Source organism: Camellia sinensis, chromosome 2 (genome assembly GCF_055761805.1).
Source record: "Camellia sinensis isolate YWXY chromosome 2, ASM5576180v1, whole genome shotgun sequence".
Lineage (NCBI taxonomy): Eukaryota > Viridiplantae > Streptophyta > Magnoliopsida > Ericales > Theaceae > Camellia > Camellia sinensis.
In genome coordinates this window covers 43,466,240-43,538,328 of record NC_138962.1, presented here as the reverse complement: position 1 = coordinate 43,538,328, position 72,089 = coordinate 43,466,240, and the positions used below count along the sequence as shown (strand labels likewise).

The 72,089-nt window shown below is 40.2% G+C and overlaps 1 protein-coding gene and 1 long non-coding RNA gene across 2 annotated transcripts; one reads left to right on the top strand and one right to left on the bottom strand.

The window, feature by feature from the left end:
• Nucleotides 1–22,584: 22,584 nt before the first annotated feature.
• Nucleotides 22,585–45,878, top strand: LOC114317165 (uncharacterized). The gene is made up of 3 exons (XR_014360289.1): nucleotides 22,585–22,769; nucleotides 42,539–42,672; nucleotides 45,695–45,878. It is a non-coding gene; the product is annotated as an uncharacterized LOC114317165 (long non-coding RNA).
• Nucleotides 45,879–52,589: 6,711 nt separating this feature from the next.
• LOC114266377 (uncharacterized) lies at nucleotides 52,590–55,427 on the bottom strand. The gene is made up of 3 exons (XM_082908658.1): nucleotides 55,138–55,427; nucleotides 54,422–55,038; nucleotides 52,590–53,233 (listed from the first exon to the last, which is right to left on the bottom strand). The coding sequence occupies exons 1-3, from the start codon at nucleotides 55,425–55,427 to the stop codon at nucleotides 52,590–52,592; spliced, it is 1,551 nt and encodes a 516-aa protein (XP_082764784.1).
• Between the last annotated feature and the right edge of the window lie 16,662 nt (nucleotides 55,428–72,089).

Genomic DNA, 72,089 nt, shown 5'->3' with positions numbered 1-72,089 from the left:
ATTTAACGAAATGCGAGCCTCGGAACATCGTAGGAACTTTGTTTCAAAAATATTTTTAAAGAGAGAGTTTTAAGGTCTCAAAATCATTTTGGTCAAAATAGTTTTAGTCTAAAAATGGGGTGTAAGGTTGGGATTTGACTCTCTCCTTGCCGAAGAAATCGAACCTTTGTACTGCACAACTTTCATCACCAAGTAAACAATCAGTAGCGCCTAAGTCTTAAGGGCAGTAAAAAATAGGGTGTCTTCAGAGGCCCACTACACCGCCTTGAAGAAATTTTTCTAACTGATCAGAGAATATCGATTGCGACTGAATCCTCAAAAATGCACTTTTGGTGTCACAACAGGAAAAATGTAGAGTTCTTGATTACACAAAGGGGCATCGAAGTCGATCCTTCCAAAATCAAGGCTATACTAGAAATGCCACCACCAAGGACTAAAAAGGAGGTGCGAGGCTTTCTGGGTAAAGTGCAATTCATATGATGGTTTATTGCAAAATTAACCTTGACTTGTGAACCACTATTTGGTCTCCTGAAGAAAGGAAAGAAATTTCAATGGGATGACCGATGCCAGGTTGCTTTTGAGCAGATCAAACAGCATCTACAGAACCCACCTGTGTTGTCACCGCCAGAGCCAGGGAAGCCGTTGATTTTGTATCTGTTAGTAACCGACACGACAATGGGTTGCATGCTTACACAGGAATCTGAGGATAGAGTGGAGAAGGCCATCTATTACCTGAGCAAGAAGATACTGGAATATGAGACTCATTATACTCCGCTGGAGAAGGCTTGTTTAGCCTTGGTATGGGCTACCAGGAAGTTGAGGCACTACTTGTTAGCTCACTCTGTAATTCTGGTTTCGAGATTGGATCCTATCAAATATCTCTTTGAGAAACCAGCACTTACAGGTAGGCTAGCCCGTTGGTTACTTCTTCTCTTCGAATTTGATTTGAAGTATATGACTCGCAAGTCTGTGAAAGGGAGAGTGGTAACGGAGTTCCTGGCCGATCACCCAGTGGAGGGAGACGAAGCAGTAGAGTATCTATTCCAGATGAGGCTATTTTGTAGGTTGAAGAAGAGATTTGGACTATGTACTTTAACGGAGCGTCTAACCAGTACGGGTATGGGATAGGGGTGTTGCTGATAGTGCCCGACAATTCCCACATACCTTTAGCTTTTGAACTCCGATTTAAAGTATCAAACAACGAAGCAGAATACGAGGTATGTATCGCTGGCTTGGAAGCTGCCCTGGAACTTGGGGCAAAACAGTTGGATGCCATTGGGGACTCGAACCTGGTTGTGTCTCAAGCGAAAGAAGACTGGAAGGTTAAAGAAAAAAGGATGAAAATCTATCACCAAACACGGGACGTTCTGATTCCTAGGTTTGAGAAGCTAACCTTCACGCATCTGTTAAGAGAGAACAACAGGTTTGCTGACGCTTTATCAACTCTATCTTCCATGATAAACATCCCTTTGGGAGTCCAAATGCATCCGATCATTATTGAACAGATGTATGTGTCGGCTTATGAGTTAATCGCCGCAATAGATGAAGTACAAGATCAGAACCCCTGGTATCATGACATATGGAACTTCTTGGAAAATGAGGCTTATCCACCAGGGGCAAATGCCAAAGATAAAAGGGCAATACGGTGAATGGCTGCTCAGTTTAACATCTACGAGGGTAAATTGTACAAAAGAGGTCATCTGGGAATGCATAAGCTGTGTGTTGATGCTAAAGAGTCGAAGTGCTTAATGGAGGCCATCTATGGAGGAGAGTGCGGATCGCACATGAGCGGAGTGATGCTAGCTCAGAAAATTCTCAGGCAGGGTTATTACTGGTCAACCGTGGAGGAGGATTGTATTGGTTTTGTTCGGTAATGTCACAAATGTCAAATTCATGCAAATGGCATGAATATTCCGCCGTCAAAGCTGTACAACATGACTTCCCCATGGCCATTTTTAGTCTGGGGAATTAATGTTATTGGGGTAGTTACTCTGAAGGGGTCAAATGGGCATGAGTACATTCTAGTGGCAATAGACTACTTTACAAAGTGGGTCGAGGCTCAATCTTACGCAGTACTGAAAGCGTCACACGTGACCAAGTTCATCAGGAATAATATCATTTGTCGTTATGGGGTCTTGAATGAGATCATCTCGGATAATGGTTCCCACTTCAAGAAAGAAGTGATCGACTTGTTGGAGAAATACAATGTGGCTTTTCATAAGTCATCCACATATCGGCCGTAAACCAACGGAGCTGTTGAGGCTGCCAACAAGAACATCAAACACATTCTGCAAAAGATGGTGGAAACCTACAGGGACTGGCTAGATAAGCTGTCATTTGCTCTTTGGGGCTATAGAACATCAATTCGAATATCTACTGAGGCAACTCCGTATTCTCTAGTTTATAGGATGAAAGTTGTTTTGCCGATCGAAGTTGAAGTTTCGTCACTGCGAGTTATTGCTGAGTGCCATCTAGCAAAAGCGGATTGGCAGCAAAGCAGGTTTGAGGAACTAATGTTGTTTGGCGAGAGAAGGTTGAAAGCACTGTACCATGTCCAAGGTTATCAATGCAAGATTACTAGGGCTTTCAACAAGAAAGTTAAGTCCAGGAATATGAAAGAAGGGGATTTGGTGCTCAAAGACTACTGAGCTCCCATCCATGACCCTAGGGGCAAGTTTAGACCTAATTAGACTAGTCCTTACATTATCAAATCAATTTGGTCGGGTGGAGCTGTCATTCTTATGGACTTAGATGGCATTGAATTCTCCTAACCAATCAACATGGACAAATTAAAAAAATACTACCCTTGAGTGGCTTGCTAGGCCGAAAACCCGAAAGGGCGACCTAGGCAAAAGTTAGAGCACGGAAAATTAGAAATAAGAAAAACTGAGCTCGCAAGGTTGAACACCCAGAAAGGGTAGCCTTGGAAAAAGTTAGAGAGCAAAAGGGGAGTGTTAATATCCGAGTGAACCTCAACCAAACTACATAAGGCTTGATTCCCATCTTCAAGATACGTAGGCAACTTCATTCTGAAATCCAGCCATAAACACTTCCAAATCAACTGTGTCCATGAGATTGTTCTGGTCATCTTTGTCTTTTCTACATCCAAGAGTTCGGTTGTGATCTTCACTATGAGAGCTGGTTATAGTTTAGTGCAGTGCAGTGCTATTCAGACAAGGGGCAACTTTCCAGCTATTGGATTTAGGGTTGTACATCTCAAGGGTAGATTCCGAGCGTGTCCAGTTGTGATCCTTATCGAAAATGGTTTGGAAAAGTTTTAATAAAAGTTGATTTTGTTCAAAATTAATCTTTTTACAACTTAGACCATTTTTGGACCAAAAAGAAAATTTTCAGTGCCCACAACCTTCAATTTCATTGATTTCAACACAGAGTTCTCCGACTTTTGATACAAATCAAAGTTGCTTTTTATTACATTCAAAAGGAAAACTTAAAAGTACAGATTAAAGCAATAAACTTGGGGCATCGATGAGTCAGGTGTTCCTGCGTCCCCTCCCAAAGCTTGTGGAAGCTTCAGATGTGAAAGTAGGCCCAGTTTGCACCTCATCTTCAAGCGAAGCCACGCATTCACCAGAAAGGGCGCAACTGAAATTGGGAGCGAGAACCAGAAGTTCTCTTGTCCCCCAATGCAGTGGGGTATCGAGCTAGTTGTGAACCTCAGATTGGAAATGGAGCCAGGTACTCTACCCCCTCTTCTGGGCAAGTCTAGTCGTGTCCAAATTGACGCCTAAATCGGAATGGAAAGTAGAAGACACAGTGTGTCAAACCAACCAATTGAATGCCAGGCTAGCGAGACATGTTGTAGCTCATCTCAGGCAGATCAAACTAGTGGCAACGCCAAGAAATGTCAACCGCGCATCTGTTGCACATCCAGTGGCACCACCATCTCTCGTTCAGGAAATCAACTAGCCGTCGGCGATAGAAATAGCCACGCGCTAAATATGCAGGACAAGAGTCCACTACTTTCAACCTGTCCATGAGCTATACCTGAGAAGGGATGAAAAATAAGAGAGATTAAAGAATTGAGAGGTGTATATGGAAAGAAAAGTGAGAAAGGGTTTTGAGAGAAAACAGAGCCTGAGGGCCGAGTTATGTGAGAAACACATGTGAGAAGGGTGGGAAACATTACCTATAAGAATAGTGGACTTCCTGCAAACTTGGTTGTCTCCCGGCGATGGAAAGTATCCAAGCCCATCAAAGTCTCGGCTAGTGTCAAGCCAATACAACTCTTGCCCTCTTTCAAGCCTTGGGAAACTTTGATCAAGCGAATGCCAGACCCTCCGAAGCCAGGGGAAGCAGAAAATGAGCCAACATACACAAGCATAGGGCATGTTGCTGAAAACTTTTCCAGAGATGATCGCCATGGTCGCCAGCATCAGAAAACTGATGAATCAAGTTAGGAATTTCCAACTCCCCATTGTGAACCAAAGATCGGGCATCGTGTAAAGTGAGCCCACACATTCTTTCAAAAGCCTGGATGTGGCTAAAATGCGACTGGGGCAAGATGTCCTCGTCACGTTGGGATCCCATCAAAACTTGGAATTCTTTAATTGTGGGGTATATCTCTTGTCCTCTAAAGCTAAAAACATATGTAATTGGGTTCCAACATCTAGCCACGACATGGAGGAACGGAAAACACAGTGGGGTATGACTTAGCGGGAATAGTGCATTTATCTCGAAACCTCAGAAATTCAACTTTTTCGAGCCATCTAAAGTTGCAATCCAAGTCGAGAGTTTTTCGGCAAAGAATGGCTTCATTTGTGGCAAAAATAGAGCTGAATTGAAGAAACCACGAACTTGGAGCTTTTGTAGAAGATAAGGTGCTGAGTGGAAGACAGGTGGTAGCAATCTGGAGGTTCCCTACATTAGTGGCCGACCGACCACTTTTGTAGCCGACCGGCTACTGCTAATGGCCGATAGTCATTTTTGGTGGCCAGCAGCATCAGTTTATGGCCGGTGGCCTCCCATTTTTCCCTCTGGTCCATCCATGTGTTGAAAGTGCTAAGAACATGTGTTTTGTTCCATTCTTGGTGCATTTTCCCGTCTCTCTTTAAGAATGTTGTCGTATTGCTTATCGAGTTGTCAAATTGCTTATCAACTTGTTGTTTTGCTTATTGAGTTGTCGAATTGCTTATCAAGTTGCTGTTTTGCTTATCGAGTTGTCAAATTGCTTATCAAGTTGTTGTTTTGCTTATCGAGTTGTCGAATTGCTTATCGAGTTGTATTTGTATTGATTGTCGAGTTGTTGTTTTGTTCATTGAGTTGTTTTACTTTGTTTGTTATGTATTGGTTGGTTCATTACCTGATTAAGCAGTTGCCAATACAGTGTACAACATCCAATTTCCATCAAATCCTATTTTCATGTAAAATGGTGTAATGCGATGCTAAGAATATTAAAAAATAACACTTTCTTTTTCTTTTTTTTTCTTTTTTTTTATCTAAAAGCTGATTTTTCATTCCAATCATGGTTTCTTTTTACAAAAGGAGTACAAGTTTTTAAGAAAATAAAAGCTTCCTGGAACTATACAATGCGCTAACACTACTAGCAAAAAGAAAACTAAGCAAAAATATCCGAATCGGCGCCAACCACCTCAGGATCAAGAGGCCCTCTTTGTCCTCTTCCCCGGCAGAGCGAACTAAGAGCTATCGCCATCAGCGCCACTGTCTGAATCTAAGCCGAAGCCTGAACCAAAGCTGCCTCTGCTCCCCTCCTCGGAGCCCTCCTCAGTATCGCCATCGCCCTCAAAACCCGAGCCAATGCCATCACCTCCACCTTTAAATGACTCTGACTGGGGGCTCGCTGGCTCCTCGTCCTCATCTGTCTCATCATCATCTGGGACAAGCTCTGATGGGCTGCTCTCGTCACGAGTACGTCTAGCTCCACCTCGGCGGTGCGTCGGAGCTCCTCATCTCTCTCTCCCTGCTGTCGAAGAAGGCACCGATGGTCCGGTGCGACTAGGATCTGAAAAGGGCAGTTTGTCAAATACATCAGTTGTGGTATATATCAGTTACAAAGATGGAATGCAGTATGCAGTGTTTGGGTGCAGTGTGTCAGAGCAATGCAAGATGGAACAGATTATATTTGAAATATTGATGTATCGGCAGGGAGCTTGATGGCATGAAATGTAAGCTGAAGAAACTCACCGGAATGCCGTAGATGATGAGCAGGTTCATGCTCATCTGAACCATCCCCATCAGAGAAGCCGCTAGCTCGAGAGCTTGCCCGGTGTACTCTATGGATGCCTGTAAATGTGTTGAGATGATCAGCAGTCTATAAAGCATTACTGAAACGAATTGAATATGCAAAATGTAAAGTATAGTACATACCGGGGTCGGCCTCGAACTCCGACAAGCTTGTGGTCAGCTGGTGCAGGCTCGATGGGAATCTTGTAAGCCTCATTTGTGGGTCGCCAGGAAGTCAGTGTAGTGGGTAGCTCTGGCCATCCTACGCGCTACCTCGTCTGAGAACCTCTCCTGTCATGAGCCCTGGTCGCCCTAGACCGTCCGCCTCTCCCTCCCGCAGCTAGAGTTCTAGCTCTCTCACCTCCACGGGCGCCAGCCAGAGGTGGCATGAGGTATGTCTGGATGAAGGCAGTGTAATCGCCCTTAAATCTGAAGAAGTCGGCGTTCCAACCTCTGGTGAAATCGATCATCTCCTACATGGTGTATCTCTCTGTGATCCTCATATATGTAGGAGGCGGTATCAAAACTACTGGCTTGGGCAAGCTGAGGCTCTGGCGTAGGAATCTCTTCCCTAAGAACCCCGCTCGACAAACTAGACCCTCGAGCAAGATCCGGAATCGGGAAGCCTCCCGAGCGCCGATAAACTGATCTCTGACCCCATCAGGCATCACCGCCCAGGGCTGCCAAGTGATCTGCAAATAGTGAATATACAGATTGTTAGCTACGATTAGATATGCAATATGAAGTAGAGCTGAAATAATTATAAGGTTTGAGTTACCTCTGCTGCGGTCACAGTGTCGAAGAATCGACGGAAAAATGAGAAGGACTCTCGGGGTCTTCGCTGGCATCTCCCGTTGTACTTGTGGGAGTACGGCACTACAGGTGGCATCTCCACCTCTAGCTCTGGGGCGAGCCTCGAAAAATAGGTGTACACCCATAGCTGCAGAAGGCGGAAGGACAACAGTGAGAATACCACAGATGAATACAAATGATGTAGAAAGCAGATTATGTATACAGTATACAGAGAATGCAATGCAGAAGGCAGACAGTGTGTGTAGTGTGTCGATAATGTAAAGCAGAAAGCAAATTGTGCGTAGTATAGTATACGATGTGCAGTGTACAAAAAATGCGAAGCAGAAGACATAACGAGAAATGAAAAACAGAAGGGTAGGACATACCTCCCAGGCCTTCCAGTAGCCTCCTAGCAAATGCCCGCTCTGGCGGGAGGTGGAGCTCATATATCCGTACAGTGTGGCCAAGCCTACGCCACCCCAGTCGTAGAGTCGGACACGAGACAGGTCCACCAAGGTGCTTATCAGGTAAAGCCCAACGGTGTTTGCCCGGTCGGCAAACAGAGTAGTGCCAAACAGGAACATCAAGAAACCTCAGGCATAGTGCTTGGTCTCCTCGTGGGTCGTCTGCCCCGTCCCTCTAAAGTGATCAGCGAACCATGTATATCGAACCATTCTTGATCGGGAGATGGGTGGGCGAATCCCTAGCAGGTAGATCTGAGCGGCCTCCCATTCACTCATGTCTGTGTCGTAAGGAATCGTATGACCCCATACCGCTATGCCGGTGAGCATAGAGAAGTCAAAGGGAGTCATCGTCATCTTCCCTGCGGTAGAGAAGTGAAAGGAATCAGTGGTATCCCACTACCTCTCTACCAAAGCGCCTAGTAGAGGCCGGCTCGCTATGAGACATGAGAGCCCCATGCAAAATGCGTCGAAGTCAGCCTCATCAATGATGTGACGGACTGCGTCGGGAAGCTCCATATACCACTCCCTCGCGGAGGTGGTCCCGTATCCTCGAATGGGATGTGAATCCCCTTGTAAGCAGGACAAACAGATGCAGGGCAGTATAAGAAATATAGTGCAAGGGTATGTTCAGGACAAGCAGATGCAAGGCAGTGTAAGAAATACAGTGCAAGAATGTGTGTGGGATGAACAGATGAAATGCAGTGTGAGCTATACAAGAAATGCAACCTACATTGCAGAAAATAAAGAAAAAACATATACCTCGGAGGCGCCATGGGATAAATGTGACTCCGGCTCGAGCAGTAAAAGGTCCTCGGGAACGCCTCGTGCAAACCCCCTGAACTGACGGATGCTATCGGGAGGTAGCACGTGTGTGTCAGGATGATACGTCGCCGGGTCAAACGGTCGAATGCTGAGTGGCAATGGCTCAAACTCTGGATCCACCTCCATCTCCGGAGGAGCTCCATCATGTGGGATGTCATCCACCATCTCGAGGAAAGATGAGAAAATGGTCGAAAATGTGGAAAATGGGCGGGGAATGCCAAAAGTCAACAAAAGTCAACTCTGAGAGAGGAAAAATGAAAGAAAAGGTCAAAGCTCGGAAAAGGTCACCGAACTCAAAGGTAACTTGAGGGAAACAAACCTCAAGTGATGGAAATGAAGAAAGGAACACCAAAAACAACTTTTGATCAATTCAAAGCGGTGTTAACTATGAGGGTTTAGTGAAGAAAATGTTTTTGGGGTGTTGGAAAACGCATTCGAGGCTCGGATCCAAGGAAGATGAAGGTCTGGAGAAGGAAAAAGAGTGAATTTCGGACATGGAGAAGTGAGGGAATGAGGGTTGAAGCCCTACATTTAAAGACCCATGGTGAAATGCCAAAACTGCCCGAATCTGCCATCGGTGGCCTACGACCACCATTTGTGGCCGATGACATTATTTTGTGGCCAATGGGTGGCTGATGGCTTCCCAGAGTGGCCGACAGGCTTCCGGTGCTCTTCTTGGTTGTTTTTATGTTATTTTATGCCCTAATCCCTTAAGAAAGTGCAAGGAAAGTACACTTTTAAGCTCAAATGGTCTTTGCAAAAGCTCCGGACCATGTTTTCAGTGTATGATACTCAACACGTGTGAGGTGTATCCTTTTAGCCTGTTACAACTCCTCCGAGAGGTAGGTTGGAGGTTGCAATCGAGTTGTTTCTACTATGCACTGCTTTTGTCTTTGCATAGAATATGCACCTCTTTGTCATTACATGGAACGTGTCTTTCACATGAGGTCATGCATAGTCTCACTTGCATAGAACATGCATTTGTTATTTGGGCATGAGTTACGCATTTTGTACGTTTGCATAGAATATGCACGTTTGCATGGGATTTGCATTTCTCACAATTGCATGAATATACACTTCTCACCTACATAAAACATGCATTTGTTAATCGAGCATGGAGCATGCATTTCCTATGTTTGCATAGAGTATGCACTTCTCACACTTGCATAGAGTATGCACTTCTCACGTTTGCATAGAATATGCGCTTCTTGCATTCGCATAGAACATGCATTTGGTATTAAGCATAGAACATGCTGTTAATCTTGCATAGAACAAGCATTCCTATCTTGCTGTATCTGTTAAGTTTCTTTCTTATGCAGGCACGATATTGTATGTACAGTTCATTCAAAGCTGGTGCAACCAGACGATATTGTATGTAGAGTTCATTCAGAGGAACTCCAGGTAAGATCATTCCTGCTCCTTGAACACCCTGTTTTGGTTAGAAACACTTGGGTACGCCTGGTGTTTACACCACTCTCTTGTTGGTTAGAAACATTGGGATATGTGCCCGATGTTTATACCACCCTTCCGGTTAGAAGCGTTTGGAACGTGTTCCGATGCTTATGCCACCTCGTTGGTTAGAAACATTGGGATGTGTGCCCGATGTTTATACCACCCTTCCGGTTAGAAGCGTTTGGAACGTGTTCCAACGCTTATACCACTTTGTTTTGGGTTAGAAACACTGGGACGTGTGCACGATCTTTATACCACCCTTCCAGTTAGAAGCATTTGGAACGTGTTCTGATGCTTATACGACCTTGTTTTGGGTTAGAAACATTAGGACGTGCTCCGATGTTTATACCACCCTCCGGTGTTTGCACCACTTTCTTTTCCCTCTCGCGCATGATGCATTAAGACGTTTTGGTTAAAAGCATCCGGATGGATTCCAATGCTTATACCGCTCTTTGTTTTGGTTGCATAATAGTTCGATATGTTTCATTTGTTATCACTATTCTCTGTGGTTTGGAACCTTAGGGTGTGTCCCTGGGTTCACACCATTCCTTTCCTCGTGTGTGCCATGCGTTGGAATCATGTTTTCCGCCTTGGGTGCATCTGATGGTTGTGTTGTTCTTTGCCTTTTTTGCATAATGCGTAGTTAAGATAGCATAGTTTTCTTACATCCTTTCCGCATGAAATGTGGTTTGGTTAGTATTTCCCCTGCGTAGCATGTTTGTTTACTTTCTTATGCATGAGTTTGATGTAGCATTTCTTTGCATAACATTTGCATCTAGATGTTTCGTTACAGTCTCATTGCATGATCATAAGTTATGCTCTTACATCGTGCATGTCATTTGCATCTTGTCCCAGAATTGTGCTGGTTTGATTCCTTAAAAAGGGATACGTAGGTAGCTTGTGGGCGCAACCGTTCTTTGTTTTTCCTTGCTTGTTCGTCCAAGTCTTCGGCCTTGTCAAAAATGGGTCGTCTCTGGGCTTTGACATTCACTCCCGTCATTTCATGACTTCCGAGTTCTGTCAAAGAGGGGCAACTGTAGACACCCCATTTTTTATTGTCCTCAAGACTTGGATGTCATCGTTTGAACACCCGATGATTGTGCTTACTCGTGTTTGTTTTGAGTCCCTGAAGGTCTCAGCTGAGCGCCTTGCCTTGGAGCCTCTAATCTTGTCTGTTTTATGCTTGGTTATGGACCAAGAGCTTGTTGCTTCACTTCTGGAGGAGAGGGTGGCCTGCCGGCCATCCCCCTAGCCTACCGGCCATCCCCCTAGCCTACCGGCCATGGCTTGTGCCTGTCGGCCACTAGTGGTGGCCGGTCGGCTATGTTTATGGCCGGTCGGCTATATTGATGGCCGATCGGACATTGATGATGGTCGACAGGCATTTTTCTCCTTTTTCAAATATTTATTTGCCAGCTGTGCCAGCTGTTGTTCAATGATGCTCATCTCCATACACGTGTATAGAGGGATGAATACAAGCCTTTAGCTTGATTTTCTATATATATGGGGCTCTCTCCCCCATTTTGGGAGGTTACACAATTTTGAGCAAATTTCTTCATCTCTCTCTAGAATTCTCTCTCTCTCTCTCTCTCTCTCTCTCCTCTCTTGTATGCTTGATGGTTGATCTTCTCTGCACTTTTGCAGAAAGACCCTTAACCAAACATCCTCATCTTGGAGCTGAGGTTCTTTGAGGCTTAGTTTGAGCTCCTAAGGGTGGTTTTAGCTCAGAATTGTGGCTGTTTTGTGCTGTGCTTCAAGAGATATATTGCTTACCTTGTGAGCTTAGTTTTAATCACTTGCTTGACTATCCTTTTATACTATTTTGGGCCTAGTTTTCAACTACAAAAAACTCTGATTTTTGAAGCTTAATATGGTGGTTTGAAGCCATTTTGTGCTAAGGGGTTATTTACCCTTCTTGTTGCTTAATTATGAAGCTTTTTCCACCATCTTTTAGTATATTAAAATCAAACTTTTTAGGCCTTTAAACCACTAAAGTTCAGGGTTATTTCAGTGGTGGAAAGCATGTTTTGAAGTCCAAAAATGGAGGGGTTAGCCTCCTCTCCTTGTGTCTCATTTTTATGCCTAGTTAGCATCCTATGGTAGCATGTTTTTGTGATTTAACTTGGCTTAATTCAAATATGTTTTAGCTACTGTTTTGACTGGTTTTAGCTCTGTTTTGGGTTGTCTTGGTCATATGAGCCTTGTTTTGTATAGTTGTAGTGCAAATAGCTTCACTAGCTTGGCATTCTGGCCCTTTAAACTTGATTTGCATGAGATGGTTGCATGTTGGAGTGTCTTTTACATGTAATTTCAGTGTTTATAGCTCTGTCATATGCTCATTTGCTTCACTCTTTCATTACTTTTTAGAGTTGCTCTTGAGTCTTGTTTGCAAGCTAATATGTGAGCATGTTTTTCTAGCCTTTTGTGCCTTAATCTCAGCAAGTTTTAGCCATTGTTCTGGCATATTTTAACTCTGTTCTCAGCTGGTTTGGTCAGTTGAGGCTTGTATTGCATGGCTAGAGTGTAATGGTCTTCACTAGCTTAATGAGTTAGGCTCTTAAACATGACTTGCATGTGTTGCTTACATGATTTAGTGTCATTTTGCACGCCATGTCAGCACTGAAATATCTGCATCCTCCCTCTATTCTTCACTCTTTACTTTGTTTTGAAAGTGGCTTTGAGCCTCTTGTTGGCTTGAGTGTGGAATTGAGACCCTCATGCCTAATGGTTTAATTCTATCGGGAGTTCATTGCCAGCAGCATGAGGCCTCTTTCATGCTCAAGGTACTTGTGGCTTAAGCCCTCTTTCCATTAGAGGACTCTCATCTTTTGGACTTAACCGGTTAAAGAATAGATCAGTAATTAAAATGAGTAATTAAAACATGACAAGTAAAACTTGAGCAAGTTAAGTATGCTGTGTTGCATTGGATGTGTTTGGATCGGACGTTAATCCAAACACAAGGAAAATGGGACGTTTCATACTCAAAGTGATGAAACATGCCATTTTTCTTGGTCACTGCCACCCTTGATCATGCATGATAGGGTGGTGGTTGTTTTGGTCTTGTTTGTGCATTCATTGACCTTGTACAAGCTTGGTTCTCTAGCCATCATACATTGAAAATGCTTGGTTAATGACTTGAGAGCCAAGAGCTACACTCCTTTGAGCTTGAGAGATGATAAGGAGGGTAGAAGTACACACATATATTCCTTGGAATACACTGCTTTGCCTCTGTTTTCTCTCTGTTGCGGCAAAAGGGAAATCCAGGAAAGCAGTGGCCAACCGACCAGTTGAAGCGACCGACCGGCCACCAATGGTAGCCGATAGCCACCATTGGTAGCTGACCGGCCAGAAATGAATTTTGCACAAGTGTGTTCTTGAGTTGGAGTAGAAGCATTCTGGAAGTTGGCACAATTTTTAGAAGTCAAACGAGTGTAAACAGAGGCATCCGATGGCAAGGCGGTGGATTTTCGGGAGAGAGTCAACTGAGCATGAATGCTTCCCTCGCCCTCGTGGCCATTTAATTTCTTTAATTAGTTAGTGCAACTAGTTAATCAATTCCAGTTTATAATATTTAATTAGCTTAGAATAAGTTAGTTAATGTGTTTCAATTGTTGTAAATAATTAGCTTAGAATAAGTTAGTTAATTAGTTTTGATTTGTAATAATTAGCTTAATTAGCGTAGCTAGTTAGCTAATTCATTCAGACCCTCCTTCGCGAGGGCACAATGTTGTAATAAGTGTGCGTGCGTGTGTGCATGTCTTCCAACCCCACGTCTTTCTCCCTTTTATTTAACCGCTTTCGATGGTTAGTTTAGGGTCTTTTTTTTTTTCCGATTAGCATACCTTATGCTCACATGTTTGCATCATTCATTTGTCTTGTATGCACCGAGGCTCGGCGCATCATTCAAACTGCATCGTATTTCAATACTTATTTGAATACGTGTTTCAAAGCATGTTATCAAATTGTTGCATTCATATGCCATCTTAGAAGCCGAGCCTATTAATTTCATGTTGCACGTGTTGCATTAGGCATCTTGTATAGTTAGGATCATGCATTATTTCTAACTGCCTTTTGTTTTGGGTTGGAGTACTCGGCAAGCTTTTACGCTTTAGCATACTGCATGAGATGTGTATATTGCCATGATAGCATGCCTACCATGAGGCTATTTGCTTAAATGATTAACTGCATCAATGTCTGTGGATGAAGGCTTGATTGTTTGAATTGGAACAATTCAACGAGTGTGAGTTTTAATCCCACTTTGCGAAGTGGCAAATCATGTTTTAAACCCATCATGTTTGATGGAAAATCCACGTTTTAGCCCACTTGAGGGTGGCAAATTCAAACCATTTTCAAAAGCAAACATGAGTTGAATTTGTTCTAATTCTTGCGATCTTAGTCTATACTTGCTTGTGTGCGCCACATAGTAAAGTTAGCTAATAACCGGAATAAGAACACATGAGGTTTATAAAACATCATAGCATGATTAGTAGAGGCCAATTTTTGATCGGGCGAGCGAAAGTGCTCATTTCAGGACCTTCCCCTCCCGTACCCAAGTTCCTGAGCTGGGGCAACTTTGGTGATGCAGACACGTGGCCTTTGGCACGAGTCAGGGTTTCCTAAATTTTCCCCAAAACAAAATATTTAGGTGGCAACTCTATAATCTGGCAAAGCAGTCCAGTTTTGGCATTATTTGATTCAAAATCGATTTTTCAAATGATTTGCCAGATTGGACTCTTTGGTGTTTATCAGTCTCACATTGCACTTTGTGAGATTAGATTCAAAACTGTGATAGGAGTCCAAATTGTAGGACCAATTCGAGCTCTCCGAAAAGGGGGGGCGAAGAAAGTCGAGCCCACAATTTCTCACGTTGTATTTTTCCAACAAGTCGATCACCTCTTTCTTAAAGTGGGAACCATTATCCAAGATGATCTCATTCGGGACCCCATAACAACAGATGATATTATTTCTGATGAACTTGGCTACATGTGATGCTTTCAGCACTGCGTAGGATTGGGCCTCGACCCACTTTGTAAATGACCCACTTTGTAAAGTAGTCTATGGCCACCAGGATATACTCATGCCCATTTGATCCCTTCAGAGTAACTGCCCCGATAACATCAATTCCCCAGACTGAAAATGGCCATGGTGAAGTCATGCTGTACAACTTCGACGGTGGGATGTTCATGCAATTTGCATGAATTTTACATTTGCGGCATCGCTGAACAAAATCGATACAATCCTCCTCCATGGTTGACCATTAGTAACCCTGCTTGAGAATCTTCCGAGCTAGCATCACTCCGCTCATGTGCGAACCACATTCTCCTTCGTGGATGGCCTCTATTAGGTGCTTCGACTCTTCTACATCGATACACGATTTATGCATTCCCAGTTGGCCTCATTTGTATAATTTACCTCCGCAGACAATAAACTGAGCGGCCATTCACCGTATTGCCCTTTTATCTTTGGCATTTGCCCTAGTGCATAAGCCTCATTTTCTAAGAAGTTCCAGATGTCATGATACCAGGGGATCTGATCTTGTACTTCTTCTAGTGCAGCGATCAACTTGTAGGCCGGCACATATCTCTGTTCAATAATGATCAGACGCATTCGGACTCCAAAAGGGATGTCTATCTTAGAAGATAGAGTTGATAAAGCATCAATGAACCTATTGTTCTCTCTTAACAGATGCGTGAAGGTTAGCTTCTCAAACCTAGGAATCAGAACATCTAGGGTTTGGTGATAGATTTTCATCCTTTCTTCCTTAACCTTCCAATCTCCTTTCACTTGAGACACAACCAGGCTCGAGTCCCCAATGACGTCCAACCGTTTTGCCCCTAGTTCCAGGGCGGCTTCCAAGCCAGCAATACACACCTCGTATTCTGCCTCGTTGTTTAATACCCTGAACCGGAGTTTGAAAGCTAAAGGTATATGGGAATTGTCGGGCACTATCAGCAACACCCTTATCCCATAACCATACTAATTTGACGCACCGTCGAAGTACATAGTCCAAATTTCTTCTTCAACTTGCAAAATGGCCTTATCTGGGAACAAATACTCTATTGCTTCGTCTCCCTCCACTGGGTGGTCGGCTAGGAACTCCGCTACCACTCTCCCCTTGATAGACTTGCGAGTCATATACTTCAAATCAAATTCGGAGAGAAAAAGCAACCAACGAGCTAGCCTACCTGTAAGTACTGGTTTCTCGAAGAGATATTTGATGGGATCCAATCTCGAAACCAGAATTACGTAGTGAGGTAATAGGTAGTGCCTCAACTTCCTGGTAGCCCATACCAAGGCCAAGCAAGCCTTTTCTAGCAGCGTGTAACGGGTCTCATATTCCAGCATCTTCTTGCTCAGGTAATAGATGGCCTTCTCCACTCTATCTTCAGATTCCTGCGCAAGCATGCAACCCAGTGTCGTGTCGGTAACTGACAGATACAAAATCAAAGGCTTCCCGAGCTCTGGCGGTGACAACAAGGGTGAGTTCTGTAGATACTGCTTGATCTGCTCAAAAGCAACCTGGCATCTGTCATCCCATTAGAATTTCTTTCCTTTCTTCAGGAGACCAAACAGTGGTTCACAAGTCAGGTTAATTTTGCAATAAACCGTCTTATGAATTGCACTTTTCCCAGAAAGCCTCACACCTCCTTTTCAGTCCTCATGGTGGCATTTCTAGTATGGCCTTGATTTTGGAAGGATCAATTTCGATGCCCCTTTGTGTAATCAACAACCCCAGCATCTTTCCTGCTATGAACCAAAAGTGCATTTCTATGGATTCAACCTCAACCGATATTCTCTGATCCGATGGAAAAATTTCTTCAAGTCGGTGTAGTGGCCCTCTCTTTCCTTGGACTTAACAATCATGTCGTCCACGTACACGTTCCCAACGGCGTAGTGAAAGCAGTCTTCTCTCTATCTTCGGGTGCCATCAAGATTTGGTTGTACCTGGAAAACCCATCCATAAAGGAAAGCAACACATGGCCTGCGGTGAAGTCCACCAATTCATTGTTTATGGTAGAGGAAAGTCGCTCTTCGGACTAGCTCTATTTAGATCTCTGAAATCCACACGGACCCGAATTCGACCATCTTTCTTTAGCACTGGAACAATGTTGGCCAACAAAGTAGGATACTCAGATACTAACAGGAACCCTGTATTTATCTGCTTGGTGACCTCTTCCTTGATTTTCAGAGCCCAATCCGGGCGTATTCTCCGAAGCTTCTGCTTGATGGGTCCGGCCTCAAGGTCAAAAGGGATCCGGTGCTGTACAATCTCAAGATCGATTCCAGGCATGTCTTCATAGGACCATGCAAAAATATCTTTGAAATCATTTAACAAAGCGACTAAGCGCTCGCGTTCCTCCGAAGACAACGTGGACCCGATCTGGACCAGACACGGATCTTTCTTAGTACCCACATTAATTGAAGTGATTTCATCAACCAGGGGTTTTACAAACCTCTCATCCTCTTGATCAATCAAATGCTTTAAAACTGGAGGAATTCCTTCATTGTCATTTTCATCAAAATTTTGAAAGTCATGATCTATGCAATATACAAGTGGCACAGAAAAGTACTCAAAAACAGTAGTGGTACCATTCTCATTCACAACTTCCAGCTCGTCCAATCCTCGGTTACAACCGACTCAAAAGAAAAGGAAAAAGACAACCTGGACAAAACAACGGTATTCGGGTTATCAACCCAAGAATACCGGACTCTAACTCAGAAGAACTAGAATTTGATTCCAACTCTACAGACTCTGTGGAATCAGATTAAGGTTCACTACCTGATTCAGAATTGCTGGACAAAAAGCCCTCCTTGAACTACCAGATGAGGGAGGGTGCGATAGATGCATCTAGAATGCCGATAGAAGGGTCCACAGCCGATTGATCCCCAATCATGGAAACAGAGAAGTCATCCCCCAAGCTCTCTGTTGCGATTTGAGGATCCAAGAGGAGACAAGCCAGCGCTGCTCCTATCTCAAGTTCCATGCCATTGGACTCATCCTCTGTACACTGTTCAGCCTCAGCTGGTAGGTCAGTCTGCTATTCTGAAACTTCATCCCCTTACAACTGCAGGTCGAAGAAAATCTCAAAATCGGGCAAACGCCGTTTCTCAAAATTTAGCCATGACTCAAGAAAGGCGTAGAATGGGAAATCTTTCCCCTCCCAGACAAAGCGGTCGTTTAGGGTTCCTTGAATCGGTCTATGTACAAGCTCATAGGGCTTCCCACTTTGCTTAGCCTTGGCTCTTCCTGCCATTTCCTTTCCCTTTCTTATCCAATCCTCTTTGGTAGGTGTGTAACCTAGACCAAAGGTATGAGGATTATGTGGCACTTCGACCAACATAGCAATGCCCTTCCGGCCGCTCCTTGCCAATCCCATTCCGGGTACATGTTGTAGCTTATTCATAAGGTAGACGGATTGAGCACTGACATACAACCCCTCATCAATAACAAGAATATCTTGCACTACCTAGGCCTCGGCCAAGGTAAACTCAGACAAAAAGATATCCTCATCCCCGTGTACTATTTCCAGTACTGGTGTAGTGACTTCCGGCAGAGGATGTATCAAAGAATTTCCAAAAACAATAGCTACCCCCTTCTCATGGGGGTACTTCAGTATCTGATGCAGAGTGGAAGAGACAACTCTCATTTGGTACAGCCACGGCCGTCCAAGGAGTAAATTAAGAGTGGCTAGAACGTCCAGGACGTGGAACTCAATGTCCTGTTGCGTTGGGCCAACCTACATTCTAATCAGAACCGTCCCCATCACTTCCCGACTTGTATTGTCATAAGCCCGAATCATTTGGGTTGTTGGTGCAAAGTCTGCTAGCTTCAAACCGATAGCATAGGTCGTGCGTGACGGACACACATTAATTGCAGACCCAGTATCTACCAAGACGACTGGTATCCACTTCTCTTTACATTCCACAGAGATGTATAGTGGCTTGTTGTGCTCAGAGCCCTCAAGCAGCAATTCCTTATCTGTGAAAGTCAAAGTTGGTGAGGCCCCTCCCGGGAAAACCAGTCCCACTAACTGCTCAGGGGTTGTGTCAATAGAGAGCTTAGCCTTATCCATTGCTGATAGGACGACTTGTCTATGCACCCGTGAAGCCATGAGCAATCCCCAAATGGATATATCCACCTAAATCTTCTTCAGCTGCTTCAGTACATCTTCTTCTCCTAGCAGTTTATCTTTCTATTTCTCTGCCTCCTTGTCCTTCCCTGATGCTTTTGGTTGGTCCAGGTGTGGGGGCTTAAAATAATGCCCGCTCCAAGTCATGTGATCAACTTCCTCGAAATACCAAGTTTCATCTGGCAGATTCTGTCCCCAATCTTCATCTGTGTGGGCAAGATGCAAATCATCATCTTCCCACCACATTCCTCCGACAACCGACAAGCACATGTCCAGTTCCGCTGTAATTATTCCCGTGTCCACATCATAGTCAGTCCCTGCAAGGCCTTTGGCTTTTCTAACCTTTTAATCATTCTCAGTTCTTTTATGCTCGAACCGTTTCAGCGCAACCTCCTGTTCTGTATCGGCTGTATAAGTACTACCCAATTCTTGAGCAAAATTCTTAGTACCGGTGCTCTCCAGTAACTTCCCCTTGTTGTCAACCGTTCCGGCCGTTGCAGTAATTCCCATTTCCAGCTGTTCTTGTTTGGGTTGAGACCCCTCATCAATATCTGGTTCATCACTGAGCCACCCTGTATTATCTGTTGATCCATTCATATCAAACCAGCCAATCTGTACATTTCCTAGATCCTGTTCATCAAAGAATTACAGATTACTGATGTCCTCCTCAAGCTCAGCTAAGTCATCCAGTCCCTGGCTTGGTCCGTCCTCCCAGACTACATTAACCTACATCCACGTCGGTAATTCCACCCCTGGTCTGGCTTGACTAGTTGGCACAATGTAACAGGACGGGTTGTACTCTTCTTCAGTTAAGCTCATAGAGCCCTCAGGCATACCTTCTTACACCACAGCCACCACCCCAGGTTCGGGTTGGGATATGGACGCGCTCATCATGCACAGGTCTGTGTTTTCTATGATGAACAACACCGGCTTGGGTAGATGAGAGGGGTGATGTATATACTGGGGTTATACGGGATGGCTAGTGTTTGGATAAGGTTTATTTGCCTAGGGTGGAGGGGCTTGGCTATGTGGTGGGAGAGGATTTGTAGTGACATTAGGCTTTTGAGGAGGTGCTATTACTTTGTTGTCAATGAGATCCTAAATCTCATGACGGAGTCTAAAGCATAGGTTGGTATCATGACCATGCTGCTGGTGAAAAGCGCAGTACTTGGCCGGGTTGTGTGTAGGAGTGAGGAGATTAGGCAATGGGCGCAGCTCTAGTGGCTTCAGATGTCCCTTTCTAATTAGGACCCTCAAGGCCACAGATAGAGACATGTAGAGTGGGGTGAAAACCTTTTGGCCTCGGGGTTGGTGTTTTGCAGGTTGTGAGGTGGTTTCGGATGTACCAGCAAAAGGGGTGGTTGTTTTCGGTGTGGTGGTGACCATACCAACATCAAAAGTTCTTGCAGCTGTATTACTACTCGTAGCCGCATTTGAACTGCGTGTAAAAGCCCTCTTGGGCTGCACGTTCTCATGGTCAATCAGACCCTGTTTCATCGCATCCTCTATCTACACCCCTATTTCACAGAGGTCGGCAAATGTAGGCAGGGGTAAGACTATCATCTTTTGTAGCAGCCTCGGTTGCAGATTACGGATGACTATTCTTATTTGGTCCTTTTTCGCTGGTCGGGTGGTTATCATGGAGGCCTTGGCCCTCCACCGAGTGACGAAATCGGAGAAGCCCTCCTTCGACTCTTGACAAGTTGCTTCGAGGTCACGAGTTGTGCCTCGATTTGAGTGTTATAAGAATATTGGGCAACAAAGGCCTCAGCCATCTCTTCCCAACTCCTCTTCACGGAATCTTCCAGTTTAGCATACAAAATGGCTGCGATACCCGATAGGGTCCGGCCGAAGAGGTATAACTTCTACAGTCTAGTCAGGCCCCTCAGCCGTAGAATATCTGAAAATAGCCGCAAGTGGACTATGGGATCACCCGAGCCGTTGAAGCGATCTATATGTGGTATTTTAAATCTATCTGGCAATGTCACTGCCGAATCTGTATAACCGTCCTCTATATCTGGGATCGAATTGACACCCTGAGCTTGTTTGAAAAGCTTCTCGAGCTTGCTCACTTTAACACTGTAGGGTCGACCTCAAACTCAAACGGTTCCTCCATTGGGTAGACCGGTGCTTTGGAAGTCTAGGGTGGAATCAGATCCACTAGGATGTCCGCATTTTCCTGGACATTGGCTGTAGGAGCAGGAGCTCTGGGTACTGGAATATCTGTACGAGGTGGATAGGATACAAAAGTTGCTGCGGTTGTTGTTGCTGTAGCCTAGCAATCAATTCAGCCTGCTGGGCTACAATCTCCGTTTGGTGAGTGGTAACTTCTACTTGGCAAACAGCGTCCAGCTGCATGGCCTCGATGGTTTGTTGAACACTACAACAAAAGTAACCTATGGTGACGAAAAGTAGTGAAGAAAATAAATTTCGTCACTAAATAAGAATAATTCATGACGAATTATAAAATTTTGTCGCATATAATAAAAAAATAAAAATAATTGGTGACGAATTTTATTTTCGTCGATAAATACTTCTTTTTAGGTGAGGAAAAATTAAGTTTCGTCATCAAAAGTTTTCCCGCTAATTTTTTTGGGTGGCGCCAAAATTTTGAGACTTTTGATGAGAAAAAAATTTGTCATTAATTATAAAATTATTAGTGAGGAATATATTTTTGTCACCAATAATTTTACATTTTTTTTTTGAAAAACTTGATTTAAAAAATTTAAGATTATTTGGTGAGAAATATATTTTCGTCATTAATCAACTTGTTTGGTTCTGGTTTTGAGAAAATTCTAATTTTTTTTTATTTTCCATATTTTAATATTTTCAATGAATTTTTTTAAATATTTTCAGCTATTTTTTTAAATTTTTTTTTACACACACCTAACATAAATATACTTAAAAAATATAATACAATACTAGAAAAGGGAGCTTTAGCCACGGAACTTTTTGCGACGGTTTAAAAATTGTCACAAAAATAGGCTTTTGCGACGGTAATAAAATATGCCGCGAAATCATTTTTTTTTTTTGCGATGGCAAGTGATTGTAGCCAAAAAGGCACCCGGTAAATATTTTTATTAGAGACGGACAACCCACAACCGTCGCAAAAGGGTTTTTTTTTTCATTTTGTTAATTTGCAACGACCTTTCAAATGGTCGCAAAAACTTAATCTTCTAATTTTCCACTTTCGCACGACATATCTCTCTCTCTCACACACGCACACACACACACACCTATCCCTAATATTTCAGTCTTCTCTCTCATGTCCAACCCTAATTTCACTCTATCTCTTTCACACCACTACAACAAAAGTAACATATAGTAACAAAAATTAGTGAAGAAAATAAAATTTCTCATTAAATAAGAGTGAGAAATTATAAATTTCGTCACATATAATAAAAAAATAAAAATAATAGGTGAGAAAATTTATTTTCATCAATAAATATTTCATTTTAGATGAGGAAAAATTAAGTTTCGTCACTCAAGGTTTTTCCAGTTTTTTTTTTGGGGCGCCAAATTTTTGAGACTTTTGGTGAAAAAAATAATTTTATCATCAATGATAAAATTATTAATAAAAAATATATTTTCGTCACTAATAATTTTTAATATTTTGAGATTATTTGATGAGAAATATATTTTAATTACCAATAATTTTTAATATTTTTGGACTTTTTGGTGAAAAAATAATTTTGTCACCAATCTTGAAAGGATACTGGAGATATCGAGCGGGAAAAAATACACCTTCTTTTGTGTAGAAAGCTAGGGTTTACAAAATCGTTTTAGGCATATTACTTACACTAGAAAGCTCTCTCTCTCGCTTTGTCTCCATCACCGTCGGGAACAGGAGCACCACAGCTATCGCACACAAACACCACTGTCGATCCACCATTGGAGCATTACCCAGGTATGTCCTTTCTATTTCGCCCTCTCTGTCTCCCTATCTTTGTCTCTCTCTGTCTTCTTCCATTCGCATGGCTTCACACAAACCCAACCCCAAATCGACCCACCCACTGCAATTGAGTTTAATACAGATTCCTTCTCCACCGGGAACAACCACCATCGGCTCTCTTTTTCCTTTTACTCATTCTTTCCCCCACTCTCTCTCTCTCTATATATACACACTATTGTAGATACCCCATTTTTGACCGTCCTCAAGACTTGGACGTCACCATTGGAACACTTGGTGATTACCCTTGTTTGTGTTCGTCTTGAGTTCCCGGAGGTCTCGGTTGCGCGCCTTGCCTCAGGATCCCTCGACTCGACCGTGTTGTGTCTGGTTTTGCACCAAACACTTGTGTTTTGCCTCGAAGGGGCAGGGAATGCCTTGTGAGGCATCCCCACACATCACCGGCCATGGCTTGAGGCCACCGGCCAGTGCTTTTGTGCCATCGGCAATGTATATTGCCGGTCGGCACTCTTTGTTTCCGGTCGGCCATTTATTTTGCCAAAATGGCAATTTTGAATGGCCGATCAATGTTCATCTACTTTTGGTAGATATTTTGTGCCAGCTATGATAGCTGGCACCCACCTTTTCTCCCCTCCAGTGTATGGAGGGATTTCTCACATGACAAGCTTATTTGACAAGCTTTACAAGAGAGAGCTCTATAAGAGAGAGTCTCCTCTCTTGGATTTAGTGTTAGAAAAACATAGTTAGAGAGCTCTGGTTTTAGGTTGGGATTTGTATATCTATCCTATATCTCTCTCTCTCTCTTTTGAGCTTAGTGTGTGTGTTTTGTCTTACTTTTGCTCACAAGCACCCACCATCACACCATCCCTTGGAGCTGAGGCCTCTTGAGGGTTGTTTTGGAGGTTTTGAAGCTGGTTTCAACCTAAAGAAGCTGTTGGAGCTCCATTGTTGAAGAAGGTCTTCAAGGGTAAGAAGCTTGCTCCTTTTTACCCCTTTCTTGCATTGTATTTTTGCCTACCTTACAACTGTTTTTGTGTTTAGTATATAACATAAAAAATTTCTATTTTTAGGCCCTCTAAATAGTTTGTTTAGAGTTTTTTGTGATTTGAGGTTGTTTGACCCCTCTTAAGCCTTGTAAGGCTCCATTTTGTGCCATTTTGAGTGAGCTCCGAGACCTTGGTGTTTGGGCCTCCTCACTACTGAAATCTTGAGGGATTTCAGAGGTGAGGATGGTGCCTTGAGGTCCCAAGAATGAGAGGGCCACCCCCTCTCCTTGTTGTCCTTGAAAAGGACCATTTTTGCCTCTTGAGGGAGCACCTAGCTTAGGCTCTTGTTGACCATGCCTTAGCTGTTATTTGTGCTTATTTTGCCATGAAATAGCATTGTTTTAAGTTGGTTTAGACACACCATTCTTTCTTTGTATACTTGTCTTGTAATGCCATGAAATTGCCTTAACATGTATCTAGCATTTAGACCACTATGCTTACTTGTTTTGGCTTAGCTTTGTGAAGCTTTTATGCATGTTTCAGTGTCCTTGAGGTCAGTTTTGGGTCATTCGGGTCATCCATGCTTTGCTTTGTATAGCTACCATGTAACCCCCCCCTTTGGCTTGCCTTGAGTTTTAGACCATTGTTGCATGCTTAGCTTTAAATGTTTATTTGGTTTTGCACCATCCTTAACATGATTTTCAGAGCTTGGTATGTATGCCATATGTCCATGTTTATCTTCTTTTAAGTGTGCTTAAAAGTTGTCTCTTCAATGCTTAAGTGTTGGCCCATTTGCATGCATGTTTGTATGTGTATTTGCCCCTCATTCCATAGCATTTTGGCCACTGTTTTAGGTTAGTTTGAGGGCTGCCTAAATTAGTCTAAGTCCACTCTTGCATGTTGTAGCATGCTTACCTTGTATGTTGTAATACATTTGGCCCCTTTGGTATGTTGTTACATTCTTAGGTGGTAGTACATTTAGCATGCATTCCTTGCCAAGTTGTCTAACTTGTTGTATGCCTTGCATGTGTGCACATTGGCACTACACATTGCATGCATCTTGGTAGCATCCATGCATTTCCATGTCGCATCCTTAGCTCACATGCTTAGGATTGCATTCCATTTGCATGCATGCTTGGCCTCTTGAAATGCTTGTGATAGAGGTTGAGTCCCATTGGTTTGTTTATGTTCATTGCATTCCATATAAAAAATGCACACTTGATTCTTTGGGCCATCACGCATGGAAATGCGCGATTGATGGTCCAAGAACCAAGGATCATGGCCCTTCGAGTCATAAACATGATAAGGGGTGTGATTGGTGCATACATTGCTTGAATTACATTGCCATGCAAAGCTCTGTCTTCTGCTGCTGTCAAACAGATTCTGCAGGAGCTTTTTGCCGATCGACTGCATGGAGTGCCGACCGGCAATCCATCGGTGGCCGATAGATTCATTTTTGGCCGATCGCCACCAAATCACAGCCGATGAGGATTCCATCCAACCGGTGGCATTCCCCAACATCCAGTGAGCATATCCTGAGACTTTGGCAGTCTCCAGAGAAGCAGAGCAGGGAAAACAGAGGCAGCTTGCGCATGGCAGTGGACTTCCGAGCAAGACCCGAGCACGCGTGCATTGAGCTCTCTTCCCGAGGCCCTTTTTCTTGCTTTCTTAAATTAATTAATTGGTTTAATTAATTTAGTTGGTCTGTAATAATTAATTAGCTAGGTTAGTTAATTCGTTATTTGAGTTGTATTATTCTTTTGGTCCCTCCGAGCGAGGGCGAATTTGTAATAAGTGTGGGTGAGTGTGTGCATGTCTTCCAACCCCCACTTCTTTCTCCCTTTTACTTACCTGCTTTGATAGTTAGTAATAGGACATGTTTAATTTAGCATACCTTATGCTATGCATGCGTGCATCATTCATTAGTATTGCATGAACCGGACTCGGCGCATCATGTTAACTGCATTAGTACTTCAAATCTAATTCGAATATATGCTACTTGTGCATTTTCACATGTCATTCATAGACTAGTCGAGCCTACTCTAGTGACATCCTGCATGCGCTGCATTAGACATTTAAACATGAACTAGGATCTTGCATATGATTACTAACTAGTTTTTTTTTTGTTTTGGCACGGAGTACGATGTAAGCATTTATGCTTTAGCATTCTTGCATGCGTGTGAGTGTTGCCATGATAGCATGATTACCATGAGGCTAGCTGCTTATGTGATATAACTACTTGAATGCCTGTGGGTGAAGGTTGGATTGCCTGAGTTGGAATAGCTCATTGAAATCCGTGTTTTAGCCTACTTGCGAGTAGCAAATTCCAAAACATTTTTTCAAAGCAAACGGATATGCAATGCTTATTCCCAAATTAGGCAATCTAGTCTATACTTTTGTGCTTTGCGCATAACTAAGTAATTCTAGGCTAATAACCGGTTTAAGAACACAAAACGTTTTCAAAATCGGATATGATGGTTAGTAGAGGCCGATCTTCGGATCGGGCGAGAGGGGGTGCTCATAGCTGACCTTCCCCAATCGTACCCAAGTTCTCGAGTCGAGGCAACTTTGGTGATGACGGACACGTGGCCTTTGGCACCGAGTCAGGGTTTCCTAAATTCCCCAAAATAAAATATTTAGGTGGCGACTCTGTATCTGGCAAAGCAGTCCATGTTTGGCAGTTCTTTTCAAAAATCTGTTTCTCAAAACGATTTGTCGGATTTGGACTCTTTGGTTCAGATTAAGAACCGTGACACAAATCGAGTCCGAACTGTAGCGAGGGTCCCTCGCGGGCGCGTGCTACTGTTTCTGGCGACTCTGCTGGGGATTTAGAGAGCTTGACTCGAACTCGTGATATCCTATTTTGATTTCATTTATGTGTCTCTTTGCATTGCATGTGCATTGGTGCGCCTAGGACACCGTGTTTGCCATCTGCCATTCCTGAACGGTTTGCCGGAGGCTTGACTTTGTCAAAGCATTCCATAAGGCTGGCCGGTTGTGGGCTCTGACAGTATGGGAACACAAACCCCGGTTTTTACCGGGGCACCCTTTTCGACCATTCGACCTAGTGCATATTTGGATCCATAGTGACCATTCCAAGTTAGGACAGGTTGCTTACCCGATTATAGGTTGTTTGAAACCGCTGCGTGCGTAGTGAAACCCTAGCTCCTGACAAAATGGGACAGGGAAACCCTACCCCTCTATAGGGGTGTCTTGGCTCTCACTTATCTGCTATGTGCTTTAGAGTGTATCTCTACAGGAACGTACATATCAGTTTGCAAGATTGAGTATTAGGCCCGAGGGCACCAGTATCAGTGTTATGAGAATTAGTTATATCTGTGGGTATTCGATTCCGTATTTTGGGAACAGTGATTCTGGGGAACAGTGATCAGTAATAGAGTGCAGTTGTTCGGCTACGCCCGTGTTGGATCTGTTTGGGCTGAAATGCTGTTTGTTTTCCTTTCCGTTCAGAGGTTCAGAGAGTTGATACAGAGTAGCTAGTGTTCCCCCTTGCTGAGGCAAGACAGATATCTGATCCGTCAGTCACCGTTTAATACAGCGGACTTATGATAACACAGAATTCAGAAGAGATTGTGGTTATGACAGCTACGTTAGATCAAGGGATCACCCTACGGGATGAAACCAATGTTGATGTATCGCATCCGCCTAGGTTGCCTGTCGCGCACCCGGTCTGGGCCCCCCAATTGTATCAGGCTCGCGAGCCCACTACATTCGAGCTGATGGGAATGATTGGTGACCTCCAGAGATCCGTGGCCGATCTGGCCTATGGAATGTCGGCTTCGCCGCCAGCAACACCGTATGCCGGGAATTTCATACCACAGGAGCCCCCGCTACTGGGGCGGATTGTGATAGAGCTCAGCCAACCAGAGGTTACCTCCAGCTACAGCAACGATGTGTCAGCAACAACCGGGCTTCACTCCGATGTAGTAACTCAAACCCCCGATCAAGCTGAGGCCAGAGATAAGAACAAAATGAAGGCAGATGCCGATCCCATTGAACAACTACTGCGGGCAGTCGAGGCTTTGAAAGCCGGGGGGATGAACAAGCAACAGATATCTGCAGTTGTGGCAAAAACTGTGGAGGATGCTTTCCCCACTCCACCTGAGGGTAGTTCAAGTCAGTCAGAAAATCGGGATAGGCCCCGTCATGCCAGAACAGTTCCTCCTATTCCCAACCCTGCACCTGGGAAAGATCAGAAAACCAAGGCAGTGCCTGCCGACCCTTTTGCTAGTGCGTCTAGTAAGAATACTCAGACTTCAAAGTACCTGGCCCGAGGGCGCAGGATCTTTCATGCTCTCTACATGCCTCTGTCTAAGGCACTTCAGATTCTTGCCGAAAGGGAGCACCTCAAACCCCTTGAACCTCGGCCTCTCCCGAAGAATCTCCCTCTCACACATGATGCTGCTTTGTGCTGCGCGTACCACCAACAGACCGGTCACGCCACCGATTACTGTTTCCGCCTTCGCCATGAAGTGCGAGATCTGATCGATAATGAGGTCATTCTTCCACCTACCTCAGCGAAGTCTGTTACCACCAAGCTGTTGGACTTTGAGGATGCTGCGAGAATATGATCAGGGGTTGGACCACCTGCGGGCGGTGCTCGGTGTATTTTAGATGTGGCGTCTGGCACGCACTTTTTGAGCATTTGTAAATGTAGTTTTGCAGCTTCTGGCTTGGGTTTTGAGTCAGTTCTCTGTTTTGTTTTTTAGTCTGCCTCTTTACTTCGAGTCAGTCTTTTTGTTTTTGGGTCTGTCTTGTGGTACCGAGTCAGTCCCGTTGTATAGGATGTCGAGTGATTCCGGGGTGGTTGCCTCGAACACCATTTTTTTATTTAACCTTTTTGCTTTCTTTTTGAGTCTGTCTCTGCTGTGGAGCCAGTTACATCTGAGAAACCTGAATGAAACAGCTACGGCTATCATGTTTCCGTGCTTATTGTTTGTTTTGGGCTAGTTGTGCCAGAGGGTTTGAATGGAACGGCCCTGCATTCTACATGCTCTTCTGTGCCTTGAGAATTATTGCATTGACCTAAGTTCTTCAAAACTTTTTTCGAAACATTGTGATAAAAACGAAGAGGAAGGAATTCCTCCGGTTTTGTAAAAATTTGATCAATTGAGAGAAAGAGAGGCATGCTAAGCCCTTAATGAATGAAACCATGCTTGTTAGCGTGAGTACTGAGAAGGACCCTGGCTTGATCCAGATTGGTTCCACACTATCTTCGGCGCGATCGATTTGTCGCTTTCTTAAAAACTTTCAAAAACAAATGTTTTACGCGGCCCTGTGAAGACCTGTGTGGAATCGCTCTTGAGATTGTGCAGCCTAGGATCGCTCTTAGCCTCAAGATTTGACCTGTTTGTTTTGAACCTCGAACTCATTCGAAACATTCAACGGTCAACTGTCGGAGGAGGCCCGTGTGGCCAGTTTTGAAGTAGCCCTCGAACAAGAGGCACCAAAGCCGAATAAAAAAGATTAGATCTCACCAGAAGAAGCTCGTGGAGCAACCATGATGGATTCTTTTGCAAATCATTGCAACAGCCGTTCTCCTAGATACAGAGAGGCTTCAACTTCAAAAACCATTTGGCATGGACTTGTTACACTTTTACCCCTTGAGAGGCTCGCTGGGCCGAAAACCTGGAAGGGCGACCCAGGCAAAAGTTAGAGCAAGAGAAAAATACAAAAAAAGAGAAGAAATAAAATCAATAAAAAAGAAAAAAAAAAAGAGAATGAAAAGATACAAAAAATCAAGAAAAAAATCGAGAAAAAAAAAGAGAAAATGAAAAGAAGCTCGCAAGGTCGAAAACCCGCATTGGGCACCTTGGCAAGAGTTAGAGCCTGAAAAGTGAAGGTTAAAATACCCGAGTGTACCTTAACCGGAACTACGTAAGGCTTGATTCCCATGTTTGGGATACGTAGGCAACTTCATCCTGAAGTCCAGGCCCCAACGCTCTCATAGCGACTAAGTCCATGTAATGGTTTTTAATCATCCTTGATTCCCATGTTTGGAGTATCTAGGCAACTTCGTCCTGAAGTCCAACCCTCAACACCTTCAAAGTGACTATGTCCATATATTGATTTTGACCATCTCCGTCTTCTCAGCATCCGAGAGTTCGTTTGCAATCATCACTGACGAAGACTGTTTACCAAATGCTACGGCGTCATCCAGACAAGGGGCAACTTTCCGTTGCCATGATGTCGCCATTCAAACCAGGGGCAACTTTCCATTGCCATCCACCCCTTCCAAGCCAGGGGCAATTTTCCATTGCCTCCGATCCGAGGTTGCGCATCTCGAGGGTAAGTTCCACGCTTGTTTAGCACCGGTCGTTTGCAAAAATAGTTTTTGAGAATTTTTACTGAGGTTGACTAAGTTTTCTCGAAAATTGTTTTATTTTTCAAAACTTGGACCATTTTCTAGGACCCAAGAAAGGAAAATTTTCAGTGCTCATAGTCTGACCTGCATGGTTTTCAAATCAAAAATCGAACAAGTATGTTAATCCGACTCTCATCTTGATCAAAACTGTTTTAGTAGAAAAACCAAAACAAAAAATGGTCAAAATGATGAACTAGGGGCACAGTTGAGTCAGGCGTCCTGTCTTTCCCCCGTCGCCAACATACTTGCCAGGAGGGCACTCTACCCACCAGAAGAAATGGCTGTGAGCTAATGGCATCGGCATGAACCCGCAACTTCCTATTCATTCATTAATCACCTTGGGGAGGGACAAAAAATGAGAGAATAAAGAATAGAGATGTGTAAGTTGAGAGAAAAAGCGAGCCAAAGGGTTTTGAGAGAAAAACCGAGCTTGAGTGCCAGAGTGATGTGAGGATCACAAATGAGAAAAGGGTGGGAAACAATACCCAGAGAAACTGGCTCCTCGTGATCTGAGGTCCCCCGTCTCCGTTAACGCGTCTGTATGTCGTGTATTTTGTTTTGTTTACCTCAACCTTTGTTTTGAGTCTTTTCCGAGCGTGTCTCGTTGTGTTTAGGTTGGATACCCTTGTGTTTGAGTCCTTCCTGCTGTGTTCAGTTGTAGGCTCGATACCCCGGTTAAAAATCCTTTTTTATTCCGAAAACCGTTTATGCTCAGAGTGCTGTGCCATTCTCTTCATCTGTGCGAAGCAAAAGAAAAAGAAAAAATTCTAAGCATCTGAGCGTGTTTCAACTTCAACTGGTTCCGTCTTTGTGTTCCGTCTTGTCAGATTGGGCTGTTTGTTCAGGATTTGCTGTGTGCAGAATGAACCGAGTGTGATGATAGGGGCTGTATGCAGACTAATCCCCAACAGGGTATGGGCTGTGCGTTCTGTTTGAGCAGTGTGTTGCTTGGGCTGTTTTGCTATGAGGCCGTTTGGTTATCTGATCATTACAGTACAAATGCTCAATTTTCAGACAACAGGTCAATTCCATTCACATTGAGGTGTAACATGATGTGATGCGATGCAATACATGAGATATGTAAATGTAACACTTTTTAAGTAAAAAGTATGTTCATTTCATTATCCTTTTCAAGTATATAGCTTTGAAAACAAAAATCTGCCTGCGGCAGTACAAGGTAATCTAACTACCAGCGAAGAGAAGAAAAACAAAAAAGAAGAAGAAAAAGAAAAAGTACAAAAAAAAAAGAAAAGCAGCAATCTGGATCATCAACAGTAGTCTCGGGTCCGGGGATCTGTCCTCACCCTCTTCCTGGACGAAGGTCCAAGGGCATCGTCATCAGCATCATCATCTGAGCCTGAGTCTGAGTCGTCTCCAACCTCCTCAGATGACCCGGCCTGTGCCTCTGCCTCTGCCTCGGACTCGTCATCATCATCATCGTCATCATCAGGGGTCGGCGCCCAAGAGCTACTCCCGACATGAACACGCCCCCCTGATACGGGGACGTATAGCGTCTCCGCGCTCTCCTCGAGCAGGAATAGAGGGCCCAGCCGGAGCACCACCCACCGGAGGAATCTGGAAGGGAGGCTGAAAAGCACAAAAGGCAAATACATCAGAATACTGTGAGCAGTGTATCAGTGCAGAATGCAGTGTACAGTGTATAAATGCCGTGAGCAGTGTATCAGTGCAGAATGCAGTGTACAGTGTATGAATGCCGTGAGCAGTTTATCAGGGCAGAGTGCAGTGTATAAATGCAGTGTATGCAGTGTATCAGATGTTGTGAGATCAGTGTGTCAGGTGTTGTGTCGTGCATCAGATTACGTGAATCAGCTTATGAATGGTTTGAGACCGTCGTCAGAAGGACACACCGGAATACTATAGAGGGCCAGGAGGTCGAAGGTCCGCTGTAGCATCCCCATCATGGAGGCATTCAACTCCACGTACTGCCTGGTGTACTCGGAGGATGCCTGCAAGAGTACAAGATGTATCAGTATTCCGCAGAATATCAAATAAACTGAAGTGAAATGCCAATGCAAGATACAAAATGAAGTAATACATACCGGAGGCAAGTCGGGGATACCGGCTAACTCATGATCAGCCGGGAGAGGAGCAAAGGGGATTTGGTAGGTCGCCCTATCCTGCCCTCTGTATGTCAGTAAAGTGGGCAGAGCAGGCCAGCTGGTCCCCCGCCCTCTCTGAACTCCACCCCTGTCGCGGACTCGAGCTCTCCTCGATGCTCCTGCTCCAACCTCTGCTCCCGCTCCAGCTGCCGGTGCCGCTAGCCTTTCTCCCTCAACTCGACGGCCACCGCTCAAGGGTCGCATAATGTAGGTCCGGACGTACTCTGCGTAGTCGCCCTCGTCTTTGTGATGCTCTGCACCCCAGTCGACGGTGTAGTCCCTCATGTGCTCAAAAGAGAACCCCTCTGTATGCCTCATATGGGTAGGAGGTGGACCCGGGACTATCTGCTCCGGTAAACCCAGGGTCTGACGCAAGAAACGCTCGCCCAGGTACCAAGCCCGACAGACCGGGCCCTCTAACAGAATCCAGCAACGGGCAGTCTCCCCTGCGCCCTCATAGTGATCTCTCACCACGGCCGGCAACGGAGCCCAGGGCTGCCAGGTGATCTGAAAATAATAAGCAGTTTGTTATCTATCTGTTATCAAACATACAGTGCTAAGCGAAGCCTAAGCAAATTCTAAAGTTGAACATACCTCCGCGGCGGTGATGGTGTCGAAGTAGCGGCGGAAGAAAATAAAAGACTCCCGTGGTCTCCGCACGCATCGTACATCAAAGCGATGAGAAAAGGGGACGCCGAGTGGGGTCTCCACATCAGGTACTAGGGCAAGCCTGGGAAAGTAGGCATACACCCACAACTGCAGAACAGATATAAGTATGACTATCAGATAAAGCAAAATACAAAATAAAGCAGAAATAGCAGAGCCATGTGTTGTGCAGTGTATTGTACAGAATATACAGTGTGTACAGTATACAGTCAAAGTAAAGCAGAGTATATGTGTGCCGCGTGTGCAGTATATAGTCAGTGAGAGGCAGACCGTGGTGTGTGCAGTGTACAGAATACAGAAAACGTGAAGCAAAAATGTAAAAGGGGAAGAAGATGTACCTCCCAAGCTCGCCAGTAGCCACCGAGAAGCTGTCCGCTAAGGCGGGAAGAAGAGCTCATATAACCATACAATGTGGCCAAGCCTGCGCCACCCGAGTCATAATGGCGGATCCGCCTGACATCCACCAGTGCGCTCAACAGACATAGAGGCACGGCGTTCGCCCGGTCGGCGAAAAGAGTCGTCCCGAAAAGGAACATGATGAAGCCCCGCGCATACTGATCCACCTCCTCTGGGGTCATCTACGCCTCCTCCGCCAAGGCTGGCTGGATCCGAAAATGGCTCTCAAACCAAGAGTACCTGACAAACCCCGCTCGAGCGAGAGGAGACTGAGTGCCAAGAAGGTACAGCTGGGCGGCGTCCCACTCACCCATATCGGTGTCGTAGGGGATCGGATCACCCCCTACCCCAATGCCGGTGAGCATCGAGAAATCATAAGGGGTCATCCTCATGTCCCCCGCAGCGGAGAAGTGGAAGGAGTTGGTGGTATCCCACCACCTCTCCACTAAAGCGGCGAGCAAGGGCCTGCAGGTCGTGAGCCGGGAGAGCCCCCTGCAGAAGATGCCGAAACCGGCCTCGTCAACGATATGACGAACCGCGTCTGGAAGCTCTAGGTACTAATCCCGAGCGACGATATTCCCATACCCGCGGATGGTATGGGAATCCCCCTGTAATCAAAAACAACAATTGCGAGGCAATATTCAAAACACAGTTTTAAGAAGCATACAGGTATACAGCATGTGTGCATGTTTTCAAATTCGAACAGACATCGGTTGCCGGTGTACTTACAATGAACTACAACATGTGATGTGTCAGCGTGCTTGAGTGGTTCAGGGCAAATACAGCATGTGTGCATGTTTTCAGACTCAAGCAGATATCGGGTACCAGTGTGTATGCAGTGAAATACAGTGTGCGCCGTGTGTTTGGGTGATTCAGGGTCAGTGCAGTGTGTGTGCACGTGTAAGTTTCAAACAGATATCGGTTGTAAGTTTGTTTGCAATCAACTACAGTGTACAGTGTATCGGTGAATCCGGGCTAAGCAATTAGAGAACAGAATCAACTAATGGCAGTTATGCTCTACATTGCGGAAAATAATAAAACAGAAGAAAGAATGTTACCTCGGAAGCGCCGAAGGACAGATGGGAGGTAGGCTCAGGCAGAAGAAGCTCGGGTGCCACGCCCCTCTCGAAGCTCCGGAACTGGTGTAGTCCATCGGGGAGCATCACGTGAACCGCAAGCCTGTAGGTCTCCGGATCGAACGACCGGATATGAAGTGGCAAAGGGTCAACCTCGGGATCCATCTCGAGCTCTGGAGGGGTCCCGCCTTGTGGAAGATCGTCTGCCATCTCGAAGAGGATGTGAAAATTGCCGGAAGACGAAAAACCGGGCGAGAATGTGAAAAGTCAACAAAAAGTCAACCCTGAGAGGGCCGAAAAAGGCCGGAAAAGCCAGAGTGCGGAAAAGGCACAGATATCGAGAAAAACTCGAGGGAAACAAGTCCCTAGTGGCGGAAATCGAAAAAACAACACCGAAATAAAATTTCAATCGGTTCAAAACGTTCGAAACGCGAAGGTATTCGCGAATCGGACGACGGAATGGAGGCTTGAATGCAAGAAAATGAGGAAATCAAAGGAGGAAAATGATCTAGAGAGAGAGGGAGAGAAATTTCGAGCAAGGGGAAGTGAAGAAAATAGGGCTAGAAGCCCTATTTTAAAAGACCCATAGCAAAATGCCGAAACTGCCTTGATACAGGGACTTTTTGCCGGTCGGCAAAATAGTGTGCCGATGAAAATTGTATGATGGCCGATGGACGGCCGGTGATGCATTTTGATGGCCGGTGGACATCCGGTGGTCTCCTACAGTGATTTTGGAGCCTCCTACACCCTTGTTTGAGTTATGTGTGGGGTCCAAGGCCTTTAGTGCTCAAAACAGTGCAAAACAGTGCATTTCCGACGCTCAACCGGCCTCCGTTTTGACCTCGGGTCGTGTCTTCTGTGCGTGGCACTCGAATTCGTGGAAGGTGTATCCTTTCCGTATCCTTTTGGCTTTTACGAAACTCAAAAGTTGCCCCATGTGCATCACATGTCAATCGCACTGTCTTGTGCACTCGCGTTGTCTAAACGCATCGCGCTATCTTGCGCATCTCATTGCATTTTGCATGCATTCAAATCGCACTATTTTTCACATCTCATTGCATTTTGCATGCATTCAATTACGTTGCTTGCGTAGACCGCATGTTTGTAATCAATTCCATTACTTGCGTAGACCGCATGTTTTGCTTGCGTAGACCGCATGTTTGTTCAAATTCATTACTTGCATAGACCGCATGTTTTGCTTGCGTAGACCGCATGTTTGTTCAAATTCATTGCTTGCGTAGACCGCATGTTTTGCTTGCGTAGACCGCATGTTTGTTCAAATTCATTACTTGCGTAGACCGCATGTTTTGCTTGCGTAGATCGTATGTTTGTTCAAATTCATTACTTGCGTAGACCGCATGTTTTGCTTGCGTGGACCCCATTCTTATGTTCAAATTCATTACTTGCGTGGACCGCACGTTTATGATTAATTACGTTGCTTGCGTAGACCGCATGTTTGTAATCAATTCCATTACTTGCGTAGACCGCATGTTTTGCTTGCGTAGACCGCATGTTTGTAATCAATTCCATTACTTGCGTAGACCGCATGTTTATAATTAATTACACTACTTCCGTAGACCGCATGTTTGTAATCAATTTCATTACTTGCGTAGACCGCATGTTTTGCTTGCGTAGACCGCATGTTCTGCTTGCGTGGACCGCATTCTTATGTTCAAATTCATTACTTGCGTGGACCGCACGTTTATAATTAATTACGCTACTTGCGTAGACCGCATGTTGGTAATCAATTTCATTACTTGCGTAGACCACATGTTTTACTTGCGTAGATCGCATGTTTGTAATCAATTTCATTACTTGCGTCGACCGTATGTTTTGCTTGCGTAGACCGCATGTTCTACTTGCGTGGACCGCATTCTTATGTTCAAATTCATTACTTGCGTAGACCGCATGTTCTACTTGCGTAGACCGCATGCTTATGTTCAATTTCGTTACTTGCGTAGACCGCATGCTTATGATCAATTTCGTTGCCTGCGTAGACCGCGTGCTCCACTTACATGTCTGTGCCTTCACAGCATTGTTATGCTTCCCACTTGCTTTGCGTTGTCACGCATTTTCAAGTACATTAATATGCATGTTGTTAATCACATTGTACCTGTTAAGTTTGTTTTCTTTGCAGGCACGATATTCTATGTACGGTTCATTTAAGGCTGGTGCAACCAGACGAACCGGACGGGTATGATATACTCCGAGTGAGCCATATCGAGAATCGCCACGATCTAGGAGACCCTAAATCCTCTGAAGGTGCAAGTCCTTCGGTGTTTGTTGTGCCCGAACGACTTTTGATAAGTTGCATTATACATGTATTTCAAGCGACTCGCGTCGTCGCATATTCAAGTTCACGTGCATCTCAAAAGCCGCGTGTTGTCGCGCATTCCATGCATCATGCATCGTCATGCATTTGCATTTCAAAAACAAAAACAAAACAAAAAATATATAATTGCATTGTCATGCACCATCGTAAGTAGTTGCATTGTCATGCATCATCGTAAATAGCTACATTGTCATGCATCATCGTAAATAGTTGCATTGTCATGCATCATTGTAATATAGTGTATATTGCATTGTAGCTTACATGCATTCACTGCATCACTTCTTTCTATGGCTCGCGCCATTCCATGATTGAGCTTGGTCCGGTATGTGCCCATACTTTTTACATCGAAACATAGTTCAGTAGACCGTTCTATGTTAGACACGGCTTGTATGTGTACATGCCTTTCCTAGGCAAGATTTGGTTTGGCCCGCAGGCTATATCCATTATATTGCCTTTCCATTCCGTTGCATATTTGTAGATATTACATTATAATTTGCATGCATTCATTGCATCACCTTCCATTTATGGCTTGCGCCTTTCCATGTTGAGCTTGGTCCGGTATGTGCCCATACTTCTCGTGTCAAAGCATAGTTCAGCGGACCGTTCTATGTTAGACACGGCTTGTATGTGTACATGCCTTTCCTAGGCAAGATTTGGTTTGGCCCGCGTGACATATCCGTTGCCATTTCCCCAGCATTTTCATCATATATTACATTGTAGTGTAATTGTTGAATCCAGCATTAGGATCGTAGTCCTTTCCCCAGCGGGTCGTTTCCCCACCTTTGTCATTCCCCCCAATACTTGTTCTTGTGTCCGTCTACATTACTCATAGTTCAGTTGATCGTTCTATGGTAGACGGACTTGTTACCTCCATCAATCTATTTGACATAGGTGTGGTTTCGAACCGCTCATGATTGGATCATGATTCAATTGCTTTGCATATAGTTTGCATTGTTTCAATTACATTGCATCTTCATTTTCATTGTTTATACATTGTTTTGTATATATTGCATATCATTTTGCATCCATTTTTGCATTGTCATGCATGTTGCTAATAACATCGTACCTGTTGAGTTGTTTTATTTGCAGGCACGATATTGTATGTACGGTTCATTTGAGGCTGGTGCAACCAAACGAGCCGCACAGGTATTGTATCCTCCGAGTGAGACGTATCGAGAATTGCATAATTCTCTTACATCCTTTCTGCATTGTAGTGTAGTTTGGTGTATGGTAGCTTAAAATTGTCGCATGTATGCTTCATTACAGCTTTCTTTGCATGATCATAAATTATGTCTGGCTCTGTGCATTGTCTTGCATTTTGCCCCTGCCTTCGGGCGCATATCTTGTTTGTCTTGCATGTTTGTCTGAGTCTTCGGCCTTGTCAAAAATGGGCCGTCTCTGGGCTTTGACATTCACTCCCGTCATTGTTATGACTTTCGAGTTCTGTCAAAGAGGGGCAACTGTAGGCACCCCATTTTTGACCGTCCTTAAGACTTGTACGTCACCATTGGAACACTTGGTGATTACCCTTGTTTGTGTTCGTCTTGAGTTCCCGGAGGTCTCGGTTGCGCGCCTTGCCTCAGGATCCCTTGACTCGACCGTGTTGTGTCTGGTTTTGCACCAAACACTTGTGTTTTGCCTCGAAGGGGCAGAGAATGCCTTGTGAGGCATCCCCACACATCATCGGCCATGGCTTGAGGCCACCGGCCAGTGCTTTTGTGCCATCGGCAATGTATATTGCCGGTCAGCACTCTTTGTTTCCGGTCGGCCATTTATTTTGCCAAAATGGCAATTTTGAATGGCCGATCACTGTTCATCTACTTTTGGTAGATATTTTGTGCCAGCTGTGATAGCTGGCACCCACCTTTTCTCCCCTCCATACACGTGTATGGAGGGATTTCTCTCTTGACAAGCTTATTTGACAAGCTTTACAAGAGAGAGCTCTATAAGAGAGAGTCTCTTCTCTTGGATTTAGGGTTAGAAAAACATAGTTAGAGAGCTCTGGTTTTAGGTTAGAATTTGTATATCTATCCTATATTTCTCTCTCTCTTTTGAGCTTAGTGTGTGTGTTTTGTCTTACTTTTGCTCACAAGCACCCACCATCACACCATCCCTTGGAGCTGAGGCCTCTTGAGGGTTGTTTTGGAGGTTTTGAAGCTGGTTTCAACCTAAAGAAGCTGCTGGAGCTCCATTGTTGAAGAAGGTCTTCAAGGGTAAGAAGCTTGCTCCTTTTTACCCCTTTCTTGCATTGTATTTTTGCCTACTTTACAACTGTTTTTGTGTTTCGTATATAACATAGAAAAATTTCTGTTTTTAGGCCCTCTAAATAGTTTGTTTAGAGTTTTTTGTGATTTGAGGTTGTTTGACCCCTCTTAAGCCTTGTAAGGCTCCATTTTGTGCCATTTTGAGTGAGCTCCGAGACCTTGGTGTTTGGGCCTCCTCACCACTGAAATCTTGAGGGATTTCAGAGGTGAGGATGGTGCCTTGAGGTCCCAAGAAGGAGAGGGCCACCCCCTCTCCTTGTTGTCCTTGAAAAGGACCATTTTTGCCTCTTGAGGGAGCACCTAGCTTAGGCTCTTGTTGACCATGCCTTAGCTGTTATTTGTGCTTATTTTGCCATGAAATAGCATTGTTTTAAGTCGGTTTAGACACACCATTCTTTCTTTGCATACTTGTCTTGTAATGCCATGAAATTGCCTTAACATGTATCTAGCATTTAGACCACTATGCTTACTTGTTTTGGCTTAGCTTTTATGCATGTTTTAGTGTGCTTGAGGTCTGTTTTGGGTCATTCGGGTCATCCATGCTTTGCTTTGTATAGCTACCATGTAACCTCCCTCTTTGGCTTGCCTTGAGTTTTAGACCATTGTTGCATGCTTAGCTTTAAATGTTTACTTGGTTTTGCACCATCCTTAACATGATTTTCAGAGCTTGGTATGTATGCCATATGTCCATGTTTATCTTCTTTTAAGTGTGCTTAAAAGTTGTCTCTTCAATGCCTAAGTGTTGGCCCATTTGCATGCATGTTTGTATGTGTATTTGCCCCTCATTCCATAGCATTTTGGCCACTGTTTTAGGTTAGTTTGAGGGCTGCCTAAATTAGTCTAAGTCCACTCTTGCATGTTGTAGCATGCTTATCTTGTATGTTGTAATACATTTGGCCCCTTTGGTATGTTGTTACATTCTTAGGTGGTAGTACATTTAGCATGCATTCCTTGCCAAGTTGTCTAACTTGTTGTATGCCTTGCATGTGTGCACATTGGCACTACACATTGCATGCATCTTGGTAGCATCCATGCATTTCCATGTCGCATCCTTAGCTCACATGCTTAGGATTGCATTCCATTTGCATGCATGCTTGGCCTCTTGAAATGCTTGTGATAGAGGTTGAGTCCCATTGGTTTGTTTATGTGCATTGCATTCCATATCAAAAATGCACACTTGATTCTTTGGGCCATCACGCATGGAAATGCGCGATTGATGGTCCAAGAACCAAGGATCATGGCCCTTCGAGTCATAAACATGATAAGAGGTGTGATTGGTGCATACATTGCTTGAATTACATTGCCATGCAAAGCTCTGTCTTCTGCTGCTGTCAAACAGATTCTGCAGGAGCTTTTTGCCAATCGACTGCATGGAGTGCCGACCGGCAATCCATCGGTGGCCGATAGATTCATTTTTGGCCGATCGCCACCAAATCACAGCCGATGAGGATTCCATCCAGCCGGTGGCATTCCCCAACATCCAGTGAGCATATCCTGAGACTTTGGTAGTCTCCAGAGAAGCAGAGCAGGGAAAACAGAGGCAGCTTGCGCATGGCAGTGGACTTCCGAGCAAGACCCGAGCACGCGTGCATTGAGCTCTCTTCCCGAGGCCCTTTTTCTTGCTTTCTTAAATTAATTAATTGGTTTAATTAATTTAGTTGGTCTGTAATAATTAATTAGCTAGGTTAGTTAATTTGTTATTTGAGTTGTATTATTCTTTTGGTCCCTCCGAGCGAGGGCGAATTTGTAATAAGTGTGGGTGAGTGTGTGCATGTCTTCCAACCCCCACTTCTTTCTTCCTTTTACTTACCTGCTTTGATAGTTAGTAATAGGACATGTTTAATTTAGCATACCTTATGCTATGCATGCGTGCATCATTCATTAGTATTGCATGAACCGGGCTCGGCGCATCATGCTAACTGCATTAGTACTTCAAATCTAACTCGAATACATGCTACTTGTGCATTTTCACATGTCATTCATAGACTAGTCGAGCCTACTCTAGTGACATCCTGCATGCGTTGCATTAGACATTTAAACATGAACTAGGATCATGCATATGATTACTAACTAGTTTTTTTTTTGTTTTGGCACGGAGTACGATGTAAGCATTTATGCTTTAGCATTCTTGCATGCGTGTGAGTATTGCCATGATAGCATGATTACCATGAGGCTAGCTGCTTTATGTGATATAACTGGTTGAATGCCTGTGGGTGAAGGTTGGATTGCCTGAGTTGGAATAGCTCATTGAAATCCGTGTTTTAGCCTACTTGCGAGTAGCAAATTCCAAAACATTTTTCCAAAGCAAACGGATATGCAATGCTTATTCCCAAATTAGGCAATCTAGTCTATACTTTTGTGTTGTGCGCATAACATAGTAATTCTAGACTAATAACCGGTTTAAGAACACATAACGTTTTCAAAATCGGATATCATGGTTAGTAGAGGCCGATCTTCGGATCGGGCGAGAGGGGGTGCTCATAGCTAACCTTCCCCAATCGTACCCAAGTTCTCGAGCCGAGGAAACTTTGGTGATGACGGACACGTGGCCTTTGGCACCGAGTCAGGGTTTCCTAAATTCCCCAAAATAAAATATTTAGGTGGCGACTCTGTATCTGGCAAAGCAGTCCATGTTTGGCAGTTCTTTTCAAAAATCTGTTTCTCAAAACGATTTGTCGGATTTGGACTCTTTGGTTCAGATTAAGAACCGTGACACAAATCGAGTCCGAACTGTAGCGAGGGTCCCTCGCGGGCGCGTGCTACAACTATATAATTGTTATATGAATTTGGCTATGGTGAGAGTATGTGGATGACCTGTTCGATGAAATTCCAAAATGGGTTTTGAATTAGAGAAATTATGATAGTCTGTTAAATGAACTGGGTTTGGACTGATTGTCTTTTGATCATATTAAAAGATGTTGGAAATAAGAAGAATACAAGGAATGTTACTCTATATAAGCGGTATGAATTTATTGCTTCATAGTTCTGTTTAGCTTGGAGTGGACAAGTTAGGTGGATATAAATTATTCTTCTATTGCTGGTAATTTTTTGGGTTTTCTTTGAGCTTCTATTAGTTGTTAGAAAAAGAGTAAGAGACCAGCCAATGCTCTAACAGCACTGAACATGGGAAAATGTGGTTCTACACTGTTGACCTGTTGTGATGTTAATGGTTGATCTTTGTTTCTCAAGTGATCTATTCATCAATCTTGTTAATGGTATCGAAACTAGAGTTTTGTTTATATGTGGTTATTTCAAGTTACATTTCTTTGTTGGTTTGAAGCTGTAATGGTATTGAAGCTGTAATTATTTCCCTGGTGATTAGGTGATTCCATTTTAATTGATTAGTTTTTCTTCTCATATCTAAATAATGTTTTTTTTTTTTTTTTTTTTTATTCTCCATATTTTAAAACTTGAACTTTTGTGTGTGTGTGTGTGTGTGTGTGTGTGTTTTTTTTTTTTTTTTTTTTGATGAAGCAAAATTGTCATCTAGTACCGAAACTGTGAGCTATTTTTTATTATGGTTCTTAGTATGAACATACAGGGGCTTATGTTGGTGAAACTGCTTGTCAACAAATATCATCCATATGGTTGTCTTAATTAAAAATGTTGGTGATGCGATTGTATCTTAATTTTGTGTCCTTGGGCGCCCTTGGTTTGAGTCCCTGTACATATGAGGTTTGTATCATTGTCATAAAAATATCCTAATTTTGTTAGGAAATTTGTTGTCTTTGCCATAGACATTGTAAAATTTAAATTGCATGGTTCACTAAATATCTATCCATATATTATATTATAACACACAGATTGAGGACTGAGTCACTGGAAACATATAATGATTTATTTAGAAGATACAATGGTTGTTCCTTAAAGTTTTAGCATAAAGTTTTACAGTAGATGTAGGATAGTAATTGGTTGCTTCTGTTTATATCAATAGGATTCAAATGACAATTTCCTTGTTAGGGACTTCAAATGATGGATTGGAAACTCAAAATTATTTTTCGCTGAACATATTATTGGCAAGATCAGTTTCTAATTTTGTAGTTTCAGAGGTAGTAGTGTTTCTAATTAGTCTTTAGTTAAATAAGTCCTTCCCTATCCTTTTTACTTCAGTATATGTTCTGTTTCCTTGATGTCATTTGGGGACAGTATTCTGTGGGCATGTATCTTGACTATTTCTACTTGACCTGAGGGAAAGAATCAAGCTGAAGCAAATTTTAATCTTCCTGAGTTTAACAAGCTAGCAGCGGAGGTCAAATTGACTGTATGATCATAGTCTGGGTGAGTACAATTTCTGCGAGCTACTCCAGAATTTGGTCATAATCCTATAGCTTACCTCCAACTCGAGAATCAATATGAGACATGCTTGTAAAAGTTTTGACTAAATTTTTCTAATTTTTAAAATTGTATAGTAAAAAAATGGACCTAAAAAGTACATAGATATTTTTTTTTGACTAGTATGGTCCTTCGGCACATCAATCTCAAATGTATGAGATCCTTTCTCAGAAAGAATGTAACCCATGTCTGCAGTTTCCTTAGCTGCGTCATCTCTCTCTTTATCAAATTGAGCAACTGTTTCCTCTCTAGCAATCCTCCTAATTTTTGTACGATGATCAATTCCTTCTTCACTTGACAAGTGCCTCTGTAGACTACCGTCAGTAGAAGGTATTCCTAACCAGGTATAATTCTTCTTTTGCAAAACCAACAAAACTTGGATTAGACAAAACTGCATCAATCACAATCTTCCCCCTCCACAGACTTGCAAATGGAAGAACTTGTAGTTTTACAGTAGGGACCTCCCCGCAAGAGAACTCTTCATTATGAGGCCCAATTGAACAAGACTCCAAGGTAATGCTCAAAGGTGAAATTCGCTGAACCTTACCAAAATCAAGCTCGCGCTGAATATAATCGCCCAGAACCGAACAAACAGAAGGTAAAAGCTTCGCTTCAACAAAAGTCTTGGCTTTTGCCTTCCCATACCAAACCAGTAAGCGCACCCAAGATATCACGGCAAAAAAAATAGAGCACCTGATTAAAAGTAACCCTTTTTCCCACAACCGAACCAAAGACCTAACCAAAGCTTTGTCTGCAGAAAGGGGCTTTGTTACATGTTTCACAATCAACCCGCCTCTCAACCCTAGGTTCTTCCATTGTAGCTCCACATTTCTTCCACAAAAATGAGAAAACCTAATCCCCTGAAAAACCCAATGATTTTGCTTTGCACATTTACACTTGCTGAAAGCCCTTTTGGGTAGTTTTACTTTGTCTAGACAAACTAAATTACCATTGTTTCTTCTATTTACAGAGTGTTGCAGAGGAAACCGCAGAAATGGGCTATGTAATTTGGTGCTCATTATCTCTATTTATACACTAACCCAATTCAGAACTCATTTTCCGGGGACCAAGAACCAGCTCAGTCCCCTAAATTTTCAGAATATTAACCAATGCCAAAAGAATCAACACTTATACAATAATCAAAATGAAACATCTCCAATTACCAATAATTTCAAAAAATAAAAATAAAAAATCAAACACAACCACCAGATATTAGACATAACACTCTGTTTGGATGGGATGATTTGGTCAGAAATCATGAGAAATTGTGAGGACCAAAAAAAAAAAAGAAGAACAACTCTCTTATTTTGGTTATTTCATTTCTCACCAAAAGTAATTGCCTCCCAAAATTCAAACAAAAAAAAATGTCACCCATAACCCTTTCCCACATGTTTTGCTTGCATACCCATCCAAACATATGGTGAAAAACACAATCACTTGCAATTATTTCTTTTCTTTTATCACCCACAATCCAAACAGATTACAAGTTGTTTCCTTAACTCAAAATGGAAATTCATACACATTTTTTTAGGACTTGACAGAACATTAAAGAATTAAGTTTACCAACCAAAAACTGTGAAATCAACATACAGATATGAAATCCATATGAAAGTAAAGATTTTGCACTCATTTTTATAATAGAAATAGAAATACATACATATGCAATATGCATAGATAGATACAATGACATTTAAAGTAGAAAATCAGAGTCTAACAACATTTCTCGAGTACATGTAAGGATAGGATTCAACATAAATCTCGATTTGAACAATTCTCTGAGATTGCTTCTATGAAGTTGCGTCTGTCCTTTGATTTCCCTCGCTTCCTGAATCTAGAGAGAGAGAGTGAGAGAAAGGTCTGGACTTGCTTGTTGATGAGTTTTATATTTATTATTGTCCTTTATCCTAATTATATAAATGGTGTGTATCATAACTTGTCTTTGTAGTCATTTTACCTAAGGTTAAAATTGTAATAAAAAATAAACTAATTAATGATTTGTCTTGAGAGGAAAAGTGGTGTGTAAATAGAGCCTCCCTTGTGTTGAATTCCACTTATCAAATTTACCTTATTGAAGAAGTCATTGGGCCATTGTCGTGAATCAAATGTACTTCAATGTTACATTATATTTTGAAGTTATTATATATATTCTGCCATTAGTGATAGTGATATATGGCATTCTTGCAATCTTTTGGCATCTTATGTTATCCGTGTTGCTTTATCATCAAAGATCACCTTAACTCTTTGAAGTTTTGAATTTTTATATGCATTTTTACTAAATTGGTTTATAAAATAAAATTATTTATATATGAGTTTAGATGTAATTGATAATATATTAACGTTTTCCTCTTTTTTTTTTCCTTTGCAGATTGGTTTTTGATGACGTTTGGAAGCATACTTGCAAATGAAGATCAACTGTTGAATTTTTTTTTCTTGAACTGATACTTAGTTCTAGTTGCAAATCATGATCGAGTGTTATTTTTATTTTTGGACTCAATGTTAGTTTGTTTTGGAATTTGCTACGATGGTTGTTGTTTATTATACTTAATGGATTATTAAATTCCTTTGTTTGATGGATATATTTTCATTTATAATATAAATTGTTTAGTGAATTTTTTTGTGAAATGGTGTATAATAGCTAGTGAATTTATTAATACATTGAAAAGACTATTGAGATATGAGCAGGGATATTTGTGAAATAATAATTTAAATTGGAATATAAAATATGGAACAAGTTCAATGACGAATTTTTTTCGTCATTTGTACTTGTTATTATGACAAAGTGATTATTTGTCGCTAATAAATATTTTTTGTGACAAAATTTATTATAGCTTATATATGAAATATTTGGTTCATTTTGTTGTTCGGTGACTAAAAATTTCGTCATCCATCTATGACTTTTGGAGACAAACAATTTCGTCACCTTTACATCTTACTGTGACGAAATTATTTCCTCATCAATGATCAACATGTGTGACAAATTTATTCGTCAACTGAAGTTATAAATATGGTACTGAATAATTATTTGGTGACGAAAATGAGAATTTTTTGCAACAAAATGTTGTTTTATTAGTGACAAAAATTTTCGTCACTGAAGTAATCTCATTGGTGACAAAATTATTTTTCGTCACGGTGGTTTTTAGTGACAAACATTCAATGACGAAACCGGTGATGAAAATATTTCCTCACAAATATCTATAGTGACGAAATTAGCTCTTTGGAGACAAAAAAATTTCGTCATTCAAGGCCCAACTTGTTGTAGTGGAAGCTGGCGCATCATAGCCTCCATGTTGACTAAGGGGTGCTAATCTATCAGAACTAGTGTGTAGTCTCTTTCTGATGTGGAAGCAGATGACTGGGTTTGACTGAGAACAGGCGAAGTAGTCAGTAACTGCTGAATTGCCGACTGCTGAACCGGTGAGCTATGCCTAACTCTCCTCCGTTTGGTAATCGGGGGTAGCGAAGTAAACACTGGTTGTCCTCCAATAAGATCCTCAAATTGGTAAATCCTCCTTACTCTAGTCCAGAGTGCTCAGGGGGTAACTGCCTCATCTGAAGCAATTGTGAAACACTACCTTGCAAAAAGAAAAAAAAAATGAAAAGAAACAAAAATCAGAAAATGCACAGCACCTCAGCTTAGACAGAGACAACACACGGTTGAAATCATAAGCTGGACAATCTGAACTCAAACACTGATTTCTGCCTCAAAACTGATACCCTCAAACTGATACCCAGACTTGCAACTGATACATACATTCCTGCAGAGTTTCACTCTAAAAGCGTGTATCAAGCAAGTGAAATCCAAAAACACCTCTATGGTGGGGTGGGGTAGGGTTACCCTGTCCTAATTTCGTCAAGAACTAGGGATTCGCTACGCAAGCAAGCGATTTCAAATAAACCTACATTTAGGTGAGCAATTTGTCTTAGTTTCGAACAGTCTCTATTGCTTTCGATATGCAACTAGGTGGATAGGTCAAAAAGGGTACCTCAGCAAGACTACCTAATATACCTCTCGCTCTTAACACCGAGAAGTGAAAGGAGGATCAAATTGTACAGCGGCAGTCCAGAACCAAGGCTTGTGTTCCCATCGTGGCAGAACCTATAACCGGTCAGCCTTATGGCAAGCTTTTCCAAGCAAGCCTCCGAGAAACCGTTTAGGAATAGCAGATGGCAAACACTGTGACGTAGGCGCACCGATGCAAATACAATGCAATGCAAAGAAGCACATAAGTGTAAATAAAATGACATACATAAGTTCGAGTCAAGTTCTCTAAGTCCCCAGTAGAGTCGCCAGAAACTGTAGCTCGACTTTTTCGCGCCCCCTTTCGGAGAGCTCGAATTGGTCCTACAGTTCGAACTCTTGTCACGGTTCTGAATCTAGTCTCACAAGTGCAATGTGAAACTGATAATCACCAAAGAGTCCAATCTAGCAAATCATTTTGGAAAATTGATTTTGAATCAAATAATGCCAAAACTGGACTGCTTTGCCAGATTACAGAGTCCCCACCTAAATATTTTATTTTGGGGAAATTTAGGAAACCCTGACTCGTGCCAAAGGCCACATGTCCGTCATAACCAAAGTTGCCTCGGCTCGGCAACTTGGGTACGAGAGGGGAAGGTCCTGAAATGAGCACCCCCGCTCACCCGATCAAAGATCGGCCTCTACTATCATGATATGTTGTTTTATAAACCTCATGTGTTCTTATTCCGGTTATTAGCTAACTTTACTATGTGACGCACACAAGTAAGTATAGACTAAAATCGCAAGAATTGGAACATTTCAACTCATGTTTGTTTTCAAAAATGGTTTGAATTTGCCACCCTCAAATGGGCTAAAGCGCGGATTTGCCACCTCAAGTGAGCTTAAAACATGATTTGCCACTTCGCAAAGTGGGCTTAAAACTTACATTCGTTGAATTGTTCCAATCCAAATAACAAAGCCTTCATTCATAGGCATTCATGAAGTTAATCAAGTAAGCACATAGCCTTATGGAAAGCATGCGAAACATGGCATTTATGGCAATTACACTCATGCAATATGCTAAAGCGTAAAAGCTCACTGAGTACTCCAAGCCAAAACAAAAGCTAGTTAGAAAGATGCATGATCCTAACTATATAGATTTGAACAACGTGTGATTTAAACACGTATTCAAAGAAGTGTATTGAAATAACGATGCAGTTTGAATGATGCGCCGAGCCTCAGTGCATGCAAAACAAATGAATGATGTAAACATGCAAGCATAAGTTATGCTAATTGAAAATGATCCCTAATCTAACCATCGAAAGCAATTAAATAATAGGGAGAAAAACTTGGGGTTAGAAGACATGTACACACATACGCACACTTATTACAACATTGCACCCTCGCAAAGGAGGGTCCGAATGAATAAGAGCTAAGCTAAGCTAAGCTAATCAAACTAATCTAATTAAACTAATTAGACTAATTATTACAAATCAAATGAATAACTAGCAAACTAATTACTAATTATTATAACACTTAACTAATTAGCAAACTAGTTAATGTACACTAACTAATCATGCAAAGCACTAAACTACACTGCCACAGCTCTACTTCGGGAATTGGAAGATGCATTGCTCGGTTTTCACCCCGAAAAGTCCTCCGATTTGTTCTCGAGAGGCTCTGTTTGCAGGGTTGACCATAATCCAGAACCTTTCTGCTCCACCTTACAAAATCAATGCTGAGGATTGCACCAGTGGCATGCCGGCCATGAATGCTTGCTGCCGCCATCTGCCGGCCAAAAGTGTGCCCTACCGGCCAAGAATGAGGCACTGTCGGCCACCAATGAGCCACTGCCAACCACTGGTGCTCTGAGTCACCACACTACAACAGAGCACAAACAGAGGAAAATTGAGGGTTTTTCAAGGATATGTATGTGCTATGCCCCTCCTTATCATCTCGAAACATCAAAGGAGTGGCATTCTTGGATCTAAAACCATCAATCAATCATCTTCGATGCATGATGGCCAAAGATCCAAGGAGTACAATTTCAATAAATGCACAAAACAAGACTCAATGCCATCACCATATCATATGTGATCAAAGGTAATGGAAACCAAAGAAGATTGACTCATTTCATCACTTTGAGTATGAAATGCTCCAATCTTCCTTGTGTTCAATATAACGTCCGATTGAACACATGCAATGCCAACACAACATGCTTATCTTGTTCAAGTTTTATTTGTCCAATTTTGTTTACACATTTTACATTACCAAACCATTCTTTAACCCGTTAAGTCCAAGGTGAGAGTCCTCTAATGGAAAGAGAGCTTAAGCCACATGTAACTTGAGCATGAAAGAGGCCTCATGCTGTTGGTAATGAACTCCCGAAGGAATTAAACCAATAGGCATGAGGGTCTCAATTCCACACTCAAGCCAACAAGAGGCTCAAAGCCACTTTCAAAACAAAAGGAAGAGTGAAGAATAAAGGGAGATTACAGAGATTTCAGTGCTGAAATGACATGCAAAAAGATACTACAACATGCAAGCAACTCATGCAAAACATGTTTAAAAGCCAAAAACACCAAACTAGTGAAGATCACAACACTATAAGCATGCAATACAAATCTCTAAAGGTACAAACACTCCAAAATAGTCCTAAAACAGTCTAAGAGGAGTCCTAAAACATACTTGAAGTAAGCTAAAAAAAGCTAGAATAGGAGGCCAACACATAGCACACAAACTAAACTATTAAGCACAATTGCACTACAAGCATACAAAGCAAGCCTCAAGTGGCCAAACCAGCTCAAAATAGAGCTAAAGCTAGTCAAAAAAGTTTCAAAAACATGCTGAGCTTAAGGTACGAAATGCTAGAAAATCATACACACATGTTAGGCTATCTAGGCTTACAAACCAGACACAAGGAAGTGAGGCTACCCCCTCCTATTTTGAACCTCAAAACATAGTTTTTACCACTGAAAATCCCCTAGAATTCAGTGGTTAAAAGAACCAAAAAAATTTGTTTTAGAAAGCTTTGAAAGATGGCACAACAACTTAATAATCAAGCAACAAGAAGAGTGGACTACTCCTAACTCCAATCAAAGCTCAAACCACCATTTTAGACCATAAAAATAGAGATTTCAAAGGTCAAAACCAGCCTCAAAATAGTATGCAAAGATGGTAAAACAAGTGTTTAAAATAAGCTTAAAACGTAAGTGTTCTACCTCTTGAAGACAAGATACACTTTAAGTACCAAAATCAAGCCAGACCAAGCCAATACCCTCTTCTAGAGCTCAAATAGGACCTCAAGCAATCTCAACTCGATGGTGATCAAGTTTGATCAAGGGCTTATATGCAAAAGTGTAGAGAATTCAAGCTATAAGGCACAAAATATGTAGAGAAAGGATTCTAGAGAGAGAGAGAGAGAGAGAGAGAGAGAGAGATTTTTTTTGTCTTCAAAATTTCCAACCCCCACATATGCAAGAGGGGGCCTCTGTATATAGAAGATACAAAATCCCCTCAAAGAGATCTAGCCATACACGTGCAAGCAGATGACGCAATCTGTGCAAACAGCCAGCAGAAAATATTAGAAAATAGCTACTGATACATTGGTGGCCGGCTGGCCATCAGTGATGGTCGGCTGGGGCTCATTGATGGCCGGTAGGGCACATCAATGGCCGGTAAGACAAAACCCATGGCCGGCAAAGCATAAAAAACAACATATTGAAAAGACCTAAACATGGTCAAAAAATGAGACAAGATGGATGCAGGGTTTGGAAAACTCAAACTTGTGGCGTTTCGCCGCGGACTTCGAGCGTCCGATGAACAACCAAACTCATCATCGAATGTACCTGCAAGAACATCGAAGTTTTGAGGACGGTCAAAAATGGGGTGTCTACAGTTGCCTCTTTCATTCTGGTCATTCTTCGTATTACATATTTTCGTCCAGAGCTATCCGGTGGTAATGAATCACATGAAATAGATCTCGAAGATAACCCCACAACATTGACACATGGAACACATTGTGCATTTGCTCAAATCCTGGTGGCAAGGCAACTCTGTAAGCAACTAGACCAAGTCTTTCCAGAATTTGAAACGGTCCAATGTAACGGGGTGATAATTTACCTTTCTTACCAAATCTCAGTTGGCCTTTCATCGGAATCACATGAACAAATACATGGTCGCTAACCTCATACTCAAGAGGTCTTCTTCAAACATCCGCATAATTCTTCTGTCAGCTTTGTGCTGTCTTGGGCCTTTGTTGGATGATTTAATCTTCTCGGAACTGTCTTGCACAATTTTGAGCCCAAGTAAAGCCCTATCTCCGACCTCTGTCCAACAAATTGGTGATCTACACTTCCTGCCATACAAGGCTTTGTATGGTGCCATACCAATGCTAGAGTGGAAGTTGTTGTTGTATGTAAATTTTGCTAGTGGCAAATAATTTTCCCAACTTCCCTGAAAATCTAGGGCACACATTCTAAGCATGTATTCCAAAGTCTGTATGGTCTATTCTAATTGTCCGTCTATCTGTGGCTGGAACGTCGTATTGAATTTCAGCTATCTTCCCATTGCTCTCTGCAGGCTTTTCCACAATCTAGATACAAATCTTGGATCTCTATCTGATACAATAGATACCGAAACTCCGTGTAAATGAACAATCTCATCAACGTATATAGTAGCTAATCGATAAGCATCAAATGTAGTTCTAATAGATAGAAAATGTGCAGATGTAGTCAGTCTATCAACTACAACCCAAATAGAATCCATACCACTAAGAGTTCAAGGTAGGCCAACAACAAAATCCACGGTCACATGCTCCCACTTCCATTCCAGAATAGGGAGATGTTGAAGTAGACCGCCTGGTTTCTGATGTTTAGCTTTAACTTGCTGACATTAAAGGCACTTGGACAGTTCTTTGCGATTTCCTTCTTCATTTTGGGCCACCAATAGCTTTGCTTTAAGTCTCAATACATTTTGTTGTTACCCAGATGTATAGCAAACATAGACTTGTAAGCTTCGTCTAGGATCCTCTTTTTCAATTTAGGAATGTTTGGGACACATATTTTGCTTTGAAACCTCAATACTTCACCATCAATATTGAATTTCGGTTTTGGTTTAGCTTCAAACTCATCGATTATTGTCTTAAGAGCCTCGTCCTCCCTTTGTCTTTGCTTGACTTTAGTAATTATTGTTGGCTCAACAGAAATGGCAGCTATTAACCTAGCTTGTTCATGTAGCACGACTTCAATCTCGGCTTTCTCAAAATCTTGCAAAATTTCTTTTTGTTCAGTGAGTAGACAAGCTAAGTTCCCCATTGATTTTCAATCTCGGCAACGGTATTGGCTTTTCCAGGGTGATATTGAATCAGAAGATCATAATCCTTTATTAGTTCAAGCCATCTCCTTTGTTGCATATTCAGCTCCTTTTGAGTAAAGAAGTATTTTAGGCTTTTGTGATCTGTGTAAACTTCACATTTCGCACCATACAGGTAGTGCTGCCAAATTTTCAAAGCAAACACCACTGAGACTAGTTCCAAGTCATGTGTTGCGTAGTTCTTTTCATGCAGTCTCAATTGATGAGAGGTATAGGCGATCACCCTTCCATTTTGCATTAGTACACAGCCCAAACCTTTATAAGAAACATCACTATACATCACAAAGTTTTCCATATCTGAGGGCAATGTCAAAATTGGTGCATTGGTTAGTCTTGTCTTCAATTCCTGAAGGGTAGACTCTTTTTCATCAGTCCACTCAAATAGTTGTCCTTTGCGTGTGAGTTGGGTAAGTGGAACAGCTATTTTTGAAAAATCCTTTACAAACCATCTGTAATACCCAGCCAGGCCCATGAAACTGCGAACTTCTGTTACATTCATTGAAGTAGGCCAATTCACAATTGCCTCTATCTTCTGTGGATCTACTGAAATCCCCTCTTTGTTGATAACATTCCCTAAGAAAATAACTTCATCCAACCAAAATTCACATTTCTTTAGTTTGGCAAATAATTTATTTTCTCTAAGTGTTTACAAGACAACTCTCAAGTGGTATTCATGTTCAAGTCTACTCTTTGAATATATCAAGATATCATCAATAAAACCCACAACAAAATCATCAAGGTAAGTCTTAAAAATTCGGTTCACTAGGTCCATAAATGTTGCAGGAGCATTAGTCACCCCAAATGGCACAACAAGAAATTCATAATGGTCATACCTTGTCCGAAACGCAGTTTTCTCAACATCCTCTGCTTTTACCTTCAACTGGTGGTACCCGGATCTCAAATTAATTTTGGAAAACACTTGTGATCCCTGCAACTGGTCAAACAAGTCATCAATACGAGGTAAGGGATATTTATTCTTTATTGTCACGTTGTTCAGTTCTCGATAGTCAATACACAGGCGTAAGGTTTCATCTTTCTTTTTCACAAATAACACCGATGCACCCCACAGTGAAGTGCTCGGTCAAATAAACCCTTTGTCCAATAGGTCTTGCAACTGATCTTTCAATTCTTTCATCTTAATAGTGGCCATTCTGTAAGGGGTTTCTGAGATAGGCTGTGTTCTTGGCACAACACCAATAGTAAACTCTATCTCCCTATCAACCAATTCTCCTAGCAATTCATCTGAGAATACATCTGGAAATTCGCTTGCAATAGCGATATTGTCCAATTCAACATTCACAGATTGTTCAGACATTACACAACATAGATAACATTGACACCCCTTCCTAATCAATTTACATGCTTTCATTGCGGATATCAAATATGATGGAGGTACTGCCCCGTTACCCACAAACACAATTTCTTCCTGTCCTGGTGGTCCAAATATAACTTGTTTCATTACACAATCGATGATGTCCTAGTATTTAGATAACTAGTTCATGCCTAGAATTACATCAAAATGTCTAAAGTCCAGGGGTAACAGATCCACATACAAAGTAGCATTCCCGACACGCATATCATAAAATCGACACATAGATGTACACAACACAGATTCCCCGGATGGAACAGATACACATAACAAATATGGCAATGATTCTAAAGGTCTACTCAATCTAGATACAAATACATATGTTACAAAGGATTGTGTTGATCCAGAGTCAATTAACACAAACCCATCCTGATTACATATAGAGATAGTACCTGAAACGACAGCTTCTGCGTTCCGTGTATCGCTCGAAACAAGTGCAAAGACTCTTCCCTGTCTCATGATGTCTCTTGTTGTAGCACGCTTCATGGTATTTCCTGGTTTTGAGACCGATTCAGTTGAACTAGCAGCCATTTTTCCACTGACTTGGTTACAATCCCTTGCCATATGCCCCACTTTTCCACACTTAAAACAGGCCCCCGAAAGACGGTAAGAAACCCCATGGTGTCTTTTACCACATTGGCTACACATCGAGAATGTATCTCGAGAAGAATTTGAAGTACTCGAGGACCTCGTATTCTGCCTCTTTGAAAGTCTTTTCTTCGAAAAGAAGCCTTGCCTCTTACTTTTCCAATCAATTGATGGTTTGTTCTGTCTGGCTATATTAGCTTCTGATATTATAGCCCGGTCTAACACATTAATATAGGTTTCCAATTTTAGCACATTCACCTTGTCAAGAATATCATCTCGAAGGCCTCCTTCAAAGTGTCTAGCTTTCTTATAGTCGGCATCGACCATGTGTGGTGCAAATCTGGCTAATTCAGTGAACTTAGCCTCATACTCAGCTACTGTCATGCTATTTTGTTTAAGTTCCATGAACTCCGACACTTTCCTGTTGCGAACACATTATGGAAAGTACTTATCGTAGAAAATTTCTAAGAACCGCGCCCAGCCAAGATCTTTATTGTTTTCACATATCAACATCCACCACCTTCTTGCTTCATCTTCTAACGTAAAGGTGGCCAACAATACTTTCTGCGTTTCTTGATAAGGAAATACCTCAAACAATTTTTCTATCCCAAGGACCCATACCTCTGCTTTTAGCGGATCCAATCCTCCATGAAATTGTGGCGGTTTCATTTTCTTGAACTCTTTGGTGAGAGTTATTGTCCGGTTATCATTCTGTAGGTCTTGCACAGGCAGTTCCAGAGGTGGAGGCGGAGGGTGTGGCTGTTGCCATTGTTGTTGCCACTGTTGTTGTTGTCTCAATGTTTTTGCCATTTCCTGAATCAATCTTTCCATCATATCCATTCTGGCAGTAGATGACTCCTCTAATTCATCACCTCTTGTTCTCACCATTATCTTATTAAACTTACATTATTCTTTATACAGAAACATTCACAAGTACGCATATACAAAAGAGCATACATATTCAAATAATTCACAATGCAAGTATTACAAAACATATAGCACATAGTCATTCATTTCGAAACATTTAAGCATATTCTCGATGTCTTCAAGTTCATACTTATCACATGAATGTATCCTAGATCTTTTCTGGATGCTTATTGCTCATTAGGACAAGTGTGTGAGTTATTAACTCGTGGTCTGATACCACTCTTTCATGACCTGATCCCACCCCCAAGGATTAAGGCCATAACCGGCCAATAATCATGAGATTATCTACGGCCTCAAACAATTTCAGAAATATTAAAGGGGCCAAAATGGAAGCAAATTTAAAAACTGTCTAATGAGTTGTGCTTACATGGTATAGCAAAATCATTCCAAAGGTATTTCATAATAACTCACATATATAAATAGAGTTAACATCTTATACACATCCAGGAACTTTCAGTTATGCAGTCAGCCAAACAAAAACTCATATACATAGGTGATCCAACGTGTTCACCAAAATAGGAAAAGAGTAAGAAAAGAACAAAAAGGACAAAAACAAAGTCTCGTGTGTGAGACATTTGGGCTGACTCCTAAAAAACTTGAATTCCTCTCATGGTCTTCACCGAGGCTGGGTTTGGACGTCTCTTTGCTCACCTACATACACATGAATGAGAATAAGCGAAAGCCCGGTGAATAATATCAAATAAGAAAGTTACATGAATGAAAATTTGTTAACAAACATATCAAACGACCGTAGGCCCATTCATGTTTCTATCTAATACATCAAACGGCCTTAGGCCCAAACATATCAAACGGCCTTGGGCCCAATTCATTCTTACCAAACGGCCTTAAGCCCAATTTGTTCATGTCAAACGGCCTTTGGCCCAATCATTCATGGCAAACGGCCCTTGGCCCAATTATTCATGTCGAACGGCCTTTGGCCCAATCATTTCTAGCAAATGGCCTTTGGCCCAATCATTCATGTCAAATGGCCTTTGGCCCAATTATTCATGTCAAATGGCCTTTGGCTCAATTATTCATATCAAACGACCTTTGGCCCAATCATTCATTCAAACGGCCTTTGGCCCAATCATTTGTATAACGAATATCCAATTCAATTTAATAACTCCGTAGAACTCATACATAAGTGAGCATTTGGAAGTAGCATATTTCAATACATTCTTATTAAGATATCACTCATGGTGTTCTGCTGATGGATTTGCCCTTGCGCTTGACCCTAGAGGCTCCAATCCTCACAAATGTAGTTAAATCTTGTACCAATTCCCTTAGTCTTTCAATTTCTTAGCAAAGTCTTCAATTTTGGCCTCTTTCTCTCTCTAAACCGTGCACTCTCTCTCTCTCTTTAGTGTATTCTCAACCAAAATGAGTTCAAAGGAAGGAACGTGAGTGTATATAAGCCTATTTATAAGCTTGCCTAACCCAATTGATTAAGGCTAAGCAATGGTGCTCTAATTCAATCATATTGAATCTAATTATTTTGATCCAAATTAATTTTTAATTAAATTTCACCGTAGGTTCTAAAAATCATGCTGAGCATAAAAATACAGTCAATTTCACTTTCTAACGCCTCTACGGCCTTCAATTTAAATTCTATAGTAGAAAATCAAACAGATTTTCCTATGGTGAATAGATAGGAATTCAAACACACACATAATCATATAAGTAGCACTCAAAATCACATTAAGCACATAACCACAATCTTAATTAAGATTAATTAACATAACATGGGACAAGGTTATCACACTTGATTCGCTCTAAGTATCTATAGTTGCAAGATGAAAAAAGAAATATCCTGAAATTCAATATATTCATCTTGGATTAATACAGGTAACCATAACAGTGTTATTCCGCCAAGGGATAGATACTCCTATTTTGTCAGTAATTTTTCATAAAAGATTTTCCGACCCAATGAAAGCAATCATTGGAGGAATTCAATCTAATTTGGCTAATAGAGTAGTTTGGTTTAATGTTAGACCAAATTTCTTTATTTCCATAAATGATCCTAATCTTGAAGACACAGTCATAATAAGAATTAAAACACAAGGATTAGGAATGAAATCAAATTCCCATGATTTGGCTATTCATTGGGAAACAATTCACGAATTGACCAAATTTCCTGAAACAAAGACAAGATCAAACGATAATAAAATCGTTGAAATCTTTGAACCAAGACCATTTGACACAGTAATCCAATCACGTCTAATGAATTGGAGTGATTTAGAAGTCCCTCGACAATGGTTAATCCATGACCTAGTGGAACAAGAACAATCTTCTAAAACAAAAAGTCCTGCACATATGCAAATACAAGCGCCAGGAAAAAAAATTATATATTCAAGATACAGTTCCAAAAATTAAAAGATCAACTTCGGTATTTATAAAAGATTTTCCTAACAAATCATTGTCAAAATTAAGCATTGGTGAATCAAGTAATAATTCTAATCAAGAATCTATTACTTCAACAAATGTTCATATTCCTATTTTTCTAGGAACAAAAAGACACTCTGAACATATTACGTCAGCATATATGTATCATTTTCAAACAAAAAATGATGATATTATTTTTTCTCCTAGCCAAGGAAAAAGAAGATTCACATATGTATTTGGAACATTTAATTTTGCAGGTTATAAACCTTATAGCCTTAGTGTTCTCATAGATACAGGAGTTACAATCAAATCATATAAATGGAATGCCATACCAAAAGAAAAATGGACATTAATAAAATATCCAATTTTGGTTACTGGAATTGATGGCAACCATACTTCCATCCAATTCAAGGCTAAAAATATAACTATTTAGTTAAATGATAACAAATTCATTATAACAAAAAATTTATGTTTTCCTTATATGCATGGAGATTTCCTTCTTAGAAATAATTTTATATATAAATTCCTTCGAATACAAATACAGGAAAAAGCCATTAAGTATAAACAATGTCTTAATTCATATTTCATTGTTAGAACAACATAAATATATTTGTGATAAAGAGTATGCACCAGTTCCGCATGGTGATTTAACTCCTATTATCAAAACTATTGATGAATTACATTGGATTTATAAAATTCTGAAAGAAAATTTTAGTGAAAATCCATTAAAACTATGGAAACGTAGTCCACATTATTATAGTTTGAAATGAAAAGACCCTAATGTTATCATTAGAGTAAGACCAATGATCTATACTAGACAAGATATAGATGAATTTGATATTCAACTTCAAGAAATTAGAAGCCCTCACTCTAGTCTCGCTTTTATGGTAAGAAACCATGTTGAAATTAAAAAAGGAAAAGCCCAAATGGTAGTCAACTATGAACGGCTAAATGAAAATTTAGAATTTGATGAATATTTTATTCCAAAAAAAGATGTTTTGATTAACTTAATCAAAGGATCAAAAATCTTTAGCAAATTTGATTGTAAGAGTGGATTTTGGCAAATTCAATTGATTGAAGAATCAAAAAAATTGACAGTTTTTAGTACACTTAGAGGACTTTACCACCGGAATGTTATACTTTTCGGGTTAAATATACCGCCACAGGTATTTCAACGGTGGATGGATACAATTTTTAAAGTTCTTAAGATTGTTGTGTAAATTATATTGATGATATACTTATCTTGTCTAAAACCCGAGAAGAGCATAAGAAACATTTAAAATTACTTTGTGAAAAATTTCAAAAACATGGAATTATGTTATCACCAAAAAAGATTGAATTAGAAAAAGAATCAATTGAATTTTTTGGAATAATTTTAGACCAGAAAGGTTTGAAATTACAGGAATGTATTTTGTCTAAAGTACAAGATTTTCCTAATACTCTTGAAAATATAACACAATTACAGAGTTTATTATGTATTTTAAATTATGGAGGAAATTTTATCAAAAATCTTTCAAAAATGGAAATTCCTCGGTCAACCAAATTAAGGAAAAATGTTATTTTCGAATGGATAGCAGAAGATGTTGCTTTAATTAAACAAATTAAAGAAAATGTTAAAACTTTATCAGATGTTTATCTTCCTAAAACATGTGATAAATTAATTTTAGAAACAGATGCCTCAGAAGCATGTTGGGGATGTGTTCTTAAAGCAATACCAAGTAACTTATGGCATGATAAAGAGATACATTTATCAGAAAATGGGATTGGACCAAGAAAACAAAATCCAATATCCATAAAATTACAAAAAGAAAAACTAATTTGTGGATATAATTCTGGAGCATTTAAACCAAATGAACAGAAATATATTATTTTTGAAAAAGAATTACTTTCAATAAAATTGACAATAAAAATTTTTTATATTTATTTAGCCCCATAAAATTTTATTGTACGCACTGATAATAAGGCGGTAAGAGATTTCTTGATCAATAAAAAATCTATTGAGCAAGGAAAAAGATTAGCTTGGTATAATAAAATTTCTGAATATACTTTTGAAGTAGAACATCAAAGGGGTACTAACAATTTTCTTGCAGATTTTCTTAATAGGAATTGTTTCAGAAAATTAAATTAGTAAACAAGTAATTTTAATTTTTTGCAGAAGACCTCTAGACCAAAAGGGGAAAATGGACAAGGGTAAACAACCCGCTTAAGGAAATTGAGTGACAATTGCTATTGGATACTTATGGTAGTTATCTTTTCTAGATATTATTGGCTCAGGTGTAGGATTGGAGGTACTTCCAGTGTTAGTATCATTTTTAACTTCATTTGTTTGAATAAAGTCAAAATTTTCTCCATCTCCCCATGTGCCGAACAATTTAGGATCAATTGGCTCTTCTGCCTTTCTTTTCCCCTTATTTATTTTTGGTGAAATATCTTGATTTAATGTTTCTTCAGATGTGGATGATTGGCTATCATCATCATTAGCCGACATATAAATATCATAATTAAAGTGTTGTAAAAGAGCTTCATGCTCTAGATAAGTTTCTCTTATCTGATCTAGTAGCCTATTTCTTTCATTAATACCTATATCTGCATCTTTGTATAATTTTCTCCTATAATCTAATATTTCAACAATATTTTCATATTTAGTCCTATCAAAGGTGTTGGTTTGAAGTACCATAATATCTTCGGTACCATAAAATAGCCTAGGAATGGAGTTATCTCTTGGACTATTCATTCCATCATTGTTAATGAAGGACATAGTTTCTAATTTAGTCACAAAATTGTTTATTTGGGTTTTAGTCACCAAATTGTTTATTTGGGTTTTTGCTTCTTTGTTTAAGTTAATATTTATTATAAAACCTAAATTGTCTATTTTAGATTCTATAGAGTCCACTTTGGATTCTAGATAATTTTGATTATTTTTTTTTTGTCTAATTTAAAAAACCAAGAGCACATAATATCAGTAATATTATTTAAACTAGAACACACACTATTTATATTTGCAGACTCTTTAGTAATATGCAAACTATGGTCATATTTATTATTAACATTATTTTTTGTATTTCCAAAGCAAATTATATCTTCAGGGTTAATTGCCATTAGAGATTATTGTTGGTACCTAAAACCCTCCTAGTGTATTTATATAGTGTCTAAAACCTCTTTTTTTTTTTTTTTTTTTTGATCATAAAGACTTAAAAATGCCTAATTATGGCCAATAGTCAAAAGATCTTCATGAGTATACGGGCTTTGACAAACACTAAGCATATAGGTTTTACAACAACTATGAATGAAACAAATAATTATGAAGATAGAAAATACAAAGGATACACAATTAAAAACTAAACCGGACTAATAATATTTTTTTGAATTTTTTTTTAATATCATAAAGCACACCATACACACTTATATATATATATCAAAATTTATACATAGAGAGAAATACTTACATAGCTTGATCTTGTTTTCAAAAGCACTTCACCAAGCTCTGATACCAATTACAACAACTAAAGGAAAGGAGCTTTCTACTATTTTTATAATGGAGTTATAGAGTTAGGAGAACTTAGAGACGAAGCAGGCAACAAAGGGATTAAGAGAATTTACATTGCTTTATTATGTTGGCATCAATGCCAATTTATAGATATAGATAAGATTTGGTTGATCTTATTTGTCATGTAGCGTCGGCGGAAAAGATTTTTCTAACCATTTTCTGCCTAATAATGCAGGTTGCATCACGTGTCCTCGATAAGGTTGGAGTCGATTATGAGACAACTGCATGTGATAGTGGGGTCCACTATGCTTCCATCCTGTTGATGAGATTGTGATATTCTTCATCAGTCTCTGATGGAGGGGAATCAAGATCCTGACTGTATCGCTCATTCCGAAATTGTTATACATCATCTGCCGTCATGGCTAGTTCCAATGAAAGATCCAAATTATTTCTCTTTTTGAGATTTAATAATATGTCAAGAGCCTCATTAATTTGTGTAGGAGACCTTGATATGTTATGGGAAAATGAGTTACAAATAGTATTCTACCATCTGTGACCATGAATGGTGATTTTGCTGAGCCATGGATATTAGAAGTTGCCTGTGAAACAGTTATTAGACTGTTTATCTAATAGGTCTTTTAATTTCAAACTACAATAACGTGGACTACGTTGCCATAGTTTTAATGAATTTTCACTAAAATTTTCTTCCAGAATTTTATAAATCCAATGTGATTCATCAATAGTTTTGATAATGGGAGTTAAATCACCACGCGGAACGGGCGCAAACTCTTTATCACAAATATATTTATGTTGTTCTAACAATGAAATATGAATTAAGACATTGTTTATGCTTAATGAAATTGTTTTTTCCTATATTTGCATTGAAAGGTATTTATCTATAAGCAGATGCAAATCATATTTTGACTAAATTAGAATTATGTAATATTTATCTTTTTGAAGACTATGTTCATACTTTTAAAAAATATTATTATCTTATTGATCCACCAGCAAATTAACCCTAGCTAGATCAATTTTTCCATAAACTCCCAAATCTATGGGATGAATTATGTATTCAAACATATCCTGACTTCCTCAAAAACAATGGGGAAAGAAGAATATGATAATCTTGGTTTTGCATTAATTATGTTCTAAGATTGACAGCAGATCGGTGTCTAGAAGCAAAAGCGAAAAAACAAATAAAAAATCAAATTTTCAACTCATAATATGGTCAAAAATGTTGTGTTAAAATTTTGAAAGAAAATTGAAAAATTGGTTGTAATACATTTTCCAAGCGAAAAGGATTTTCCAAAAAACGCAGAAAATATAAATGGAAACCTTGGAAAAAGAACAAAAAAAATTCAAAAAAGGAAAAGCTTATTTGAAAAAAGAAACCAACAAGTGTTTCAAAAAAGAAAACTACATTTGTAACGAAGAAGGTCATTATGCACCCGAATGTCCAAAAATGGGGGAAAAAGTGCAAAGAAAATTATCAAAGTTCTTGAAGAGCAAGATTTTGAAATAATATAAGGCGAAGAAATTTCTAATGAAGAAAAAATCTTGTACGAAATCTCTAGTGATGAAGAAAGTTCAGATGAAGAACTAATCTTCATGATGACTAATATTGATAGTCAATAAATATTTCAAGAAGTAGATAGCATATCTCTAGAAGAATTACAAGCCATTCGACTTGGAAATGTGATCGGAGAAGAAAAAACTTTTATTGAAGAAGAATTAGCAAAATTCGAAAAAATGCAAGAAATTGCGGTGCCAGAAATTTAAAAACTTTCAAAATTCAACTTCTTTTCAGCAAGAGTGTTTAAAAAATACAGTGGTAACACTCAAGCAAAATAGTCAAAAGAAGGAAATATTGATTTTTCTTTTTTTATCTCCTAGACTATTCATTCCATCATTATTTATGAAGAATATAGTTTCTAAGTCACCAAATTGGTTATTTGGGTTTTTGCTTCTTTGTTTAAGTCAATATTTATAATAGAACCTAAATTGTCTATTTTAGATTCTATAGACTCCACTTTGGATTATAAATAATTTTGATTTATTTTTTGATTTTCGTCTAATTTGGAAAACGAAGAGCACATAATATCAGTAATATTATTTAAACTAAAACACACACTATTTATATTTGCAAACTCTTTAGTAATATGCAAGCTATGGTCATATTTATTATTAACATTATTTTTTGTATTTCCAAAGCAAATACATAGTCTTCAAAAAGACAAATATTACATAATTCTAATTTAGTCAAAATATAATTTGCATCTGCTTGCAAATTAGTATCTCCTGCAAAACCACATAAATTTTCTTTTATAATTTTTGCAAACTCAGGTAATATTGTATCAAGTGTGAGAAAATTTGCCAACAAAGCTGTTTTTTGACTTTTTGACTTTTTCCTACTGTCTTCACCATTACAACACATCTCCCTGGAGAGTTGCCGTAATATAATCAAGGAATTTTTCCTTTGACTAACTATTTTTATAATTGGTAGTAATGATGGACAAGGATTGTGCCCAATCATCAATTGCTTGTGGCTGGTCCTTAAATGAGACAAGAGACAAGTCTAAATAAGTATCATTTTGAGCTATTGGATACTTATGGTTGTTATCTTTTCTAGATATTATTGGCTCAGGTGCAGGATTGGAGGTACTTTTAGTGTTACTATCATTTTTAACTTCATTTGTTTGAACAAAGTCAAAAAAATTTCCATCTCCCCATGTGCCAAACAATTTGGGATCAATTGGCTCTTTGCCTTTCTTTTCCCCTTATTTATTTCTGGTGAAATATCTTGATCTAATGTTTCTTCAGATGAGGATGATTAGCTATCATCATCATTAGTTGACATATTAATATCATAATTAAAGTGTTGTAAAAGAGCTTCATGTTCTAGATAAGTTTCTCTTATCTGATCTAGTAGCCTATTTCTTTCATCAATATCTAAATCTAGATCTTTGTATAATTTTCTCTAATAATCCAATATTTCAACAATATTTTCATATTTAGTCCAGCCTGTTCAGTTTTTGCAAACTAAGTTTGAATCTTACTTTCAGTAAGTGGCATGATTGGCTCTTTTTCTTTATACAAAATACATTCTTAATGGTTTTCTATAGACCTCTTTATGTGTGAGTTCTGAAAGGATAATCAAATTTTCATTTTCATTTTTTATTTTTCTCCTTTCTTCTAATGGTTTCTTAGTTATGTAGTAAGTAGGATATGTATGAATCTGAGTTTAGATATCCTTAACTATATGTGAATGCATATATATTTATACTCATCTCAACAAGCCTTGTGAATGTTTGTGTTTGCATATATGTATATAGCAAACATATGAATTATTTTTGTGGGATTTTTTTTAGATTGTACAAAATGGTAACTGGCTAACAAGCTGGAAGACATTTAAAAATTATGTGCTTTTATATTTTTAAATAGCAGTTATCTAACGTACTAGGTCATGTTTGTACTTTGGTTAACTTTGATATATCAATTTTCCTGCTTGTTGAAGGGTCTAGATTTTGAAACATTTTCTATATTATTTTTAAACCAAACTAAGCCTTTGTCCCAATCAAGCGGGGTTGGCTACATAAATCTTTTTTTGCACTTGAAAGTTGACATCTCCATATATGGTATTTTCTATAATATTTCAAGGATGAATAATTTTTATACTTCTATTTTGCTATACAGGAAAGCCCCAGGTATTGAAGGTGTACTCTAACCTAGCCCAAGCATTTGTTAACCCACATACTGCGGAAGGTAGTGAGCAGCTTGGTCAGCGCATATGGGGGATTCTGCCAAAGAAAACTTTCAAAGCAAAGGACTATCCGAGAGGAGAATCTGTGCAACTATCTATGCTCGAACCTCTGTTAGAAAAGAACTTGAAGTTGGCATCAAAACCATTTAAGAAAAAGAAATATGTTGCCAATCCATCGAAGAAGAAGCAATCAGCCTCTTGGAATAGACACAAGACAATAACATCCCTAGCTCAAAATTCAACATTTTGGATTCTGAAGATCATTGATTCAAGAAAGTTTCCTGAATCTGAGTTACATTAGGTTTTTGATATATTCCGTGGTGCTTTGGCAGCGTTTTTTGAAAGTAAAAAGTCTCAAATGAAGGCAGTGTTTTTGAAAGACATGTTGTGATTTAAGGCCACCCACCCGAACTAACAGAAATCAAACACACAAAAATGGACACAAGATTTACATGGTTCAGTCTCAATGTCTACGTCCACGGAGAGATTCAGAGATTTCCACTAAAACAAATAGAGATTACACAAAGGATGAGACACTCTCACTCAACTTACACACTCTCTACTGCCTTACACTCTTTGGTTTTTCTCTCACTCTCACAAAGAAATATACACTCTCTTGTATATCACTTGTGTTCTTCCTTTCTATTACTCTATTCAACTCATAGCTCTCCCTATTTGTACATGAACGGGAGAGCCAAAGATCAACATCTACTTGCCAACAACCAACTACCAAAATAAATGGCAAGCCATCCTAGGTTTGAAGAACTTCAGCAAATCTATAGCCCAAATCTGTAGCAGCTACATTTTGACTTCCATTGCTAACTTCACATAGTGTGGAATACTTAACACCAACCAATGTCAACAACGGTGGCTACCTCTATCCACATGGGTGAACTCAACAAATCACCCCCTTCACCTATGTAGGGTGATTCACAATAGCACCCTCTGCCTGGAGTGCCTGGCACCCCTTCACTAGGGTGCCATGCAAAGTTTACTTTGCAACTCTTTGTCATTGCATCTCTCCCTTCAATGTATTCTTGGAGAGATCGCAATAGATCTCTAATTCAGGAGCAAAAGAAACTCTTTTCTTCCCTAAGATGTGCTTTGTTGTCTTGGTCTCTTTGCAGCTTTCTTCAAGATTGGCTGTAATGGCTCCGTTTTGTGCACCTTTGAATTGCATCTATGCGTTCTTGTATACTTTGGTTGCCATGTCTGCTGAGCCCTATGCCTTTTCGGTGTGTATCTTGTACTTCTTTCCTGGTAAGTGACAGTGGCTTCTTCTATCACAACCTCTTCAACAAGTCTATACAGATTCTCCTCTAGTCGTCCATGCAACATCGCCGTATCTCCATGGATAACTTTGAGATTTCCTTTACTAGATGAGAAGTTGTAACCCTTCAAGTCTATCATACTTAAGGAAATTAGATTCTTCTTCAGTCTCGGCACGTATCAGACTCCATCCAACATGAAAAAAATTTCATCTTCCATCCGGAGTTGTATTGTTCCCATGCCAACAATTTTACTCACAGTGTTGTTAGCCACATGAACAATACCTCCATTATTTGCTTTGTAGATGGAAAAAAGTTTCCTGTCCATGCATATATGGTATGTACTTCCAGAAATTAAAATCCAATTAGGTTTCATCAAACTCGACGAAACTGTGAATGCATACTCATCCTTAGCATTCACTATAGTAGCGACATTTGATGAGCTCGCATGTTCCTTGTTTGCCTTGTCCTCCTTCAGTTTTGCACAGTCTTTGATGAGGTGATCCCCCTGATTATAATAATAACACTTTCTTCTATAGTCTGGCCTTGATTGCGATCGTCCTCTTGATTTGTATCTACCTCGTCTATCATTGGACCTGCCTCTGCCTTGATCATTTTCTAATACAACCACGGCATTTCCTTCTAGGTGCTTGCTGCTTTGTTTTTTTTTTTCATCGCTTCATGAGAAATAAGTGTAGCAACCACCTCATCCAGTCCAAGAGTATCTTTCCTGTACAGTAGAGTAGTCCTAAGATGCTCATATGATAAAGGTAAGGAGACCAGCAAGGTGATAGCCTTATCTTCCTCCTCAATCTTTACCCCGATAGACTCCAACTCCATTGTGAGCCTGTTGAACTCGTCCAGATATTCTGTAAGTTTCGCTCCTTTTGTCATTTGAAGTGCATCCAATTGCTTCTTCAAAGACAATCGATTTGTCAAGGACTTTAACTTGTACTTCAATTCCAACTTTGCCCATAGCTTTGTCAGATCTTCTTCATTGATGACTTCTCAGAGTGTGTTGTTCTCGAGATATAACTGGATCGTGGTGTTTGTCAGTTCTCTTAGCTCCTTCCACTTGTCATCTCCCATGTCTATCGGTTTGTCGGACTTCTTGTTGAGAGCTTTCTTCCAAGCCCTCCCGTGTTAAAATGTTTTTCACCCTTTACTGCCACAGGGTAAAGTCATTATTACCATTGAAAGGCTCTATCATGAAACTTGCACCTTTTCCTGCCATTTTGATCTCCTAAAAAAGAACCATTCAGAATTTGACTATTATGACCTCACGGTTGTGACCGGAACAACGTGCTTGGCTAGGAACACACTTCCTTCCTCTTTAGGGGCCAAATTGAAAATAACTCCAAAAACCAGGGGCTAAATTATAAATTTCCCAAACAACAGGGGCCAAATCGTAATTTCACAAACTGCAGAGGCCAAAATTAAAATTTCAAAAAATTTAACAACCAAATTATAATTTTTGAAAACTTTAAGGACTAGATTATAATTTACCAAACTTTCTGGGGTTAATATGTAATTTTTGAAACTCTCTGCTGATGTGGTAGATTTGCTGACGTGGCACTGAGTTGGCGCTGACGTCAGCTTACCCAAAAATAAAATTTTGGAATGCAAGCTGAGGGGTTTTGAACACTTGACCTCAAGCTAGCTTACAAACACACAAACCACTCTGCCAGGGTCATACCTTGTGATGTATGGTTCCCAAAATATTTATTTGAACCTTTTCAACTTGATTTTCTTCACCTTTTTCCCATTCGCCAAACTGAACTTTTCAGCGATAGTCCGGCGAGCTCCGACAAAACTTTAGACTGCGCGTAGAGGTGCGTGAGACATCCTTTTGGGCTAATTTTTCTGGGTCTAGATTCCTCCCGTCCAAACCTTCCACTTGGTATGCTCAAAACTCGATTTTGAGCAACTCGATTTCTGGGCAATTCTGAAAAACACACCCTGTTTTTTCAAAAAACGACCAACGAGGCTCTGATACCAATTATTGTGATTTAAGGCCACCCACCTGAACTAACAAAAATCGAACACACAAAAATGGACATAAGATTTACGTGGTTTGGCCTCAATGCCTACATCCACGGAGAGAACCGGAGATTTCCACTAAAACAAATAGAGATTACATAGAGGAGGAGACACTCTCACTCAACTTACACACTCTCTACTGCCTTACACTCTCTGGTTTTTCTCTCACTCTCACAAAGATATACACTGTCTTGTATATCACTAGTGTTCTTCCTTTCTATTGCTCAATTCAACTCACAGCTCTCCCTATTTATACACGAACAGGAGAGCCAAAGTTCAACATCTACTTGCCAACAACCAACTACCAAAACAAATGGCAAGCCACCCTAGGTTTGAAGAACTTTAGCAAATCTGTAGCCCAAATCTGTAGCAGCTACATTTTGACTTCCATGGCTAATTTCACATAGTGTGGAATGCTCAACACCAACCAATGTCAAAAATGGCGGCTACCTTTATCCACATGGGTGAACTCAACAAGACATATTTAGAAGAAGACTGTAGATTGGTCATCATCTCTTTGAATTCCTTTTGGAGAAATGTTGTTGTTCAAAATCAGAGTTTTGGAGAGTTGAAGCGCTTGACTTGGTGATTGAAATACTCAAATCACTCATCTCTGTTAATACTGATAAAAGTGGATGGGCTGCATCAAAGAAAACTTTGAACAGTCATCTTCCTAAACTCTGCTATTTGATAAAGGAGTTGGTCACAAATATGCCAGAAAAACAGGCTAGACAGGCTGAAGTGCATAAGTTCTGTAGCAAAGTCTTCCAGATTATAACAAGTCTTAACCTGTCCAAATCATTTCTTAAATCTTTGGAATCATATGTATATGCCGCTTGTGAATCGCAACTTGGTGAGGTGTTTCTTGTAAGAATATCCATAAAGTGGCCCATATGCCACAGGTTTGTTTTATTTATTTATATTATATATATATTTATTATATTTATATATATATATATATATATTTATTTATTATATATATTTAATCAGTTTAATGAGTATGGGTAACTAACATATGTCCACTATCCCATATGATGGTTTCATGGGAAGCTACAACTTCCCTGGTGGTGGGAAGTTATAAGGAGTTACATTTGGATATGGGTCCAAACCTATCTATATATATGTCTATGATAGCCATCAAAAACAGACGTTGTTTTGTGAACAAAATAGGCTTGAAACTCTGTTCCTTCCACTTTTCTCATATGCTTCTGTAAAAGTGTTCTATGAGTGGGTTTTGTTTATACATTTAAGATTTGATCATTCAAGGGTAAAGATTCAAAGGCTTGAACATCATGGCAGGAGGTATTCTTTTTTCTGAATTAAAATTATTTTAATTCTCACAATTTATATTAGAGCCTCCTTATGTTATGTTGTTTAGCATTATTAATTTTATGGAGGCCAAATCCTGTTTGATCCTATTCATATTTCTGTCCCATCATTATCTTTGTCATACCAACGTGTTCACTATTTGATAAAATTCTGGCTTTATCTTGATGATTGTAACATATGACTCTGTTTGTGAATTGTGATATGAGGCCTCAAAGAAACAAAAAATTATTTATTTCGTATCGCAAGGCTCTGCTGCGTATATAAATAATAATAAAATTGTTACTTTATCATTGTTTGATCTCCATGAAGCAGAACATGCCCATTGTTTTGAATAATTTAATTTATTTTACCCATCTGGGTTTGATTTATGATTAACTGCTTGTATAAAATATATATATATATATATATTACTGGACTGTTTTACTAATTCAATGAATATATATATACAGATTATATGTGAAATCAAGTAACAAACTCATTTATGATTGCTTCCTTTATTTGGATTTTTTGTGACTATGATTTCTATTATAAAATAATAATAATAATAATAAATAAATAAAAAGTATTGTACTTGTGGTTTTTGAGCGAAACATCATCTTGTCTTGTCTAATATTGATTTAAATTTAATCTTGAATTTTATAGTGAGACTAATATGTTATTCAAATTATTCTATTGTAGTTGCATGTAGAGGTAGTGATTGAATTCACTTGAATTTCATACAATAAATTATTTTAAATAATGTCCCTTCAAGCCTTATAAATTTTCAAGTTCATTGGCATGCTATCTAGAATAGTGTAATATTATATTACATGCATTAAAGTAATTATTTATGCCATGAAAATTTTTGTGAAATAAGAGCATGTATACACTATGTATTGGACTTATGGAATATATTTTGGTCTAACTTTTAAGCAAAATCTAGTATAAGGTTGAATTACATAGGTTTTGGTCTTGGGATTTTCATGTGATATTATTCTGATTGCATGTATTATATATTATGTGCATTAAAAGATTATGTACTTGTTGTGACCATATGGATTTGTTCACATTAATAAATTATTCCATAATTAAAAAGATTTTATTATGTTTTAAGATTAGCCACAGCATCTTAAAAACAGAAAGATGAAGTGATCCTCAGTATTATGATCACATAAAGTTAAAAATTAATTTGGCATTTTTCATATTGCAATCATGTTTTATGAATAATTTCTCAATCACACAGGAAAGTAGTTATTTATAAAATTTAATTGGAATAACATAATGGATTGGATATGGAAGGGATTGGACACTCTAAATCCACATGTATGACTTTTCTTTACCTTGAATATTTTGAAATTCATTAGTCTTATTATAAAGTAATAGAAAATCTAATAAAGTTTAGTGACCTCTATCCACGGGAAGGTTTAGATTTGTTACTGAATTTGACATTGGTTGATTCAGACTATAGTTATTGTTTCAAAGCATTAATCAGTGTGTTTGGTTTGAATTTTTTGGATTAAGTTTTTTGAAAATTGAGTTTTTTAGTTTTCGTATTTTTTTGTTTTTAGTGAATATTTTTAAAATTTTAAACATTTTTTTACTTTTTTAGATTCACCTTACTTAGATGTATCTAAAAAGTAAAAAATTTGTGAAAAAATATTTTAAAAAATTAATAAATACATAAAAATACCAAAAATGTACTGAATTCTCGTTTTTTTTTTTTTGTATTTTTGGTATTTAGTGAATTTTTAAAAGGTTTTTTTCACCATTTTTTTTACTTTTTAGGTATATTTATGTTAGGTATGTCTAAAAAGTAAAAAAAAAAAAAGAAAATTGCTTAAAATATTAAAAAAATTCAGTAAAAACAAAAAAACACGGAAAATAAGAAAGTAGAATTTTCTGAAAAGTGTTTTTTGAAAACAGGAACCAAGCATTGTGAATAATATTCTTGGTAATTGCAGTGATTTCTACCTCTGTACTGTCAAATGAGTCTTCTCGTATTCCATTCTTGAACGGTGATAATTTTTCAGACTGGAAGGACAAAATCCTTCTAACATTAGGATGTATAGACCTCGATCTGGCACTCCATGTGGATGAACCTCTTGAACTCACAAACGAGAGTTCCGCTACAGAAAAGAGTGCTTATGATAAGTGGCAATGATCGAATCGCTTAAGCCTAATGCTCATAAAGTCACATATCAGGCAGAGCATTAGGGCTCAATCCCACCATCTGATAAGGTCAAGAACTACATAAGGGCTATTGAAGAGCAATTTGTTAGTTCTGACAAGGCATTGGCAAG

Bases quoted from the DNA above. Each gene is read 5' to 3' on its own strand.
- LOC114266377 (XM_082908658.1), bottom strand. From the start codon at position 55,427: ATGGCAAAAACATTGAGACAACAACAACAGTGGCAACAACAATGGCAA. The intron at 55,039-55,137 runs GTGGTGGATGTT...TGTTCGCAACAG, and splicing joins TTAGAAGATGAAGCAAGAAG to GAAAGTGTCGGAGTTCATGG. The intron at 53,234-54,421 runs GTACTATCTCTA...TTATTTTCTTAG, and splicing joins CGCAGAAGCTGTCGTTTCAG to GGAATGTTATCAACAAAGAG.